We start from the raw sequence: 72,089 nt of genomic DNA, 5'->3' as shown, positions 1-72,089 counted from the left end.
ATGGCGCTACCGGAATATTGCTCCACATGAAGGGAATGTTGAAGCATGAAATATGAATTATGAAATAGATGAAGTTCACATGTTCTAGTCTATCTAGGGGAATGGGCTATTTGACGATTATTGAACAATATTAGTTTGTCAATATACGTTAATTTCAGTTAAACTGCTTGGCCAAATGCCTTGCGTCGATTTAGCCACACCGAGCACAAGCTGGCATCTATACATACACTTATTATGTGGAGCAAGCAATAGAGTCCTGTTGAAAGTAGAGACACATCATGTTTTACTGTTATCAGGCGATGCTGTTATATGTATTCATCTGATAAACCATGTAAAGTATAAACGGCTTAACTCCAAACATGTGGTTAAAGCTTTATTGGTTCAGAGTTGTTCTGTAAACATATTTGATATCTACATCACAGAATAAGGTTAGTTTAGGCCTATTTCAAATGGTAGTATTTTAAATAAGCAAACTAATGCTAAAAGATGTTCAGATAAACATTCAAATGTTTGAATTACAATCATGGAATACCATAAATAAATAATGTGTAAGTTAGTTATTGATAGTATAACATTTGTCATAAGTGTATGCACTTTATAGGGTGTATACATCTACAGTTATAGGAAGGAGGCAAATGTTGCTCCCTGGTGCCGCTGGGTACGCGAGTGTCTACGTTACTTCAGCTGCTATGTGTGAATGTTTCTTACTGAGACATCATGTGTCTGTTTGTGTAAGGTAATTGTGAAGACATTTTAATGAATCCATGCAACCTGTGTTATATATGTTATTCGAGATATATTTGTGATAAACTGTATAACTAATTGGTATTGTGTAGTTCTCGGAACGATTGTGATTTCTGTACAAGCTTGCAATTAATTGTTGTATATTTATGTCAAATGTTGCAGGGTGATTTGTTTTCCTGTCCTATACCGACGGTAGAATAGTTTTCCCCCTAACAGCATCGTGTGTTGAGAGCTGGCCACACATGTATAGGGCCATTAGGTTTCATTTAGGACTTGGTAAATATGCCCCGAATGTTGCAATCAGTGGGCTATGGGTTGAATAACGCCTTTTGTCAGACAATGGTGTAGACTTAAAAATATACAGAGCCGTGAAAAAATTAGTGTGTTTATAATTGGGCCGACAGGTTTGCTATGACTAGATGTAAAAGTTGGAATGGAAGGATACGAAAGAAGTTTCATGATATTGGTTTAGGTTATTTATTAAATGTTCCAAATATAATTGCAAAATCGTGTGTGTGTGACTATGTACAAAAGGTGTGCATGAATGACTTTGTTATAAATTGGAATCTAAGTTATATAAGGTAGAGGGGCAAAGTGGTCTTAACAAACTATGAGTTTATAAGTGTTTTAAACAAGATTAGAGAACAGAAGACTATATTTCAAGGAACCTGCCAAGTGTTTACAGTTGGCTCTTGCCAAGTTTAGGTGTTGTGTGGCCCCATTTAAAATTGAAACAGGTAGATATGAAGGCATCTCTGTACAAAGTAGAAATTGTTTCTAATGTAAAGATTGTGTAGAAGATGAGGTTGATGTCTTGTTTCACGGCATATCATATGACGATATAAGGAAAACCTTATTAATAAATGCATTGTTAAATCTAGATAGATTGTTTTTTAAAATATGCCTGGTATTGGTAAGTTTTGTTGTATGCTCCTTGATGCTAATGTGTGTATTTTAGTTGCCAAAATTGCTGTTTAATACTAACTCGTTGAAAGCATCTTTTATATGGCTCATATATAATGTTTACGGCATTTTACTGTTGTGGTATTATTTTATGATAACTTGTTTCTCATACTTCCTAGGAATGGTTCTGTACTAATATTTGATGTATACTAGCCACATAAAGAAACTGTGCATTGTCCAAATATTATCCCAGTTGATAAGTACGATAACAATGTCAAAGGTACATATAAACTTTAATGGAGGGATCATGAGACCATAACAAGTCGGGAGAATTTCAATTGAAAAGTCAATCACAATGACGTCACGAGTCCACAAGCGGGCCGTTGAGGAAGACGGCGTAGACGTCGATCCATCTCGTCCCAAGCATGCTCTATCGGGGAGAGATCCGGTGAATTTGCAGGCCAAGGCAGTAAGTCAACGTTGTGGTGTTGCAAGAAATCCATAGCAACCCTTGCCGTATGAGGGCGGGCATTGTCTTGTTGGAATGTTAACCGAGGGCCATGACGTTGCAGAAAAGGAATTGCCACAGGTCGAAGAATCTGATCCCTGTAGCCCACACCAGTTCGGTTGCCCTGAACAATCACCAAAGGAGTTCTTTGGCGTGCTGTTATTACACCCCAAATCATCACGGAACCACCACCAAAGCGATTCCTCTCCAAGACACAGGCCTGTGCATAACGTTCTCCCACGCGTCTATAGGCACGTTGACGTCCATCACTATGACTCATCTGTAAAAACAACATTTCTCCACCAAAACAAGGGTCTGCGGACATAATTTCGGCACCACATTCGGCGAGCTTGTCGATGACGTTGTGTCAGGATAGGCCGTATGGCGGGACGTCGTGGTCTGATCCCGTGATGACGTAAACGTTGTCGAACTGTGTTGGGGTGGATACGGCGAAGTCCTGGGATGGTTCGGGCAGTCATCACTGCAGTCTGAAACCTGTGGCGAAGATGGGTCACCCTTATCCATCTGTCCTGTCTTGGCGTTGTTACACGTGGACGTCCAGAACGTGGCCGATCGATGACGTCATTTGTGTTCTGGTAGCGTCTCACCAGTGCAGAAATGGTGTTCCGGTGGCAGTGGAAATGTGCAGCCACTTGTCGTTGAGACATTCCCCCACGGACCATCCCAATAGCCTCATGACGTTGTGCAGACGTGAGCCTTGGCATGCTATGCGTTTCAATAGCCGTTTAATTTTTTGAACGATCGCAGGGGCAGGGGTTGAGCTTTCAAAAGTGACAGTATTGTGTGGCATTCATTTGCTCTGTTTCTCTTTCCCGGAATGCGCGTGCAACAACGTATTGCACGTCTCAAGAACGAACCCACTGACGTCACGGAACGTGGCACGTGCATGCATGTTGGATGCATGTCACTAATCTCTGGGTTTAAATCCTTATGTGTCTACACAGGTTTGATAAATTTAGATTTTAATTTTTTGTATGCACAGTTTCTTTATGTGCCTAGTATATATGTATACTGTTGTTATTTCCATGTCTGTACAGACGTGAGACATTATTTAACTATTTTCTGTCTGTCTGTCTGTCTGTCTGTCTGTCTGTCTGTCTGTCTGTCTGTCTGTCTGTCTACGATCACTCTGGTCTGATAGTTAAACGCCATTAATCTAAAAAACGAATTGAAAACAAAGCATGTAATATCCAGTTGTCACCCTGTAAAACAAATCTGTTTCATGTGGAGCAGGACATGTAAACGTCATAGAGCAGTAGTCTTCGTGTGGTGCAGGACATGTAAACGTCATAGAGCATTAGTCTTCGTGTGGTGCAGGACATGTAAACGTCATAGAGCAGTAGTCTTCGTGTGGTGCAGGACATGTAAACGTCATTGAGCAGTAGTCTTCGTGTGGTGCAGGACATGTAAACGTCGCAGAGCAGTAGTCTTCGTGTGGTGCAGGACATGTAAACGTCATAGAGCATTAGTCTTCGTGTGGTGCAGGACATGTAAAGTCGTCATAGAGCACGTCAGTCTTCATGTGGTGCAGGACATGTAAACGTCATAGAGCAGTAGTCTTCATGTGGTGCAGGACATGTAAACGTCATAGAGCAGTAGTCTTCATGTGGTGCAGGACATGTAAACGTCATAGAGCATTAGTCTTCGTGTGGTGCAGGACATGTAAACGTCATAGAGCAGTAGTCTTCGTGTGGTGCAGGACATGTAATCGTTATATAGAGCATTAGTCTTCATGTGGTGCAGGACATGTAACGTTATATAGAGCATTAGTCTTCGTGTGGTGCAGGACATATAAACGTTATATAAAGAGCATTAGTCTTCATGTGGTGCAGGACATGTAAACGTTATATAGAGCATTAGTCTTCATGTGGTGCAGGACATGTAAACGTCATAGAGCATTAGTCTTCATGTGGTGCAGGACATGTAAACGTTATATAGAGCATTAGTCTTCATGTGGTGCAGGACATGTAAACGTTATATAGTCTAGAGCATTAGTCTTCGTGTGGTGCAGGACATAGTAAACGTCATAGAGCATTAGTCATCATGTGGTGCAGGACATGTAAACGTTATAGAGCATTAGTCTTCATAGAGCATTAGTCTTCATGTGGTGCAGGACATGTAAACGTTATATAGAGCATTAGTCTTCATGTGGTGCAGGACATGTAAACGTTATATAGAGCATTAGTCATCATGTGGTGCAGGACATGTAAACGTTATATAAAGCATTAGTCTTCGTGTGGTGCAGGACATGTAAAACGTCATAGAGCATTATCATGTGTGCAGGATTAGTCATCATGTGGTGCAGGACATGTAAACGTTATATAGAGCATTAGTCTTCGTGTGGTGCAGGACATGTAAACGTTATATAAAGCATTAGTCTTCGTGTGGTGCAGGACATGTAAACGTCATAGAGCAGTAGTCTTCATGTGGTGCAGGACATGTAAACGTTAGAGAGCATTAGTCTTCGTGTGGTGCAGGACATGTAAACGTTAGAGAGCATTAGTCTTCGTGTGGTGCAGGACATGTAAACGTCATAGAGCATTAGTCTTCGTGTGGTGCAGGACATTTAAACGTCATAGAGCAGTAGTCTTCATGTGGTGCAGGACATGTAAACGTTATAGAGGATTGTCTAACTTGTAGTATAGGATATGTAAACGTTATATAGAACTATATCTTACTTGTGGTACAGGATATGTAACGCTATATAGAGCATTATGTTTTTTGTGGTATAAGGTTTGTACACGTTTTATAGAGCTTTATCCTTCTTGTGGTATAGGATGTGTAAAGGTTATATAGAGCTTTATCCTTTTTGTGGTATAGGATGTGTAAACGTTTTATAGAGCTTTATCCTTCTTGTGGTATACGGTATGTAAACGTTATATAGAGCTTTATCTTAATCTTATCTGGTGTAGGATGTGTAAACGTTATACATACATACATACATACATACATACATACATACATACATACATACATACATACATACATACATACATACATACATACATACATACATACATACATACATACATACATACATACATACATACATACATACATACATACAAACACTGTATAGTGCCGATATCCAGTACAACTGCTCAAAGGCTTTATCCTTCTTGTGGTATAGGATGTGTAAAAAATGTAATATGGATGTCCTCCTAATGTCACTGTCGATAATCGTGAAGAGTGGATGCAACGTTAACTCCCAGGGCGTGGTGTGCTACATGTGTCCAATATGTGCTGCTGCTGATGTCGTCATAGTCGTCACGGGGTCACAAGCAGGTGTGGGAACATATTGTTCAGCCAAGTCCGTAGATGGGGTCACAATTCCCGGACAGATGATCCAATGTAACACCGGTCATCCATCACGTGGGAGAGGGAGGGACACCGATGATTACCCCGGTCTGTGCGTTTATCTGTGTTACCTTGTGCTTCATCAATATATGACAAGTACACTACATCAGGGCTATAGTCTCCGTGTTCATATCTACACACTCCATCTTCAACTTTCTATACAACACTCTCCACCAGGATATGATTTACCCCACATCGTCAACTCTCTCCATGGTAACATCAACACACTCCACTAGGATATGATTTACTCCACATCGTCAACTCTCTCCTTGGTAACATCAACACTCTCCACCAGGATATGATTTACCCCACATCGTCAACTCTCCCCATGGTAACATCAACACACTCCACCAGGATATGATTTACCCCACATCGCCAACTCTCTCCATGGTACACCAACACACTCCACCAGGATATGATTTACCCCACATCGTCAACTCTCTCCATGGTAACACCAACACACTCCACTAGGATATGATTTACCCCACATCGTCAACTCTCTCCATGGTAACATCAACACACTCCACCAGGATATGATTTACCCCACATCTTCAACTCTCTCAATGGTAACATCAACACACTCCACCAGGATATGATTTACCCCACATCTTCAACTCTCTCCATAGTAACATCAACACTCACCACCAGGATATGATTTACCCCACATCTTCAACTCTCTCCATGGTAACATCAACACTCTCCACCAGGATATGATTTACCCCACATCTTCAACTCTCTCCATGGTAACATCAACACACTCCACCAGGATATGATTTACCCCACATCTTCAACTCTCTCCATGGTAACATCAACACTCTCCACCAGGATATGATTTACCCCACATCGTCAACTCTCTCCATGGTAACATCAACACTCTCCACCAGGACATATTTCCATTTTTGTCAGTCTGGGTCGGGGATGTTGACAAGGACACCTCTTATCGCCTTACCCATTCATAACATGTGCAGAATTGTTTGCTTTCTCTATTAAACGCAATAAAAATATAACTGGGATTAATGTGAAAAATGTGGAATATTCTGTTTTCAAATAGGCAGATGATACAAATTTCTCGCTCGACGGATCAGAACAAAGTCTATGAGAAGTCATAACGACTCTTAAAGAATTCGCTATTTGCTCAGGATTAAAGGTCAATTATGACAAAAGTTCAGCAGCTGTCGCCTCATATACCTCTTTAATGGTCGAGAGAACCCGTTAAGATTCTAGGAATTACATTTTCAACAAATCTGAGAGAAATATTAGATTCAAATTTCGATAAGCAATTTACAAAGGCAAGACAAGTGCTATTCTCATGGTCAAATAGACTCCGCAAGTAAAAAATGTTATGATAAAATCACAAATTTTACCCTTATTTACCCACCGTTATACTTCTCTACCTGATCCATCTCCTGATTTTGTTAAACGTGTGAATTCCTTGTTATATCGATTTATATCGTCTGGTAAGATAGATAGAATAAAAAGAACTATAATGATTAACGACTATGAGAAAAGTGGATTAAAAATGGTAGACATCTTATCATTTTGTAAATACATGAAAATAAAATGGTAAAAAGACTACTTTCCTCAAAGAGTTTATGGGAACACCTTACCCATTGTGAATTATATTAGTTTGATTATGTGAACTTCAACATATGTTATCTACAAAAAGAGCCGCTCTATAAAATTTGTAAATTCACGAAGAATGATTTCATGAGACATTTCAAGTACATTCAAAGTAAGGAAATCCTCAACGAAGAAACTTTTTGCAACTTCCAATAATTAATTTCATTCCACACAAAGACATTAAAGAGTTTACAACCTGACTAAAATGCGGTGTAAAATCAATGATATGTTTATTTACAGATATGGGTGAATTAAAAAAGTTTAAAACCGAATTTGATTTAAGTGGTACATTCTTGCTGTACCACAGACTTTTAAAATATATTCCTAGAACCTGGATTGACAAGATGCAATCCTATCTTATCTCTGAGCACAAAGAATGTTCGGATTCTCAAAATCTTATCCACAGCTTGATATCCAGTAAAGTTCATTTACGGGCAAATATGTGAAGATGTACAAAGTAATCTCTCTGAACTTAGCAATAAATGGGAAATAAAATTGAATACGCCTGTACCTGAAGATTATCTTTTCCGATGCTTTATAATTAATCAGTTAAGTAATGCAGAAAACAAACTGCGAAATTTCCAATATTAAACCTTACATAGAGTTCTAACAACCAACTCTTTCTTGTTTAGCATTGGTCAGACAGATAATGAATATTTTTGCAATTTTTGCCAGACTGAACATGAAACAATAGAACATATTTTCTTTTTTTGTGTGTGTGATAAAGTGAATGCACTCTTTGACATGCTTAAGAATTGTTATAATTCTATTAAAGGATGAGGACTATGTTTATGGATATACAACTTCTTTATTCTGTATAGGCGACGTTTCGACATAGATTCTAATGTCGTTGTCAAGCAAGTGATCCACATCCTTCATCTACCCAACTTCTAGAATGCCAATCAAATTCTATTACAAATGAAAATAGTAATATCTCTACCAGGGCGATTATTCGTGGAGGCCCCGGTAAGAGTATTCTTATATTTTATCAATCATCTCTTTTTGATAATGAAAGAATGTATGTATATTAGTAAGTGTAGAGAAAGTTCTTTACAATCAAATCTTCTCATTGAACGAATACGATATTATTGTCCAATAGAAAGAAATATTTTTCAAGAGCGTGTTTCATATACACATAAATGGTCTGTGCTGCAATTTGATAAATGAGTATTAAATTTAACTGGGTTTTTCCAATAACCTAGCCTTAAGTGGATACCTATCCTAAGTGACGGCATATGTATATTTTCCGCTAAGACCCCTTTGTCCCGAGCCACGTAGATATGTACGGGTCATCGTAAAAGCGTAAAGAAGGATATGATTTACCCCACATCGTCAACTCTCTCCATGGTAACATCAACACACTCCACCAGGATGTGATTTACCCCACACCATCATATCTACACACATCCCTCATATCGTCATATCTCTCCATATTTACATCTGCACACACTTGTATATTGCATCCTACAAGATAGATGTCATATTTTGCCATGCTGTGCTGTGACACGTGTCGGAATGAACATATAATGGCTTCAGCTCTACAACTGTTTTGACAAAACTGATGACTCCGTTGATGAACTACTGCGACAAGATCGGAAGGTTTGTATGGGAGGGGCAAGGTACCAGGCAGGGACACCGTCGTTACAGCAGCACCGTGTAGTGGTCGGGAGGGGCAAGGTACCAGGCAGGGACACCGTCGTTACAGCAGCACCGTGTAGTGGTCGCTGGTCAACACAGATGACCTGCACAGTCAACCGCCCCTTGACTAGAGAACATCTTCATCATTCATCCATTACCAAATGTAGGCGGACAGACTGGCCTGACGTGATTGACCGACACGTATCCAGGCCATACTCGTCCACACTCACGCCTACGAACATGCCTACGAACATGCCTACGCAGTGGTTTTGTGGGTAGGGCATATGGGAATGGAAGCAAGGACCAAATGTATTAAAAGTTGTTGTCATCCCTAACCCAGCGATGCTGTCGTCATTCTAAATGTATTCAATGGTGTTGCAGTGAATCTTGAATGTAGTCAGTGTGGTTGACGTCATCACAAATGTGGATGTGTGCTGGAACGAGGACCACAACCTACAAGCTTCCAAACCATTTATCAGTATTCAACCGACGATGACTCCCTAATTAAACTTTATACCTTTTCTCTATTACCGATTGCCACTTTTGGTCAGACACCCTGTTTATATGTGTTGCCAAGGTACATCTTTCTGGAACATCTCAGTACCCTCTCAAGACCCGTGAAGGTCCGAGTAAGAACTGTTCTTCAGCAACTCATGCTTCCAGATGTTTCTAGAGGCGACTAAAGGCGACTAATTGAATGGGGCGGTCAGGCTCGGTGACTTGGTTGGTGCATGTCATCGTATCCCATTTGGGTAGATCGATGTTCTTGATGTCAGTCATTACCTTGTCTGTTATTACAAACTGCCGTCATACAGCTGGAATATTGTTGAATGCAACCAAACCCAACCAAACCCAACCAAAGAAACCCTCTCAAAAATATAGTCCTCGTCATCAAGTTTTCGAGAAATCATATCATCATGATAAAACCAGGTGCTATCGTAAAATAAACCAAACCTTGTTTTTCACTGACCTTTGTGGTTTATCGGGGAAATATCTGACAGAAGAAATAGTGTAACAAATACAGCAAAGAGTGTCTGGGTGACTGGCGAGGCGCATCACAAGCTCGGGGCTCTTGCACGCAGCACAGGCAGTATGTGGGACAAATGGAATGTGTTTCCTTGTCGAACCCATCAAGAACGATTTGTAGAATATCACACACACACACACACACACACACACACACACACACACACACACACACACACACACACACACACACACACACACACACACACACACACACACACACACACACACACACACACACACACACACACACACACACACACACACTGTAGTCTTCTGCTTGACCCTTGATGGTGGTGTTGACTTGTGATTAAAGCTGAAGACGCGTGTTGATTCCAAAATGGGTTAAATGAGTGAAGACCATTTCAGGTGTCCCCGTCGTGATATTGGGTGAATATTGCTGAAAGCATAACCCATAATGTCATTGTCAGAGGGGTTGTGTTCCTGACAGTACACCCGGGTACTCTCTAATGTCATTGTCAGAAGGGTTATGTTCCTGACAGTACACCCGGGTACTCTCCTAATGTCATTGTCAGAGGGGTTGTGTTTCTGACATTACACCCGGGTACTCTCCTAATGTCATTGTCAGAAGGGTTATGTTCCTGACAGTCCACCCGGGTACTCTCCTAATGTCATTGTCAGAAGGGTTGTGTTCCTGACAGTCCACCCGGGTACTCTCCTAATGTCATTGTCAGAAGGGCTGTGTTCCTGACAAGACATCAGGTACTCTCCTAATGTCATTGTCAGAAGGGGTATGTTTCTGACAGTACACCCGGGTACTCTCCTAATGTCATTGTCAGAAGGGGTGTGTTCCTGACATTTATACCCGGGTACTCTCCTGATGTCATTGTCAGAAGGGGTATGTTCCTGACATTTATATGTTTCTGACCACCCGGGTACTCTCCTGATGTCATGTCAGAAGGGCTGTGTTCTGACATCGGGTACCTTTCTAATGTCCAGAAGGGTACTCTACTCTCCTATGTCAGAAGGGGTGTGTTCCTGACATTTATACCCGGGTACTCTCCTGATGTCATTGTCAGAAGGGGTGTGTTCCTGACATTTATACCCGGGTACTCTCCTGATGTCATTGTCAGAAGGGGTATGTTCCTGACATTTACTCTCCTAATACCATTGTCAGAAGGGTTGTGTACCCGGGTACTCTCCTGATGTCATTGTCAGAAGGGGTGTGTTCCTGACATTTATACCCGGGTACTCTCCTGATGTCATTGTCAGAAGGGGTGTGTTCCTGACATTTATACCCGGGTACTCTCCTGATGTCATTGTCAGACAGGGGTGTTCCTGACATTGTCAGAAGGGTTATGTTCCTGACTCGGGTACTGATGTCATTGTCAGAAGGGGTGTGTTCCTGACATTTATACCCGGGTACTCTCCTGATGTCATTGTCAGAAGGGGTGTGTTCCTGACATCACACCCGGAAGTCTCCCAAGGTCAATGAAAGGCAGGGAGAACAAAGGGGAGTCTAGCAACGTGGTACGCGGGATGCAAGCGTGACAGTTTTGTGATCGAGGTCCGCATATCTCCGATGTTGTTCCTGAGACTTGTCAATCGGTGTCAAAAGGGACATTGACATTGAAATTTGTCGAAAGAGACAGGATTATGTTTGTTGACATGTAAACTTCTGAGGATGCACAATCATCTTTTTTCCATGGTCGACATATACATGATCGTATCGAGAATGAACCTTGGAGACAAAACTACGAGCAAGCCAGGGGGGTGACAATATGGTATAGCCAGAACATCGTGTCATTATAGATAATGTGTATTTGGAAAAGTTGGGCATCCACTGAAAATGTGTTGTTGTTGTCGGCGTTGTTGTGACTGTTGTCGTCACTGGTGTTGTTATTGGTGTGAAACTTCACGTATTTCAGACGCCTGTGGATTACGGAAAACATAATTTGAACAACCAAAGGCGACATATCTACAATAACTCAAAAATTCGACCTGCGGTTGAATTCGCAAAGTTTGTTTTGTACTTTGTAATGTTGATCTTTCATGAAGTATCGATATTGGGTGACAGAATTCATGTGTTGACGACCACTTTAATCGATGAATCGCGTTGCAGTAAAGTGGTTGATACACTGTGTTGTAAATTACAGTAATTGTGTTTTGCAGTCGATCCTGGTATGTACGAGTATGCGGAACAGTGTCGGTCACGCATGGAGCTGGTTACGTCAAGCATGTTTTGCTGTGTCTACCCTCTCGTAACTAATAAACCTGCGCGTCAATGTCCCGACAACAATCCCAGGCTAAGTATTAAGCTTCTATAATGTATTTTGCTGTAACAAGCTTGTCTTTGTGACGGCAGCCCCACCTCCTCCACCTGATGACCTCACGGAGACGACGGCTCGCCAGCACCAGCAGCACGGTGTAGGGGCAATTAATGACCTGTCTGAAAACTGCCCCGGGCACTCCTTGTCGTCATCAATCGTAAGCTGCTTACATCTGTCCATCAGTAGACCCATACAGACTACTTCACACAACATGAACTTTATAATACCAACAAATAATCTAATTATACTCGAAACCTGTTTGGAGGGATCTGGGTCAATATTCTTTCAATTACAATCTTTTACACAGTGTCCTTCCATTGGTCTCATTCGTTAAACATTTTAATAGTAGATATATAAATGTCTATCCCTATAAGCCCGTCGTGGACAGTGGACTTAAATGTGTATCAGCTTATAAGTCCGGGGTAGACAATGGACATAAATGTCTGTCCCTATGTCCAGCGTTATAAGTCCGGAGTGGACATTGTACATAATTGTCTGTCCCTATAAGTCCGGAGTGGACAGTGTACGTAATTGTCTGCCCCTATAAGCCCGGTGTAGGCAGTAGAATCATTGTCTGTACCTCTAACTGTGGTGTGGATGGAGGGCATAAATGTCTATAGCATTAAATCCGGTCTAGACAGTGGACATGAATGTCTATCCCTATAATCCTATAATCCCGGTATGGACAGACTCTACTTGTGTTCACATTGTCTCCAAGAGCAAACAGCTAATTTGTTCCATCGAGATGACAGCATATTGATATGAGCGACTTAAGGCCCGGTAGTGAACCAGGTTGATATGAGCGACTTAAGGCCCGGTAGTGAACCAGGTTGATATGAGCGACTTAAGGCCCGGTAGTGAACCAGGTTGATATGAGCGACTTAAGGCCCGGTAGTGAACCAGGTTGATATGAGCGACTTAAGGACCGGTAGTGAACCAGGTTGATATGAGCGACTTAAGGACCGGTAGTGAACCAGGTTGTGGGAGCACTGACAAAAATAACACCTATTTAGTTCAGTTTATTTCATTGCAAAAAGCAAATGGATTGATGACACACTAACGAGGCCTTCTCCTAATCACTGTACAGTAGCTTTGCTATACACACATTTACATTCTCACTTTAACATCCGTAGATATTTTAACACATCTTATCTTTAAATTTGGAACTTGTAGTACAAATATAACTATATACGAGTCCAGCTGGGAACCGTTGTCTCCTCTACATCTGCTGAATATACACACACCAGCTGCTACAGACCCAGGGTTGGCCGGAGGATCAGTGGACAGTCTTGTTGACCAGGGGCAGTTGTGACTGGCTGGCTGACCAGTGACCAGCTGCGATTAGCTCAGATTAGTGCACTACGATTTGCTTCAGATCGGTGAACAACTGTCAGTCTCGGATATATCGATGTGCAGCTGTAAGTGACTATCTGTTGATGCCTGTGATTGGGCAGTTTGTGTAACCCAGGCAACGGTGCCACTTGGCGTCGAGCACCACGGTTGTCACAATCTGGACACAGACAACGCTAGGGTCGAGACATGTCATGCAGAGCTATGTGGGGCTACAGTTCTAGATCGGATTGACCATCCGGACCATCCGCTAGAGAATAGTCAGTTTCGATATTCTGCTGAGACTCCATTGGTTCTATATGAAAGACCCCAATCTACAAACAGGACTATCAAACTTCACTAGACAAGCGGCAACCGCCCCGAAAACACCGGATGTGACGTCACATACAATATCTTAACCAGCAGATAATGATGCGAAATCCATGTATTCATTACAGTGATACACCGTCTTCATACTACACCATGGTCCCCTGATGCCAGCATGCCTCAACAACACCAGGGACATCTACAACGACGCGTCTACACCACGGAGATACGTGGACACACCAACACCAGGGACATCTACCACGACACGTCTACATCACAGAGACACGTCAGCACACCGGGCGCGTACACATACAGACATGTTTGAACCGGACTATCCATGGCAGGTGCAAGGCAACACTACTTAGACGAAACACACAAGTACTGTACATTCTTACTGTACCTACACGTACAGTGACGTACACGTGGTTCTATATACACAGTAACATGGTAGCTCTAGATCGGCTAGTATATACACTGGCATCCTCCGTGCTTGTCTATCAACCCTGACAATAAGTCGGCAGAGTTATTCCCCTTCCTTCAGCGGTCTGTCGCCTGGTGCGCTAGGTCAGATAGTCGGGGTCACACTGGTAGATGTCCAGCTGCAAGTACATGGAAGACGAACACTGATCAAAACACATTCAGTAAGTATACTACAAAGAGTGAGTGAGTGAGTGAGTGAGTATGGTTTTACGCCGCTTTTAGCAATATTCCAGCAATATCACGGCGGGGGACACCGGAAATGGGCTTCACACATTGTACCAATGTGGGGAATCTAACCCGGGTCATCGGCGTGACGAGCGAACGCTTTAACCACTAGGCTACCCCACCGCCCCTATACTACAAGGGTTTCAGGTTGCCATAGTGAATGAAACGGTGTCTTTAAAGCAAAATGTTAGGCATATATGATCTTGTATTTCCGATGTAGGAAATTAAAGCAGAAAGTTCCACGCCCATAGCTACAATAACTGCAAGATTAGATCAAACTTTCCATTGCACGAACTAAACGCTATGGTCTTCTAGGTCTACCTACACTACATGCATACCATCTCGGTCTGCCTACATACAATACCATGATCATTTAGTTTTGCCTACACACATACCACGGTCCTCTAGGTTTGCCTACATACATACCATGGTCCTTTAGGTTTGCCTACACACATACCACGGTCGTCTAGGTTTGCCTACACACATACCACGGTCGTCTAGGTTTCCCTACACATATACTATTGTCATCTAGGTTTGCCTACACACAGACCATGGTCCTCTAGGTTTGCCTATACACGGACCATGGTCATCTAGGTTTGCCTACACACAGACCATGGTCATCTAGGTTTGCCTACACACAGACCATGGTCATCTAGGTTTCCCTATACACAGACAATTGTCATCTAGGTTTGCCTATACACAGACAATTGTCATCTAGGTTTGCCTATACACAGACAATTGTCGTCTAGGTTTGCCTATACACAGACAATTGTCATCTAGGTTTGCCTATACACAGACAATTGTCATCTAGGTTTGCCTATACACAGACAATTGTCATCTAGGTTTGCCTATACACAGACCATTGTCATCTAGGTTTGCCTATACACAGACCATTGTCATCTAGGTTTGCCTATACACAGACAATTGTCATCTAGGTTTACCTACGGACATACCACGGTCGTCTAGGTTTACTTACACACATAACACGGTCGTCTAGGTTTGCCTACACACATAACACGGCCGTCTAGGTTTGCCTACACACATAACACGGCCGTCTAGGTTTGCCTACACACATAACAAGGCCGTCTAGGTTTGCCTACACACAGACTATTGTCATCTAGGTTTGCCTACACACAGACTATTGTCATCTAGGTTTGCCTACACACATACCATGGACATTTCTCCCCTGAAGTTCTTAGTCCGCGTGAGGTCAGTCCCAAGGGTCAGTCCACACTCCATGATACTGCTCTTGGGGGCTGAAAAGAAAAAACTTTGTTTCATATTTGTTTATATACAGAATAACTCATAAACGGGGCATTTGTAAACATGGGTCATGTGTTAAAAACACACAAAACATTTTTTTAGCCATGTTTAATAGCCTACAAACACACTAGCCATGTTTACTAACGTCCAAACACAGTAGCCATGTTTACTAACGTCCAAACTCACTAGCCATGTTTAATAACGTCCAAACTCACTAGCCATGTTTACTAACGTCCACACACGCTAGCAATGTTTAATAACGTCCAAACACACTAGCCATATTTACTAACGTCCAAACACACTAGCCATGTTTACTAACGTCCAAACACACTAGCCATGTTTACTAACGTCCAAACACACTAGCCATGTTTACTAACGTCCAAACACACTAGCCATGTTTACTAACGTCCAAACACACTAGCCATGTTTACTAACGTCCAAAACACACTAGCCATGTTTACTAACGTCCAAAAACACACTAGCCATGTTTACTAACGTCCAAACACACTAGCCATGTTTACTAACGTCCAAAAACATGTTTACTAACGTCCAAATGTTTACCTAACGTCCAAACACACTAGCCATGTTTACTAACGTCCAAACACACTAGCCATATTTACTAACGTCCAAACACACTAGCCATGTTTACTAACGTCCAAACACACTAGCCATGTTTACTAACGTCCAAACACACTAGCCATGTTTACTAACGTCCAAACACACTAGCCATATTTACTAACGTCCAAACACACTAGCCATGTTTACTAACGTCCAAACACACTAATATATTTACTAACGTCCAAACACACTAGCCATGTTTACTAACGTCCAAACACACTAGCCATGTTTACTAACGTCCAAACACACTAGCCATGTTTACTAACGTCCAAACACGCTAGCCATGTTTAATAACGTCCAAACACACTAGCCATGTTTACTAACGTCCAAACACGCTAGCCATGTTTACTAACGTCCAAACACGCTAGCAATGTTTAATAACGTCCAAACACACTAGCCATGTTTACTAACGTCCAAACACACTAGCCATGTTTACTAACGTCCAAACACACTAGCCAGCATGCAATGTTTACTAACGTCCAAACTCACTAGCCATGTTTTACTAACGTCCAAACACACTAGCCATGTTTACTAACGTCCACACTAGCCATGTTTAATAACGTCCAAACACACTAGCCATGTTTACTAACGTCCAAACACACTAGCCATGTTTACTAACGTCCAAACACACTAGCCATGTTTACTAACGTCCAAACACACTAGCCATATTTACTAACGTCCAAACACACTAGCCATGTTTACTAACGTCCAAACACACTAGCCATGTTTACTAACGTCCAAACACACTAGCCATGTTTACTAACGTCCAAACACGCTAGCAATGTTTAATAACGTCCAAAACACACTAGCCATATTTACTAACGTCCAAACATCACTACTAGCCATGTTTACTAACGTCCAAACACACTAGCAATGTTTAATAACGTCCAAACACACTAGCCATAATTTACTAACGTCCAAACACGCACTAGCCATGTTTACTAACGTCCAAACACACTAGCCATGTTTACTAACGTCCAAAACACACTAGCCATGTTTACTAACGTCCAAAACACACTAGCCATGTTTACTAACGTCCAAACACACTAGCCATGTTTACTAACGTCCAAACACACTAGCCATGTTTACTAACGTCCAAACACACTAGCCATGTTTACTAACGTCCAAACACACTAGCTAGCCATGTTTACTAACGTCCAAACACACTAGCCATATTTACTAACGTCCAAACACACTAGCCATGTTTACTAACGTCCAAACAACTAGCCATGTTTACTAACGTCCAAACACACTAGCCATGTTTACTAACGTCCAAACACACTAGCCATGTTTACTAGCTAACGTCCAAACACACTAGCCATGTTTACTAACGTCCAAACACACTAGCCATGTTTACTAACGTCCAAACACACTAGCCATGTTTACTAACGTCCAAACACACTAGCATGTTTACTAACGTCCAAAACACTAAGCCATGTTTACTAACGTCCAAACACACTAGCCATGTTTACTAACGTCCAAACACACTAGCCATACCAGCCATTTACTAACGTCCAAACTACACTAACGTCCAAACACACTAGCTATATTTACTAACGTCCAAACACACTAGCCATGTTTACTAACGTCCAAACACACTAGCCATATTTACTAACGTCCAAACACACTAGCCATGTTTACTAACGTCCAAACACACTAGCCATGTTTACTAACGTCCAAACACACTAGCCATGTTTACTAACGTCCAAACACACTAGCCATGTTTACTAACGTCCAAACACACTAGCCATGTTTACTAACGTCCAAACACACTAGCCATGTTTACTAACGTCCAAACACACTAGCCATGTTTACTAACGTCCAAACACACTAGCCATATTTACTAACGTCCAAACACACTAGCCATGTTTACTAACGTCCAAACACACTAGCCATGTTTACTAACGTCCAAACACACTAGCCATGTTTACTAACGTCCAAACACACTAGCCATGTTTACTAACGTCCAAACACACTAGCCATGTTTACTAACGTCCAAACACACTAGCCATGTTTACTAACGTCCAAACACACTAGCCATATTTACTAACGTCCAAACACACTAGCCATATTTACTAACGTCCAAACACACTAGCCATGTTTACTAACGTCCAAACACACTAGCCATGTTTACTAACGTCCAAACACACTAGCCATATTTACTAACGTCCAAACACACTAGCCATATTTACTAACGTCCAAACACACTAGCCATGTTTACTAACGTCCAAACACACTAGCCATGTTTACTAACGTCCAAACACGCTAGCAATGTTTACTAACGTCCAAACACACTAGCCATATTTACTAACGTCCAAACACGCTAGCCATGTTTACTAACGTCCAAACACGCTAGCCATGTTTACTAACGTCCAAACACACTAGCCATGTTTACTAACGTCCAAACACACTAGCCATATTTACTAACGTCCAAACACACTAGCCATGTTTACTAACGTCCAAACACACTAGCCATGTTTACTAACGTCCAAACACACTAGCCATGTTTACTAACGTCCAAACACACTAGCCATATTTACTAACGTCCAAACACACTAGCCATGTTTACTAACGTCCAAACACACTAGCCATGTTTACTAACGTCCAAACACACTAGCCATGTTTACTAACGTCCAACTAACGTCCAAACAGCCATGTTTACTAGCCATGTTTACTAACGTCCAAACACACTAGCCATGTTTACTAACGTCCAAACACACTAGCCATGTTTACTAACGTCCAAACACACTAGCCATGTTTACTAACGTCCAAACACACTAGCCATGTTTACTAACGTCCAAAACACACTAGCCATGTTTACTAACGTCCAAACACACTAGCCATATATGTTTACTAAAGTCATAGCCATATTTACTAACGTCCAAACACACTAGCCATGTTTACTAACGTCCAAACACACTAGCCATGTTTACTAACGTCCAAACACACTAGCCATGTTTACTAACGTCCAAACACACTAGCCATGTTTACTAACGTCCAAACACACTAGCCATGTTTACTAACGTCCAAACACACTAGCCATGTTTACTAACGTCCAAACACACTAGCCATGTTTACTAACGTCCAAACAGCCATATTTACTAACGTCCAAACACACTAGCCATGTTTACTAACGTCCAAACACACTAGCCATGTTTACTAACGTCCAAACACACTAGCCATGTTTACTAACGTCCAAACACACTAGCCAGCCATGTTTACTAACGTCCAAAACACACTAGCCATGTTTACTAACGTCCAAACACACACTAGCCATGTTTACTAACGTCCAAACACACTAGCCATGTTTACTAACGTCCAAACACACTAGCCATGTTTACTAACGTCCAAACACACTAGCCATATTTACTAACGTCCAAACACACTAGCCATGTTTACTAACGTCCAAACACACTAGCCATGTTTACTAACGTCCAAACACACTAGCCATGTTTACTAACGTCCAAACACACTAGCCATGTTTACTAACGTCCAAACACACTAGCCATGTTTACTAACGTCCAAACACACTAGCCATGTTTACTAACGTCCAAACACACTAGCCATGTTTACTTTCCAAACACACTAGCCATAACGTCCAAACACACTAGCCATGTTTACTAACGTCCAAACACACTAGCCATGTTTACTAACGTCCAAACACACTAGCCATGTTTACTAACGTCCAAACACACTAGCCATGTTTTACTAACGTCCAAACACACTAGCCATGTTTACTAACGTCCAAACACACTAGCCATATTTACTAACGTCCAAACACACTAGCCATGTTTACTAACGTCCAAACACACTAGCCATGTTTACTAACGTCCAAACACACTAGCCATGTTTACTAACGTCCAAACACACTAGCCATGTTTACTAACGTCCAAACACACTAGCCATGTTTACTAACGTCCAAACACACTAGCCATATGTTTACTAACGTCCAAACACACTAGCCATATTTACTAACGTCCAAACACACTAGCCATGTTTACTAACGTCCAAACACACTAGCCATGTTTACTAACGTCCAAACACACTAGCCATGTTTACTAACGTCCAAACACACTAGCCATGTTTACTAACGTCCAAACACACTAGCCATGTTTACTAACGTCCAAACACACTAGCCATATGTTTACTAACGTCCAAACACACTAGCCATGTTTACTAACGTCCAAACACACTAGCCATGTTTACTAACGTCCAAACACACTAGCCATATTTACTAACGTCCAAACACACTAGCCATGTTTACTAACGTCCAAACACACTAGCCATGTTTACTAACGTCCAAACACACTAGCCATGTTTACTAACGTCCAAACACACTAGCCATATTTTACTAACGTCCAAACACACTAGCCATGTTTACTAACGTCCAAACACACTAGCCATATTTACTAACGTCCAAACACACTAGCCATGTTTACTAACGTCCAAACACACTAGCCATATTTACTAACGTCCAAACACACTAGCCATATTTACTAACGTCCAAACACACTAGCCATGTTTACTAACGTCCAAACACACTAGCACTAAGCCATATTTACTAACGTCCAAACACACTAGCCATATTTACTAACGTCCAAACACACTAGCCATATTTACTAACGTCCAAACACACTAGCCATGTTTACTAACGTCCAAACACACTAGCCATATTTACTAACGTCCAAACAAGCCATGTTTACTAACGTCCAAACACATAAGCCATATTTACTAACGTCCAAACACACTAGCCATATTTACTAACGTCCAAACACACTAGCCATGTTTACTAACGTCCAAACACACTAGCCATGTTTACTAACGTCCAAACACACTAGCCATGTTTACTAACGTCCAAACTCACTAGCCATGTTTACTAACGTCCAAACTCACTAGCCATGTTTACTAACGTCCAAACTCACTAGCCATGTTTACTAACGTCCAAACACACTAGCCATGTCTACCAACGTCCAAACTCACTTGCCATGTTTAATAACATCCAAACACACTAGCCATGTTTAATAACATCCAAACACACTAGCCATGTTTAATAACTTCCAAGTACATTAGCCATGTCTGTGAAATTATATACGTTTAAAAATGCAAGAGAAAGATGGAGGTGTTTTGTACAGGACGCCAGACTGTGTGGACGTTGTGTGAAGCTGTACAAACATATGAAAGATGAGCAGAAATACCTATCTTAAAAGTGCGATTATATAGCATTATATACAGACGAGCTACGGGATCGAAGTGAGTCGATGGATATAACAACATACATAGTCAGACTACAGTATAGGATCGAAGTGAGTGGGCGGATATAACAACATTCATAGTCAGACTACGGTATAGGATCGAAGTGAGTGGGCGGATATAACAACATACATAGACAGACTACGGTATAGGATCGAAGTGAGTGGGCGGATATAACAACACTCATAGACTACGGTATAGGATCGAAGTGAGTGGGCGTATATAACAGCACTCATAGACTACGGTATAGGATCGAAGTGAGTGGGCTGATATAACAGCACTCATAGACTACGGTATAGGATCGAAGTGAGTGGGCTGATATAACAACATACATAGACAGACTATGGTATAGTATCGAAGTGAGTGGATGGATATAACAACATACATAGACAGACTACGGTATAGGATCGAAGTGAGTGGGCGGATATAACAACATACATAGACAGACTATGGTATAGGATCGAAGTGAGTGGATGGATATAACAACATACATAGTCAGACTACGGTGTAGGATCGAAGTAAGTGGGCTGATATAACAACATACATAGACAGACTACGGTATAGGATCGAAGTGAGTGGGCGGATATAACAGCACTCATAGACTACGGTATAGGATCGAAGTGAGTGGGCGTATATTACAGCACTCATAGACTACGGTATAGGATCAAAGTGAGTGGGCGGATATAACAACATACATAGACAGACTACGGTATAGGATCAAAGTGAGTGGATGGATATAACAACATACATAGACAGACTACGGTATAGGAACGAAGTGAGTGGGCGGATATAACAACATACATAGACAGACTATGGTATAGGATCGAAGTGAGTGGATGGATATAACAACATACATAGACAGACTACGGTATAGGATCGAAGTGAGTGGACGGATATAAACAACATACATAGACAGACTACGGTATAGGATCGAAGTGAGTGGATGGATATAACAACATACATAGTCAGACTACGGTATAGGATCGAAGTGAGTGGGCGGATATAACAACATACATAGACAGACTACGGTATAGGATCGAAGTGAGTGGGCGGATATAACAACATACATAGTCAGACTACGGTATAGGATCAAAGTGAGTGGGCTGATATAACAACATACATAGACAGACCATGGTATAGGATCGAAGTGAGTGGACGGATATAACAACATACATAGACAGACTACGGTATAGGATCGAAGTGATTGGATGGATATAAACAACATACATAGACTACGGTATAGGATCGAAGTGAGTGGATGGATATAACAACATACATAGGCAGACTACGGTATAGGATCGAAGTGAGTGGGCGGATATAAACAACATACATAGACAGACTACGGTATAGGATCGAAGTGAGTGGGCGGATATAACAACATACATAGACAGACTACGGTATAGGATCGAAGTGAGTGGGCTGGATATAACAACATACATAGACAGACTACGGTATAGGATCGAAGTGAGTGGGCGGATATAACAACATACATAGACAGACTACGGTATAGGATCGAAGTGAGTGGACGGATATATAACAGCATACATAGACAGACTACGGTATAGGATCGAAGTGAGTGGGCTGGATATAACAACACTCATAGACTACGGTATAGGATCGAAGTGAGTGGGCGGATATAAACAACATACATAGACAGACTACGGTATAGGATCGAAGTGAGTGGGCGGATATAACAACATACATAGACAGACTACGGTATAGGATCGAAGTGAGTGGGCGGATATAACAGACAGACTACGGTATAACACTACATAGACAGACTACGGTATAGGATCGAAGTGAGTGGGCGGATATAACAACAACATACATAGACAGACTACGGTATAGGATCGAAGTGAGTGGGCGGATATAACAACATACATAGACAGACTACGGTATAGGATCGAAGTGAGTGGGCGGATATAAACAACATACATAGACAGACTACGGTATAGGATCGAAGTGAGTGGGCGGATATAACAACATACATAGACAGACTACGGTATAGGATCGAAGTGAGTGGGCGGATATAACAACATACATAGACAGACTACGGTATAGGATCGAAGTGAGTGGGCGTATATAACAACATACATAGACAGACTACGGTATAGGATCGAAGTGAGTGGGCGGATATAACAACATACATAGACAGACTACGGTATAGGATCGAAGTGAGTGGGCGGATATAAACAACATACATAGACAGACTACGGTATAGGATCGAAGTGAGTGGGCGGATATAACAACATACGGTATAGGACAGATATAACTACGGTATAGGATCGAAGTGAGTGGGCGGATATAACAACATACATAGACAGACTACGGTATAGGATCGAAGTGAGTGGGCGGATATAAACAACATACATAGACAGACTACGGTATAGGATACGGTATAGGAAGTGAGTGGGCGGATATAACAACATACATAGACAGACTACGGTATAGGATCGAAGTGAGTGGGCGGATATAACAACATACATAGACAGACTACGGTATAGGATCGAAGTGAGTGGGCGGATATAACAACATACATAGACAGACTACGGTATAGGATCGAAGTGAGTGGGCGGATATAACAACATACATAGACAGACTACGGTATAGGATCGAAGTGAGTGGGCGGATATAAACAACATACATAGACAGACTATGGTATAGGATCGAAAGTGAGTGGATGATATATAACAACATACATAGACAGACTACGGTATAGGATCGAAGTGAGTGGGCGGATATAACAACATACATAGACAGACTACGGTATAGGATCGAAGTGAGTGGATCGGATATAACAACATACATAGACAGACTACGGTATAGGATCGAAGTGAGTGGGCTGATATAACAACACTACATAGACAGACTACGGTATAGGATCGAAGTGAGTGGGCGGATATAACAACATACATAGACAGACTACGGTGAAGGCCAGAGGGTGTTAAGTCTCAGACTTTGGAAATCTTAAACCTATAGACATGTGACTAGAATACATATCAGGCTGTCACTCTCTCCCTGCCACTCACTCACTCACCCAATGCATGGCTGAAGAACCTGGTCTTGTCCGACTTGATGATGCCGACCATGGTGTTGCCGTTGTACATCAGAATCACATCCTTCCAATCGGGAGCAGGGAACCCCTGAAGGATCGAACCACGATTATAGCTAGCACATCCTACACCTGAACCTCGACGGCCATCACATATGAATTACTGAAAGGTCTAAGATACATATTAAAACGTTCATAGTTTAATGTAATGACAGGTTGTGACTGTGACACATGTGACTGTGGCCTTGACATTGGTGATGGTGACCCCTAATACTTATAGGTGAGAATATTCCCAGGAGACTTACATCAGGACGTCATAAGGCATCAACAAGCTTAGACGACCACGTTTGATAGATGAAAGCTATGTTAACTCTCAAAGTTATGCACGATAGAAAAGCCTTGTACATATGTGTTGCGATCTTAATGACTAGTAATTTGAACGATCCTATGTCTACCACAGAAAATGACTGGAAATTACCTTCAATGTTACATTGAACAATTCATGTTTTCAGTCGTGATCTTTAAGAAGTTCTTCAGAAGGTTAGAGCTAAAAACCAAACATATTTACCCTTCTTCGAAAAATACCAGCTTTTACCTAACAATATATACCAAACACATAGTTTAAAAAACCATCATTGAAAGCTTCATTCGGTTGTTGGGAGAAAGAGATAATTCATTATGTAAATGGTGTAACTCGTCTTGTGTCGCTGATGAATTTCACAATCTGCTTCGTTGTTAAAGGGGAATACTAGACAATTGCAATAATTTGCTGGGTGAAAGATAAAGTCATCAGAGACATGTATACAAAATTTTATTTAAAAAATATGATTTATTATGTTTTTATCGCAAAAACAGTTTCTGTTATCTGAGCTTCGGCCATTTTGCATATTCCGCTGGAACTCTCGTGACCTTTCCGCTCGTGACGTCATATGTGACTAGCGTCCGCCATATTGCCAAAAAACAAGCGCTACAGTAATACAAATCGTGTTGTTTCTGTCGATTTGTAAATGGTACGATGATGTATTCCGTTGCCTGGGGATGCACGGAATCATCGAACAATGGAAAGAGCCACCATTTCTTCCGTTATCCAAGTAAAGAGACAGATTTAGGCAGGAGAAATGCTCCGATCATTCCGAGTCGGACACATATGAAAGAGACATGCACACATGGGGTGAAAATCCCAAAGCTACTAGGCTGAAGAAGGAAGAAGTACCCAAGAGATTAGTTTATACTCCATCATTCCCTGTAACAACTTACTGTCAGTGGTATTTTAACATAAATTAAATCAAGTCCGATTGCCAGACGAATTGCCCCCGCTACAAATTGCCCCAGCAAATTTGGTCAAATTGCCCCGGATTTTTGGTCACATTGCCCCAGGGGATAGTCAAAATGCCCCAATTTATTCAAAATGGTTAAATATAGACCATAAATGAATAGTTTTGTCAACTTTGATAGTATGTTCTTCATATAAAAGTATATACATATAGTTATGAGTTTACTAAAGGAACATTTATCAGAAGTATCACTTCCTAATCACTTTTATATGAAGAACACAATATCAAAGTTGACCAAAACTATGCATTTACGGCATATATTTATTCATTTTAAATATATTTGACCAACTTAGAGTGAATGACCAAATGTTGGCATTTTGTAGCTGGGGCAGTTCGACTGGTACCCATGAGATATATATTATCAAAATCAGTAAGAGATTTCACATGAGCTTGAAAATGTTTCGCTATAACGTTCTTTTCGGTTTGGAGCCCAAAATGCTGCAGTCTACCCGAAACATTGCCGAATACAACGGCAAATCATGAAGTACGTGTTGCATTCATTGTTTTCCATTTTGTCCAATTACGCACGTCGGCATCAGACTCGCTATTTGTCAGTAGTGTGTGCCGTGAAAGTTGTTCTGTGTTCTCATTGGCTGACAAGATGCCATTCTAAGGCTATGGCCGAGTGCAATAACTATTTCCATAACTAAACACTGAGGAAACATACATTGTCCTGACTGGTATTTTATAATTCACCAGTTTCCGGGGAATAACTTATCTGCGTCGCGTATATTATCTCTGCTCGACCAGGCTGGAATCTTGTATCGAGATTTGATACGTTATTAATGAGAACTAGGATCCTAATTTATTTCAACAAAATAATTCCAGTGTAATTTTTGTACCAGATAATTTCTATTTGCCCCCGTCTGAAGCATAATTATTTTGTTTTTAAATCCCTACAGTCACCCATTTGACACAAAAGGAACTTAGTCTGCAATCACATTTTTTTTAAATAATTCTTAGGGACTGGTCATATATTTATAGGGGAGGGTTTGCTGGTTGGAACTGTATCACATTTTGCTGACAAATAGTATTCTTGTTAAATGATATGGTCTATTTTAAAATTTATTTTGAACTCAAGCGGTGCCTCCGTTTTGCTTGATTATTCTTCTTCATCTTCACTGGAAAATTGTCTGGCAAGATGTAAAATCGGATCGTATTGATACGGTCTAACATTCATTTCAGATATGACATTGGGAACATGTTTCACTGCCTCAGAATCCATGGACACTGTTAAGTTGTGAGGTAAAATCAAAGAGGAAGCCAGCAGCAGCAGGCATATATGACGTCATGTCACGTGATATCCCCTCTGCTCATTAACTGTCGGGTGTTTCCCTAATAGGCGGAAATACGAGTACGTTTTTTGTGCTTTTATTGCTATTTTACAAACTTTTTGTTCAATTTTAATCACGGAAGGTGACTTTTAGAATATCCTCTACAATATATCAAAAGTTTTGTTTTCGTTTGTATTCTCCTTTAATCCTTTACTGTAATATGTTCAGTTCAAGCGTGGATTCATTTGGCCAAATGTCAATAACCTTGAATTTCTACAACTCGTCAAGAGTATTTTAAACATCGTCGAAGTTACAACCATATCAGATATTGATAAGAATGTATATACATAACTGCCATCTGCATTTGCTTAGTGCTGCCAACAGTCCAGTGGTTTCTATCATTAGGGATCCAGGGGAGTGGTATGTAGGCACAATGGGAGTTATGGACTTACCTGGGTTGCCATGGTGACTGAGTGCGTAGTTCCTACCCATGACATTATTTCAAACACCAGCTGTCTATTCACCAGGGCTATAACGAGGTTTTCTTTGCCGTTACAGTCGGTACCACTGACAAGCACCTGTCTGGAAGGGTTCATCTCGGTGGCCTCTCTGTACCGCAGGAACAACACCTGTGGGTTTTGTGGAGTCGCAGGTGAGGTGGTCAGGTCGACATTAATTCGACCCTGGCCAAACTGGGCGATGCCGCCTTGAAAGTTAATGTTAGAAGTTCTGACCCAGGAAGTAGAATTGATGAAGGCCTCATCAAACACCACGAATGCTTGAGGACTGCAATCTGAAAGGAGTTGGGTGGAGAGATTTTACGACATAGCGAAAACGTTAAGAGTTAGGATTCCATCACAATAATCAAAATGAACAGCATGAAGGTAGACAGAACAAACATGATGCAGTCATTTTATGTAATTACCATGGTTTCTCCGCTTTATGCATGCACATTCGAGGATGCTGAATTCTGTCCCGGTTGGGCAGTCGGCGGAGAGCCATCCATTCTGACCCCCATCTATCTGGAACTTGGAGGAGTCTCCCCACACTGGCAGCTTGTCACAGACCCCTGTCACAGAACACACAACGTTAATATCTGCCACACAACCCCAAGTCACAGATGGTTGACATGCCGGACACAGCAACATACACATGTATACACCACAAGTCACAGATGGTTGACATGCCGGACACAGCAACATACACATGTATACACCACAAGTCACGGATGGTTGACATGCCGGCATTAGCAACATACACATGTATACACCACACGTCACAGATGGTTGACATGCCGGACACAGCAACATGTACACATGTGTGTGCGTGACTTACCTGTGCCGAAGCAGGATGAAGGACAGTGGTCCTGGCAATTGAAGTCCGGCTTGCACCCCCGGGTAGTGTATCTGTACCCCTCGGGACAGCATTCCGCCGCCACCCGGCCGCTGGAGTCACAAGACCAGAAGCCGCGGCAGTTTCCGTCCATGGCGTAACTCAACACGTTCCCCATTCGACATTTTTCTGAAACACAGTGACACCTCATAAAAACTCGAGACACCATATCAGCAACATACAGCGACACCATGTCAGTAACACACCAGGACACCATGTCAGTAACACGCCAGGACACCATGTCAGTAACACACCAGGACACCATGTCAGTAACACACCAGGACACCAGGTTAGTAACACACCAGGACACCATGTCAGTAACACACCAGGACACCATGTCAGTAACACACCAGGACACCATGTCAGTAACACACCAGGACACCATGTCAGTAACACACCAGGACACCATGTCAGTAACACACCAGGACACCATGTCAGTGACACACCAGGACACCATGTCAGTAACACACCAGGACACCATGTCAGTAACACACCAGGACACCATGTCAGTAACACACCAGGACACCATGTCAGTGACACACCAGGACACCATGTCAGTAACATACCAGGACACCATGTCAGTAACACACCAGGACACCATATCAGTGACAAACCAGGACACCATGTCAGTAACATACCAGGACACACCAGGTCAGTAACACACCAGGGACACCATGTCAGTAACACACCAGGACACCATGTCAGTAACACACCAGGACACCATGTCAGTAACACACCAGGACACCATGTCAGTAACACACCAGGACACCATGTCAGTGACACACCAGGACACCATGTCAGTAACACACCAGGACACCATGTCAGTAACACACCAGGACACCATGTCAGTAACACACCAGGACACCATGTCAGTAACACACCAGGACACCATGTCAGTGACACACCAGGACACCATGTCAGTAACACACCAGGACACCATGTCAGTAACACACCAGGACACCATGTCAGTAACACACCAGGACACCATGTCAGTAACACACCAGGACACCATGTCAGTGACACACCAGGACACCATGTCAGTAACACACCAGGACACCATATCAGTAACAAACCAGGACACCATGTCAGTAACACACCAGGACACCATGTCAGTAACACACCAGGACACCATGTCAGTAACACACCAGGACACCATGTCAGTAACACACCAGGACACCATGTCAGTAACACACCAGGACACCATGTCAGTAACACACCAGGACACCATGTCAGTAACACACCAGGACACCATGTCAGTAACAAACCAGGACACCATGTCAGTGACACACCAGGACACCATGTCAGTAACACACCAGGACACCATCTCAGTAACAAACCAGGACACCATGTCAGTAACACACCAGGACACCATGTCAGTAACACACCAGGACACCATGTCAGTAACACATGTCAGTAACCAGGACACCATGTCAGTAACACACCAGGACACCATGTCAGTAACACACCAGGACACCATGTCAGTAACACACCAGGACACCATGTCAGTAACACACCAGGACACCATGTCAGTAACACACCAGGACACCATGTCAAACACACCAGGACACCATGTCAGTGACACACCAGGACACCATGTCAGTAACACACCAGGACACCATGTCAGTAACACACCAGGACACCATGTCAGTAACACACCAGGACACCATGTCAGTGACACACCAGGACACCATGTCAGTAACACACCAGGACACCATGTCAGTGACACACCAGGACACCATGTCAGTGACACACCAGGACACCATATCAGCAACATACAGCGACACCGTGTCAGTAACACGCCAGGACACCATGTCAGTAACACACCAGGACACCAGGTTAGTAACACACCAGGACACCATGTCAGTAACACACCAGGACACCATGTCAGTGACACACCACGACACCATGTCAGTGACACACCAAGACACCATGTCAGTAACACACCAGGACACCATATCAGTAACAAACCAGGACACCATGTAAGTAACACACCAGGACACCATGTCAGTGACACACCAGGACACCATGTCAGTAACACACCAGGACACCATGTCAGTAACACACCAGGACACCATGTCAGTAACACACCAGGACACCATGTCAGTGACACACCAGGACACCATGTCAGTAACACACCAGGACACCATGTCAGTAACACACCAGGACACCATGTCAGTGACACACCAGGACACCATGTCAGTAACACACCAGGACACCATCTCAGTAACACACCAGGACACCATGTCAGTGACAAACCAGGACACCATGTAAGTAACACACCAGGACACCAGTAACACACCAGGACACCATGTCAGTAACACACCAGGACACCATGTCAGTAACAAACCAGGACACCATATCAGTAACACACCAGGACACCATATCAGTAACACACCAGGACACCATGTCAGTAACACACCAGGACACCATGTCAGTAACACACCAGGACACCATGTCAGTAACACACCAGGACACCATGTCAGTAACACACCAGGACACCATGTCAGTAACACACCAGGACACCATGTCAGTAACACACCAGGACACCATGTCATAACACACCAGGACACCATGTCAGTAACACACCAGGACACCATGTCAGTAACACACCAGGACACCATGTCAGTAACAGTAACCAGGACACCATGTCAGTAACACACCAGGACACCATGTCAGTAACACACCAGGACACCATGTCAGTAACACACCAGGACACCATGTCAGTAACACACCAGGACACCATGTCAGTCAGGACACCATGTCAGTAACACACCAGGACACCATGTCAGTAACACACCAGGACACCATGTCAGTAACACACCAGGACACCATGTCAGTAACACACCAGGACACCATGTCAGTAACACACCAGGACACCATGTCAGTAACAGGACACCAGGACACCATGTCAGTAACACACCAGGACACCATGTCAGTAACACACCAGGACACCATGTCAGTAACACACCAGGACACCATGTCAGTAACACACCAGGACACCATGTCAGTAACACACCAGGACACCATGTCAGTAACACACCAGGACACCATGTCAGTAACACACCACCAGGACACCATGTCAGTAACACACCAGGACACCATGTCAGTAACACACCAGGACACCATGTCAGTAACACACCAGGACACCATGTCAGTAACACACCAGGACACCATGTCAGTAACACACCAGGACACCATCAGTAACAAACCAGGACACCATGTCAGTAACACTATGTCAGTAACACACCAGGACACCATGTCAGTAACACACCAGGACACCATGTCAGTAACACACCAGGACACCATATCAGTAACACACCAGGACACCATGTCAGTAATGTCAGTAACACACCAGGACACCATGTCAGTAACACACCAGGACACCATGTCAGTAACACACCAGGACACCATGTCAGTAACACACCAGGACACCATGTCAGTAACACACCAGGACACCATGTCAGTGACACACCAGGACACCATGTCAGTGACACACCAGGACACCATGTCAGTAACACACCAGGACACCATGTCAGTAACACACCAGGACACAATGTCAGTAACACACCAGGACACCATGTCAGTGACACACCGGGACACCATGTCAGTAACATACCAGGACACCATGTCAGTGACACACCAGGACACCATGTCAGTAACACACCAGGACACCATCTCAGTAACACACCAGGACACCATGTCAGTGACAAACCAGGACACCATGTAAGTAACACATCAGGACACCATGTCAGTAACACACCAGGACACCATGTCAGTAACACACCAGGTAACACACCACCATATGTCAGTAACACACCAGGACACCGTAACACCACACCATGTCAGTAACACACCAGGACACCATGTCAGTAACACACCACCAGGGACACCATGTCACACCATAACACACCAGGACACCAGTAACACACCAGGACACCATCTCAGTAACACACCAGGACACCATATCAGTAACACACCAGGACACCATATCAGTAACACAGTAGGACACCAGGACACCATGTCAGTAACACACCAGGACACCATCTCAGTAACACACCAGGACACCATGTCAGTGACAAACCAGGACACCATGTAAGTAACACATCAGGACACCATGTCAGTAACACACCAGGGCACCATCTCAGTAACACACCAGGACACCATATCAGTAACACACCAGGACACCATGTCAGTAACACACCAGGACACCATGTCAGTAACACACCAGGACACCATGTCAGTAACACACCAGGACACCATGTCAGTAACACACCAGGACACCATGTCAGTAACACACCAGGACACCATGTCAGTAACACACCAGGACACCATGTCAGTAACACACCAGGACACCATGTCAGTAACACACCAGGACACCATGTCAGTAACACACCAGGACACCATGTCAGTAACACACCAGGACACCATGTCAGTAACACACCAGGACACCATGTCAGTAACACACCAGGACACCATCTCAGTACACAGGACACCAGTAACACACCAGGACACCATGTCAGTAACACACCAGGACACCATGTCAGTAACACACCAGGACACCATGTCAGTAACACACCAGGACACCATCAGTGACACACCAGGACACCACCAGGACACACCAGGACACCATCTCGGTAACACACCAGGACACCATGTCAGTAACACACCAGGACACCATGTCAGTAACACACCAGGACACCATGTCAGTAACACACCAGGACACCATGTCAGTAACACACCAGGACACCATGTCAGTAACACACCAGGACACCATATCAGTAACACACCAGGGACCAGGTAACAAACAGGACACACCATGTCAGTGACACACCAGGACACCATGTCAGTAACACACCAGGACACCATGTCAGTAACACACCAGGACACCATGTCAGTAACACACCAGGACACCATGTCAGTAACACACCAGGACACCATGTCAGTACACCAGGACACACCAGGACACCATGTCAGTAACACACCAGGACACCATAGTAACACAGTAACACACCAGGACACCATGTCAGTAACACACCAGGACACCATCAGTCAGTAACACACCAGGACACCATGTCAGTAACACACCAGGACACCATGTCAGTAACACACCAGGACACCATGTCAGTAACACACCAGGACACCATGTCAGTAACACACCAGGACACCATGTCAGTAACATACCAGGACACCATGTCAGTGACACACCAGGACACCATGTCAGTAACACACCAGGACACCATCTCAGTAACACAACAGGACACCATCTCAGTGACAAACCAGGACACCATGTAAGTAACACATCAGGACACCATCTCAGTAACACACCAGGGCACCATCTCAGTAAAACACCAGGACACCATATCAGTAACACACCAGGACACCATGTCAGTAACACACCAGGACACCATGTCAGTAACACACAGGACACCATGTCAGTAACACACCAGGACACCATATCAGTACCATGTCACACCAGGACACCATGTCAGTAACACACCAGGACACCATGTCAGTAACACACCAGGACACCACCAGGACACCATGTCAGTAACACACCAGGACACCAGGGCACCAGTAACACACCAGGACACCATGTCAGTGACACACCAGGACACCATGTAACACACCGGTCAGTGACAAACCAGGACACCATGTCAGTATTACACCAGGACACCATCTCAGTGACACACCTGGACACCATGTCAGTAACACACCAGGGCACCATGTCAGTAACACACCGGGACACCATGTCAGTGACACACCAGGGCACCATGTCAGTGACAAACCAGGACACCATGTCAGTATTACACCTGGACATCATCTCAGTAACACACCTGGACACCATGTCAGTAACACACCAGGACACCATGTCAGTGACACACCGGGACACCATGTCAGTAACATACCAGGACATCATGTCAGTGACATACCAGGACACTCATGTCAGTACACACCAGGACACATGTCAGGACACCATCTCAGTAACAACAGGACACCATCTCAGTGACAAACCAGGACACCATGTCAGTAACACATCAGGACACCATGTCAGTGACACACCAGGACACCATGTCAGTAACACACCAGGTAACACACCGACACCATCTCAGTAACACACCAGGACACCATATCAGTAACACACCAGGACACCATATCAGTAACACACCAGGACACCATATCAGTAACACACCAGGACACCATGTCAGTGACACACCAGGACACCATGTCAGGGACACACCAGGACACCATGTCAGGGACACACCAGGACACCATGTCAGGGACACACCAGGGCACCATGTCAGTAACACACCAGGACACCATGTCAGTGACACACCAGGGCACCATGTCAGGGACACACCAGGGCACCATGTCAGTAACACACCAGGACACCATCTCAGTAACACACCTGGACACCATCTCAGTAGCACACCAGGACACCAGATCACACATCACTCCTACAGCTTTACGTTTAGCATCACTCTTTTTCGCAGTTCCATATAAGGCCGTGTAATCCTCATGCTGTTATGCGAGACTTATGGAGGCCTTATGGGGGATTGCTCCATAACTGTTTAGGTTTTTACTGTCTGTAGTGCAGCCTGTTTGGACGACAGGACGGGTCACAAGAGGGACTTAGACACATGGGCTCCTTGTACGTGGGACTACTTACCCATGGGACAGTCCACCTCCCAGACATTGTTGCATCTACGAGTCAGCTGGTCCCAGTGATGTCCGAAGGGGCAGGTGCGATAGAGACCCCTCACCTCACCTCCGGGGCCATAGTAACACTGCAGATACTTGTCACATGCATTAGGGTGGTAACGATATCCCACCCCACTCGCGTTGAAGACGTCGCTGCAGAGACCAACTGACAACAAGAACAAAGTAGCATCAGATATCTCACGTCCACTGATGTCGTTCAGGCAGGTGTTACAGGAGCGCACACACTTAGTAACTTACTACCTGTGTAACTGGGGTACTACCTGTATAACTGGGGTACTACCTGTATAACTGGGGTACTACCTGTGTATAACTGGGGTACTACCTATAAGGGGTGTAACTGGGGTACTACCTGTATAACTGGGGTACTACCTGTATAACTGGGGTACTACCTGTATAACTGGGGTACTACCTGTGTAACTACCTGTATAACTGGGGTACTACCTGTGTAACTGGGGTACTACCTGTATAACTGGGGTACTACCTGTATAACTGGGGTACTACCTGTGTAACTGGGGTACTACCTGTATAACTGGGGGGTAACTACCTGTATAACTGGTACTACCTGGTACTACCTGTATAACTGGGGTACTACCTGTATAACTGGGGTACTACCTGTATAACTGGGGTACTACCTGTATAACTGGGGTAACTGGGGTACTACCTGTATAACTGGGGTACTACCTGTATAACTGGGGTACTACCTGTATAACTGGGGTACTACCTGTATAACTGGGGTACTACCTGTATAACTGGGGTATAACTGGGGTACTACCTGTATAACTGGGGTACTACCTGTATAACTGGGGTACTACCTGTGTAACTGGGGTACTACCTGGGGTACTACCTGTATAACTGGGGTACTACCTGTGTAACTGGGGTACTACCTGTGTAACTGGGGTACTACCTGTATAACTGGGGTACTACCTGTATAACTGGGGTACTACCTGTATAACTGGGGTACTACCTGTATAACTGGGGTACTACCTGTATAACTACTACCTGGCACTACCTGTATAACTGGGGTACTACCTGTATAACTGGGGTGTATAACTGGGGTACTACCTGTATAGCTGGGGTACTACCTGTGTAACTGGGGTACTCATAACTGGGGTACTACCTGTGTAACTGGGGTACTACTACCTGGTAACTACCTACCTGTATAACTGGGTTAACTATTAACTGGGGTACTACCTGTAACTGGGGGTACACCTTGGGTACTACCTGTATAACTGGGGTACTACCTGTATAACTGGGGTACTACCTGTATAACTGGGGGTGCTACATGTATAGCTGGGTGCACAGGGGAATTAACCAGGTCATATTTCTGCGTGACTAGGCTAACAAGTTAATATTTCTGTGCACTGTATAGGACTACGTGTTATTATTTCCGTTATGGTAAGTCATTATGCTGGTTTTTTCCATTAATGGATCATTATTCCTGTGTCTTCAAGATACGTTAGTATTATTGCTGTATTGGTAGGGTAACAATTCATCACGTTTGTGTGTTTAGGGTTACATTCTTTCTATTCTGCTTGATAAGTTGTTATTAGTTCAGTGTTGTTAGGGCAATTCCTATTTCGTTTTCTTTCTAAGTTTAACTTGTTAGTTTTTCTATAAACTTAATTAATTTTATTATTTTAATTATTTCTGTGTAAACAGGGTTACATGTGACATATTTCTTTGTAGGTTAACGGGTGATTATGTACTTTGCTTCTAATGTACTTTTACGTACACTCATCACGTCAGTGTTGTATTGACAGCCTTTGTTAACGCCTGTGTGTGCTTTTGTTTGCCTACACGTAATTGTGTGTGTGTGCCCGAGTGTGCCTGCGTGTAGGTGTGTGCCTGACACAGTGGGTATGTAACTGCGTGTGTCTGTGTGTTCCTGCCTCAGTGGGTGTGTAACTGCATGTGTCTGTGTGTATGTGGGTCACATTGGGTGTGTAACTGGGTGTGTATATGTGTGCCTGTCTCAGTGGGTGTGTAACTACGTGTGTCTGTGTGTACCTGCCTCAGCGGGTGTGTAACTGCGTGTGTCTCTGTGTGCCTGCCTCTGTGGTGTGTAACTATGTCTGTCTGTGTGTGCCTGTCTCAGTGGGTGTGTACCTGCGTATGTCTGTGTGTGCCTGCCTCAGTGGGTGTGTACCTGTGTGTCTGTGTGTGCCTGTCTCAGTGGGTGTGTATCTGCGTGTGTCTGTGTGTGTCTGTCTCAGTGGGTTTGTAACTGCGTGTGTCTGTGTGTGCCTGCCTCAGTGGGTGTGTACCTGCGTGTATCTGTGAGTATTAATACCTCACCTTTTGATGAAGGACATGCCGGGACGGAGCAGTTGCTCTCTTTGATTTCAAAGGATTTTCCAAAACACGGTAATCCATTAGCGGTCTGTCTGGGGTTGTCACAGCGCCGTTCCCTCCTCTCAGTCCCCGTCACCAGCTCCCCACAGGACGCAGAACAGCTCTCTCTACTCCAGTTGCCCCACACACTCCAGCCACCATTGACTGTACCTACATGTCACCAATCAAAGTGTCACCAGCTATCAGTACCTACATGTCACTCATCAAAGTGTCACCAGCTATCAGTACCTACATGTCACCCATCAAAGTGTCACCAGATATCAGTACCTACATGTCACCCATCAAAGTGTCACCAGCTATCAGTACCTACATGTCACCCATCAAAGTGTCACCAGCTATCAGTACCTACATGTCACTCATCAACAGCTGAAAGATGTCAGCTATCAGTACCTACATGTCACCCATCAAAGTGTCACCAGCTATCAGTACCTACATGTCACTCATCAAAGTGTCACCAGCTATCAGTACCTACATGTTACTCATCAACAGCTGTAAGATGTCAGCTATCAGTACCTACATGTTAATCATCAACAGTCTCCAGATGTCAGCTATCAGTACCTACATGTCACTCATCAACAGCTGTAAGATGTCAGCTATCAGTACCTACATGTTAATCATCAACAGTCTCCAGATGTCAGCTATCAGTACCTACATGTCACTCATCAACAGCTGTAAGATGTCAGCTATCAGTACCTACATGTTAATCATCAACAGTCTCCCGATGTCAGCTATCAGTACCTACATGTCACTCATCAACAGCTGAAAGATGTCAGCTATCAGTACCTACATGTTAATCATCAACAGTCTCCCGATGTCAGCTATCAGTACCTACATGTCACTCATCAACAGCTGTAAGATGTCAGCTATCAGTACCTACATGTCACTCATCAAAGTGTCACCAGCTATCAGTACCTACATGTCACTCATCAAAGTGTCACCAGCTATCAGTACCTACATGTCACTCATCAACAGCTGTAAGATGTCAGCTATCAGTACCTACATGTTAATCATCAACAGTCTCCCGATGTCAGCTATCAGTACCTACATGTCACTCATCAACAGCTGTAAGATGTCAGATATCAGTACCTACATGTCACCCATCAAAGTGTCACCAGCTATCAGTACCTACATGTCACTCATCAAAGTGTCACCAGCTATCAGTACCTACATGTCACTCATCAACAGCTGAAAGATGTCAGCTATCAGTACCTACATGTCACTCATCAACAGTCTCCAGATGTCAGCTATCAGTACCTACATGTCACTCATCAACAGCTGAAAGATGTCAGCTATGAGTACCTACATGTTAATCATCAACAGTCTCCAGATGTCAGCTATCAGTACCTACATGTTAATCATCAACAGTCTAAGGATGTCGGTGTAGAGGATGTAATTTTCGTAGAAGCTGGGAAGATTAACATTACTATTAAGTCTCAAACCAAAGACTCACCATTGCATGACGATGGCGTGGGACAGACATACTCTCTCTGTTCAAATCCACGTCCGCTACATCCCGTTGTTGTGCATGTTCGTCTGCGAAACTGTGACAACGCCGTTGATGCACAGCTTCCTGTACACTGTGGCGTCCATGACGACCATAGGCCCCATTCTCCTCCTGCAAGTGAAATTCACATGTACGGCGCATGCTTTGTCTTCTTTGAACACTCTACATATCAATAATGTAGTGTTGCGTGATATAAATGGAAATGGACCAGGAAAACCAGGTGTCATTCAGTCAACAAGCCGGAATACCAGAGGATCTCGCGGTACGAGCTGTTTGCTACATAGCTAAGCAGTACTCACGCATGTCACACCTGCTTGTTCAACAATCTCACACGTTTCATACGGGTTAAAACAAACACATGTTATACCTGTGCAATCAAAAAGTACATCAGAATGAACATACTTGGACTTGATACAACAATCACACGTACCTGGACGAAGTACAACAATCACATGTACCTGGAGGTTGTACAACAATCACACGTACCTGGAGATGATACAACAATCACACGTACCTGGAGGTGATACAACAATCAGACGTACCTGGAGGTGATACAACAATCACACGTACCTGGAGGTGATACAACAATCACACGTACCTGGAGATGATACAACAATCACACGTACCTGGAGATGATACAACAATCACACGTACCTGGAGGTGATACAACACATACCTGTACACGGGCTGAGTGTGCATGTTGCATTTCTCTGTTCACTCGAGTCTCCCGTGCACGGCTGGGTCACACACTCTCGGGTTCTGTTCTCTACACCAAAGACTTGCCCTCCGCACGTGGCTGAACAGTACCGTCTCCAGAAGGACCATTCTCCCCATCCTGACATAAGAAAATATTAATCTGCACACCATGAAGCTTAAAGGGTTTATTAGATTACTACACTAATGAGCTGAAGGTATATGTTTATTATCCCAACAATGAACCACGGTGATGTATTTACATTTACTAACTGCATAATGAACCACGAACGTGTATTAATTACCTAAACAATGGAACAAATGTGTCAATATTACCTGGTGGTGACAAGATGGTGACGTGTGTGTGAAGGTATGTAGTATATATACAGGTCCACACTACATTGTGGTGACAAGATGGTGACAAGATGATGACGTGTGTGTGAAGGTATGTAGGATATAGACAGGACCACACTACCTGGTGGTGACAAGATGACAAGATGGTGACAAGATGGTGACGTGTGTGTGACGGTGTGTAGTATGTAGACAGGTCCACACTACGTGGTGGTAACAATATGGTGACGTGTGTGAGAAGGTATGTAGGATATATAAAGGTCCACACTACATGGTGTTGACAAGATGGTGACAAGATGGTGACGTGTCTGTGAAGGTATGTAGTATATAGACAGGACCACACTACCTGGTGGTGACAAGATGGTGACAAGATGGTGACGTGTGTGTGAAGGTGTGTAGTATGTAGACAGGTCCACACTACGTGGTGGTAACTAGATGGTGACGTGTGTGAGAAGGTATGTAGTATATATACAGGTTCACATGACCTGGTGGTGACAAGATGGTGACAAAAAGGAGAAGTGTGTGTGAAGGTATGTAGTTATTATACAGGTTCACACTATCTAATGGTGACGTGTGTGTGAAGGTGTGTAGTATGTAGACGGGTCCATATTACCTGGTGGTAATAAGATGGTGACAAGATCGTGACGTGTGTGATAAAACAATCGATCACATGCACCTGGACGCGATAGAACATCACACGTACCTGGAGGTGATACAACAATCACACGTACCTGGAGGTGATACAACAATCACACGTACCTGGAGGTGATCCAACAATCAGACGTACCTGGAGGTGATACAACAGTCACACGTACCTAGAGGAGATACAACAATCACACATACATGGAGGTGATACAACAATCACACGTACCTGGAGGCGATACAACAATCACACGTACCTGGAGGTGATACAACAATCACACGTACCTGGAGGTGATACAACAATCAGACGTACCTGGAGGTGATACAACAGTCACACGTACCTAGAGGAGATACAACAATCACACATACATGGAGGTGATACAACAATCACACGTACCTGGAGGCGATACAACAATCAGACATACATGGAGGTGATACAACAATCGCATATACATGGAGGTGATACAACAATCGCAAGTACCTAGAGCTGATATATCAATCAGACGTACCTGGAGGTGATACAACAATCACACATACCAGGAGGTGATACAACAATCACACATACCTGGAGGTGATACAACAATCACACATACCTGGAGGTGATACAACAATCACACATACATGGAGGTGATACAACAATCACACATACCTGGAGCTGATACAACAATCACACATACCTGGAGCTGATACAAAAATCACACGAACCTGGAGGTGATACAACAGTCACACGTACCTAGAGGAGATACAACAATCACACATACATGGAGGTGATACAACAATCACACGTACCTGGAGGCGATACAACAATCAGACATACATGGAGGTGATACAACAATCGCATATACATGGAGGTGATACAACAATCGCAAGTACCTAGAGCTGATATATCAATCAGACGTACCTGGAGGTGATACAACAATCACACATACCAGGAGGTGATACAACAATCACACATACCTCGAGGTGATACAACAATCACACATACATGGAGGTGATACAACAATCACACATACCTGGAGGTGATACAACAGTCACACATACCTGGAGCTGATACAAAAATCACACGAACCTGGAGGTGATACAACAATCACACGGACCTGGAGGTGATACAACAATCAGACATACCTGGAGGTGATACAACAATCACACATACCTGGAGGTGAGGAGGTGATACAACAATCACACATACCTGGAGGTGATACAACAATCACACATACATGGAGGTGATACAACAATCACACGTACCTGGAGGTGATACAACAATCACACGTACCTGGAGGTGATACAACAATCACACATACCTGGAGGTGATACAACAATCACACATACATGGAGGTGATACAACAATCACACGTACCTGGAGCTGATACAACAATCACACGTACCTGGAGGTGATACAACAATCACACATACCTGGAGGTGATACAACTATCACACGTACCTGGAGCTGATACAACAATCACATGTATCTGTAGGTGATACAACAATCTGACGTACCTGGAGGTGATACAACAATCGCACATACATGGAGGTGATACAAAAATCACACATACCTGGAGCTGATACAACAATCAGACGTACCTGGAGGTGATACAACAATCGCACATACATGGAAGTAATACTACAATCACACATACCTGGAGCTGATACAACAATCAGACGTACCAGGAGGTGATACAACAATCACACATACATCGAAGTAATACTACAATCACACGTATCTGGAGGTGATACAACAACCACACATACATGGAGGTGATACAACAATCGCAAGTACCTGGAGGTGATACAACAATCAGACGTACATGGAGGTGATACAACAATCACATGTATCTGTAGGTGATACAACAATCACACATACCAGGAGGTGATACAACAATCGCAAGTACCAGGAGGTGATACAACAATCACACGTACCTGGAGGTGATACAGCAATTGCAAGTACCTGGAGCTGATACAACAATCACACGTACCTGGAGGTGATACATCAATCACACATACCAGGAGGTGATACAACAATTGCAAGTACCAGGAGGTGATACAACAATCAGACGTACCTGGAGGTGATACAACAATCACACATACATGGAGGTGATACAACAATCACACGTACCTGGAGCTGATACAACAATCAGACGTACCTGGAGGTGATACAACAATCAGACGTACCTGGAGGAGATACAACAATGACACGTACCTGGAGGTGATACAACAATCACACATACCTGGAGGTGATACAACAATCACACATACCTGGAGTGATACAACAATCACACGTACCTGGAGGTGATACAACAATCACACGTACCTGGAGGTGATACAACAATCACACGTACCTGGAGGTGATACAACAATCACACATACATGGAGGTGATACAACAATCACACATACCTGGAGGTGATACAACAATCACACGACATACATGGAGGTGATACAACAATCACACACGTACTGGAGGTGATACAACAATCACACGTACATGGAGGTGATACAACAATCGCAAGTACCTGGAGGTGATACAACAATCAGACGTACCATGGAGGTGATACAACAATCACACGTACCTGGAGGTGATACAACAATCACACATACATGGAAGTGATACAACAATCACACGTATCTGGAGGTGATACAACAATCACACATACCTGGAGGTGATACAACAATCACAAGTACCAGGAGGTGATACAACAATCACACGTACCTGGAGGTGATACAACAATCACAAGTACCTGGAGGTGATACAACAATCACTGCGTACCTGGAGGTGATACAACAATCACACATACCAGGAGGTGATACAACAATCACACAGTACCAGGAGGTGATACAACAATCAGACGTACCTGGAGGTGATACAACAATCACACATACATGGAGGTGATACAACAATCATACACGTGATACCTGGAGGCTGATACAACAATCACACGTACCTGGAGGTGATACAACAATCACACATACATGGAAGTAATACTACAATCACACGTATCTGGAGGTGATACAACAATTACACGTACATGGAGGTTGTACAACAATCACACGTACCTGGAGGTGATACAACAATCACACATACATGGAGGTGATACAACAATCGCAAATACCTAGAGCTGATACAACAATCAGACGAACCTGGAGGTGATACAACAACCACACGTACCTGGAGGTGATACAACAATCACACATACATGGAGGTGATACAACAATCGCAAGTACCTGGAGCTGATACAACAATCAGACGTACCAGGAGGTGATACAACAATCACACATACCTGGAGGTGATACAACAATCACACATAGCTGATACAACAAGTACACGTACCTGGAGGCAATACAATCAGTGACGTACTTGGAGGTGATACAACAATCACACATACATGGAGGTGATACAACAATCGCAAGTACCTGGAGCTGATACAACAATCAGACGTACCATGAGGTGATACAACAACCACACATACCAGGAGGTGATACAACAATCACACATACATGGAAGTAATACTACAATCACACGTATCTGGAGGTGATACAACAATCACACATACATGGAGGTGATACAACAATCGCAAGTACCTGGAGCTGATACAACAATCAGACGTACCTGGAGGTGATACAACAATCACACATACCAGGAGGTGATACAACAATCACACATACATGGAAGTAATACTACAATCACACGTATCTGGAGGTGATACAACAATCACACGTACCTGGAGCTGATACAACAATCACACGTACCTGGAGGTGATACAACAATCACACATACCTGGAGGTGATACAACAACGACACATACCAGGAGGTGATACAACAATCACACGTACCTGGAGGTGATACAACAATCACACATACCTGGAGGTGATACAGCAATCACACGTACCTGGAGGTGATACAACAATCACACGTACCTGGAGGTGATACAACAATCACACATACCTGGAGGTGATACAACAATCACACGTACCTGGAGATGGTACAACAATGACATGTACCTGAACGTGGTACAACAATCACACATACGTGGAGGTGATACAACAATCACACGTACCTGGAGGTGATACAACAATCACACGTACCTGGAGGTGATACAACAATCACAAGTACCTGGAGCTGATACAACAATCAGACGTACCATGAGGTGATACGACAACCACACATACCAGGAGGTGATACAACAATCACACATACATGGAAGTAATACTACAATAACACGTATCTGGAGGTGATACAACAATCACACATACATGGAGGTGATACAACAATCGCAAGTACCTGGAGCTGATACAACAATCAGACGTACCATGAGGTGATACGACAACCACACATACCAGGAGGTGATACAACAATCACACATACATGGAAGTAATACTACAATCACACGTATCTTAAGGTGATACAACAATCACACATACATGGATGTGATACAACAATCGCAAGTACCTGGAGCTGATACAACAATCAGACGTACCATGAGGTGATACGACAGTCACACATACCAGGAGGTGATACAACAATCACACATACATGGAAGTAATACTACAATAACACGTATCTGGAGGTGATACAACAATCACACATACCTGGAGCTGATACAACAATCACACGTACCTGGAGCTGATACAACAATCACACGTACCTGGACGTGGTACAACAACGACACATACCAGGAGGTGATACAGCAATCACACGTACCTGGAGATGATACAACAATCACACATACCTGGAGGTGATACAGCAAGCACACGTACCTGGAGGTGATACAACAATCACACGTACCTGGAGATGATACAACAATCACACATACCTGGAGGTTGTACAACAATCAGACGTACCTGGAGATGGTACAACAATGACACGTACCTGAACGTGGTACAACAATCACACATACGTGGAGGTGGTACAACAATCACACGTACCTCGAGATGATACAACAATCACACGTGCCTGGAAATGATACAACAATCACAAGTACCTGCAGATGATACAACAATCAGACGTACCTGGAGATGATACAACAATCACACGTACCTGGAGGTGATACAACAATCACACGTACCTGTACACGGGTTGAGGGTGCAGGTTGCATTTCTCTGTTCACTCGAGTCTCCCGTGCACGGCTGGGTCACACACTCTCGGGTTCTGTTCTCTACACCAAAGACTTGCCCTCCGCACGTGGCTGAACAGTACCGTCTCCAGAAGGACCATTCTCCCCATCCTGACATAAGAAGATATTAATCTGCACACCATGAAGCTTAAAGGGTTTATTAGATTACTACACTAATGAGCTGAAGGTATATGTTTATTATCCCAACGATGAACCACGGTGATGTATTTACATTTACTAACTGCATAATGAACCACGAACGTGTATTTATTACCTAAACAATGGAACAAATGTGTCAATATTATCTGGTGGTGACAAGATGGTGACGTGAGTTTGAAGGTATGTAGTATATAGACAGGTACATATTACCTGGTGGTAACAGGATGGTGACGTGTGTGTGAAGGTATGTAGTATATATACAGGTCCACATTACCTGGTGGTAACAAGATGATGACAAGATGTCGACGTGTGTGTGAAGGCATGTAGTATGTATACAGGTCCAAACTACCTGGTGGTGACGTGTGTGTGAAGGTGTGTAGTATATAGACGGGTCCATATTACCTGGTGGTGACAAGATGATGACGTGTGTGAAGGTATGTAGTATATGGAGAGGTACATATTACCTGGCGGTAAGAGGATGGTGACGTGTGTGTGTGAAGGTGTGTAGTATATATACAGGTCCACACTACCTGGTGGTAACAAGATGGTGACAAGATGGTTACAAGATGGTGACAAGATGGTGACGTGTGTGTGAAGGTGTGTAGTATATATACAGGTCCACACTACTTGGTGGTAATAAGATGTTGACAAGATGGTGACGTGTGTGATAAAACAATCGATCACACGTACCTGGAAATGATACAACAATCACACGTAGCTGGAGATGATACAACAATCACACGTACCTGGAGATGATACAACAATCACACATACCTGGAGTCGATACAACAATCACACGTACCTGGAGGTGATACAACATTCACACGTACCTGGAGATGATACAACAATCACACGTACCTGGAGATGATACAACAATCACACGTACCTGTACACGGGTTGAGGGTGCAGGTTGCATTTCTCTGTTCACTCGAGTCTCCCGTGCACGGCTGGGTCACACACTCTCGGGTTCTGTTCTCTACACCAAAGACTTGCCCTCCGCACGTGGCTGAACAGTACCGTCTCCAGAAGGACCATTCTCCCCATCCTGACATAAGAAGATATTAATCTGCACACCATGAAGCTTAAAGGGTTTATTAGATTACTACACTAATGAGCTGAAGGTATATGTTTATTATCCCAACGATGAACCACGGTGATGTATTTACATTTACTAACTGCATAATGAACCACGAACGTGTATTTATTACCTAAACAATGAAACAAATGTGTCAATATTACCTGGTGATGACAAGATGGTGACGTGTGTGTGAAGGCATGTAGTATATATTCAGGTCCAAACTACCTGGTGGTGACGTGTGTGTGAAGGTGTGTAGTATATAGACGGGTCCATATTACCTGGTGGTGACAAGATGATGACGTGTGTGTGAAGGTATGTAGTATATAGACAGGTACATATTACCTGGCGGTAAGAGGATGGTGACGTGTGTGTGAAGGTGTTTAGTATATATACAGGTCCACACTACCTGGTGGTAACAAGATGGTGACAAGATGGTGACGAGATGGTGACGTGTGTGTGAAGGTGTGTAGTATATATACAGGTCCACACTACCTGGTGGTAATAAGATGGTGACAAGATGGTGACGTGTGTGATAAAACAATCGATCACACGTACCTGGAGCTGATACAAAAATCACACGAACCTGGAGGTGATACAACAATCACACATACCTGGAGCTGATACAACAATCACACATACCTGGAGGTGATACAACAGCCACACATACCTGGAGCTGATACAAAAATCACACGAACCTGGAGGTGATACAACAATCACACATACCTGGAGGTGATACAACAATCACACGTACCTGGAGGTGATACAACAACCACACGTACCTGGAGGTGATACAACAATCACACGTACCTGGAGATGATACAACAATCACACGTACCTGGAGGTGATACAACAATCACACGTACCTGTACACGGGTTGAGGGTGCAGGTTGCATTTCTCTGTTCACTCGAGTCTCCCGTGCACGGCTGGGTCACACACTCTCGGGTTCTGTTCTCTACACCAAAGACTTGCCCTCCGCACGTGGCTGAACAGTACCGTCTCCAGAAGGACCATTCTCCCCATCCTGACATAAGAAGATATTAATCTGCACACCATGAAGCTTAAAGGGTTGATTAGATTACTACACTAATGAGCTGAAGGTATATGTTTATTATCCCAACAATGAACCACGGTGATGTATTTACATTTATAAACTGCATAATGAACCACGAACGTGTATTTATTACCTAAACAATGAAACAAATGTGTCAATATTACCTGGTGGTGACAAGATGGTGACGTGTGTGCGAAGGTATGTAGTATATAGACAGGTACATATTACCTGGTGGTAACAGGATGGTGACGTGTGTGTGAAGGTATGTAGTATATATACAGATCCACATTACCCGGTGGTAACAAGATGGTGACAAGATGGTGACGTGTGTGTGAAGGTATGTGGTATATATTCAGGTCCAAACTACCTGGTGGTGACGTGTGTGTGTGAAGGTGTGTAGTATATAGACGGGTCCATATTACCTGGTGGTGACAAGATGGTGACGTGTGTGTGAAGGTATGTAGTATATAAACTGGTCCATATTACCTGGTGATAACAAGATGGTGACGTGTGTGTGTAGTATATACTTCGGTCTATATTACCTCGTGGTGACAAGATGGTGACAAGATGGTGACGTGTGTGTGTAGTATATACTTAGGTCTATATTACCTCGTGGTGACAAGATGGTGACCAGATGGTGACGTGTGTGTGAAGTATATACTTAGGTCTATATTACCTCGTGGTGACAAGATGGTGACGTGTGTGTGAAGTATATACTTAGGTCTATATTACCTCATGGTGACAAGACGGTATCAAGATGGTGACGTGTGTGTGTAGTATATACTTAGGTCTATATTACCTCGTGGTGACAAGATGGTGACAATTAAGTTGGTGACGTGTGTGTGAAGTATATACTTAGGTCTATATTACCTTGTGGTGACAAGATGGTGACAAGATGGTTACGTGTGTGTGATGTATATACTTAGGTCTATATTACCTTGTTGTGACAAGAATGTAATTTTCTATACTTATCCTGACTCATGCTCTTTTGCTTGTCTCCTTCTTCTTGCGAATGATAGTGGAACACTTGAATCCCCTTTTGAAGCTCCCTTCAAAAAAGCGGACGGAAAATCACCCACCCCACGAGTAGCCCCCCTTTGCCCTTTGGCGCCCTTATTGGGCACCTGACCAGCCATGCTTGTCACTCCTCCGTATATGAGCCCGACACCCAGATTACAGGGAAATCCAGAGTGTCCAGAGGGGAGGTTGAGAGGGCTTACCTCATGAGTCAGGATAAGTATAAAATATCAATTTTAGCCAGAAAATTACATATTTTTCCTTAGCCTGACTCATGCTCTTTTGCTTGTAGAATCCGACGGAACCGGTGGTGGGTCAGGCCACTTCTGTATTCATCGGTTGTAGATTTACGTCCTGCATACCCCCGTGGGAACTTATGGTGGCACTTGTGCTGATCCTATTTTCTTCCAGCTGCCTCTGATGAGTCTGGGGGGACAACTACTTGTCAGATTTCTCTGGAACTGTTCTCCAGATATTATGTGTGGATTTATGCAACACCATGTCTTGATGCTCGCATCAAGTGGAGAAGCAACCCTTCTTCATGTACGAGTAACTCCTTTACAAGTACAGGGTCTATCACTCATGCTGGTCTGTCCTAAACGTGCACATGGACTCTAAAGCTCAAGCTCTCCAGAGCGTTGGCATTTACAAGTCACGTGATAAAAGGATGAGATCCATTTCAGCGCCTTTCTGGAACCATCAATTGTTATGCTACAACAAAAGGTCCAAACTGGTGAATGCCGGAGACGTCCTCGGTAGCAATGTCTCTGAGGTAGTGGTTGGCAAACAACGTCTCCGACTTCCAAAAGTAGCCCCCCATTATCATCGAGATGGAGCAGTTCCATTCAGAGCGAGTGTCGATGCCAGCGCTCTGACTTCATGAGGATTGGAGGCTCGTGGAGGCTCAAGTCCTGCTGCTTTGTAGGCCCTTCGGATGACGGCTCTAATCCAGATCGATATCGTCGTACGTGAGACCTCTGTAGGCGTCTCCGTAGATAGAGGGATGAAAAGGTGCTTGAACTTTCGTCTCCTCGTCTTAGACCTTGGTAGGTAGACTTCCATTGCTCTGACTGGGCATAAGGATAGATCCTGTGGCCGAAGGACTGTAAAGAGTGCTGGGATGTGGAACTGTCTGTCTGGTTGACCGGGCCAGTTGTTATGAAGTCCCATCTCAGGCCCAGATGTACGATGTGACGATGTGCATCAAATCGTGTTCGTTCAAAGTCCAGAGCATATTTTCCTCTGCGAGTCATTTCTTGCGCTGACGTGAGAAGACCGAGTAGGCTCTGCCAACTTCGTAGTGGTAACGGAGAGAGTAGTGCTTGAGATACCATGGCTTGTATCTAGACCCAACGATCCTCTGAGACGACCATGCGATTCTGTGGTGAGGTGAAACATCTTCCCAGAAATCTGCTCATATGCTACGTTGTAGGTAAGTAGACATTGGAACCCTTGCCATGTGCGTAATGGAAGTGGAGCAATGTCCGGTTCTGGAATCATGACTTGAAGTTTATTTCTTCAATCTTCCGATAATATGTCAAGAAGACTTGTCCCCAGAATCCCAACAAAGTGCAGTGATGATGCATAATTCGTCGTCTCTTTAGTACTGGAACTGCCATCGCTGTGAAGTCTCTGTATAGTAGACTGGCTGCCGCGAGCAGAAATCGTCAAACGCATGTTGCTGCAAATCGCCGGATAAACAATCTTCAATCTGCTGACAGGGAAGGTCCTTTTGACCCGTGAAGACAGTCGAATCACGCTGTACCCTGCTAACTGGACTGTAAATCGAGCCTTCCTCCCATGTTGAAAAGTTGTTTACAACTGTAGACAACTTCCTGGTACGTGAGCTATTCCTGACTTCTGCGCAGGGCGTTGTCTCTCATGGACCAATCAAATTGCAGCATTTGATTCATCTCAGATTCCCGCGATGTGACGTCACCGGTGTTGCAGGAAAAAGATCCTTGTAAAATCTTGTGCAGTCGTTGATTTCTTCATCAACACTCGGCCTTGTCCGTAATCTCCCGGAGTTACATGAGTGAACACGTGTATAGCAGGCTGAGTGGAAAACGCGCGAAGGATTTCGCCGCATAATACTGATGTAAGTAGACTGTCCCCCTGGCTGTTGTGATTGTTTCCTTCTTCACTGAAGATAATGTAATCGTCATTTTATACAGATGATCAGCGGAAGTTCCATACTTGCTTAACGCTTCTTTACTTCTAGACTGTAGTCATCGGTCTCAATGAAGCGCCATAAAATAACCAATTATGTTGAATACACAAAGGTTCTTGTAGAGTTGATTCTTCGCTACGATGACCGTGAAAAACGATGTCACGCTGAGGACTGCGACAATGCCAATGCTAGGCCAATGATAACTGTCAAGCTGTCCCCTTCCTCACAAGAGTCAAGCCCGCTGATGTTGAATCTGTCTAGCCTGAAACAAGTACGTCTAGTATAGTTGTGTAAGTTCTGCAATGGGAGTCGTTGATGATCTTGTAATTCTCATCAATCTCTGGAGCTTTCATAAAGGGTTCCATATGAAGTAGTGGGAATTTCCTGGCGTTGAACGTCGGGACATGTTGACTCTGGAACTTCGTAGCCTTACCAAGGCTGCGCTGAGATTCTCCGGTACTTGAGCTATCAGATCGATGGGTGAAAGGTGAACATATGAAATAATCGTTAGATATCTTGTACGTGAGTGCTTCTGATCCACGACGACGTGAGTCCCTGCCTGCCTGAAGACCTGCCTGAAGACCTGCCTGAAGACCTGCGCGCAGGTGAACGGTTGGAATATGAATCTTCCCTTGAATCTTGAGACGTATCCCTCTGCCTTCGTGAAGGTGTGGATTCTCTTCTCCGTGGTGAGGAGTGCAGGCTCACGACGAAGATCCGCGTCTGGGGATGAAAATGATCCATGTGACCGACTTCTGCGATACTCCAAAGAACGTCTAGTCCTGCTCCTGCGTGAAGGCTCCTTGGAAGGTCCTTCCGGCACGTCTAGGGCTGCATCATCGTTGTCGAGGTTGCAGTCAAGTGTGAACCTTCACGCAGGCTTCCTCCTTCAAGCAGGCTTCCATCTTTGTTGGAATGTGAAGTGAAGACTGTTGATCCTTCGTGCAGGCTCGTCATCGTAGATGAGGTCTTCGTAGCAGCCTTCACGCAGACTTGCTCCTTCACGCAGGCTTCCATCTTCGTTGGGATGCGATGTGAAGACTGCTTGTCCTTCGTGCAGGCTCGTCGTAGATGGGGCCTTCCCCCAAGGCATTCTCATGTGCGAACCGTCGTTCCATCAGCTCCAACATCTGCTGAGTAAACTGCTGCACGAAGATACCCGGGTTGAAGTTCTGCGACGGCGGCTGCTGCTGCAGATGACGACGCATCTGAGAGTGATGAGGCTTCTTCCAAGGACCGCTGCACTTGTGAAGAACTGCCGTCTCTGGTACCTGATATCTGCGTTAATAGATCATCTGACTGCGCTGAGATGGCTGCTGACGTCACAGTAGAAGAGGATCTCGTCTTCTTCTTAACTGCTACTTCGTCATACACGTCTACTTCGTCTGGAGGGATGATCTTTGCAGAGAAGGACCTCGTCTTCGGCGCTGCCCCATGGGAAGACTTCGCCGAAGTCTCATCTGCAGACGACTTCTTTTTCTGTGAAGACGATGCCCTGGTCTTCTTAGACTGCGACGAGGCTACTTCCGACGTCGACGACCTCTTCCTGGAGCCGGAGCTCCCCTCTGCCACAGCAACATGCTCCGTAGTAGCAACCGGCAATTCACTGGAATGGTGAATCTCAGCAGCCAGCAATAAACGGTTATCAGCGCATTCACTCGGTTAGACATGACTTGTAAATGCCGTCTAGACCTGTCCTTAGCACGTCTAAGAATGGAATATAAATAATTATTCAATTCAATTTCAGATAAATGCTGACAAAGTTGGCAGCGAAAGCTGGAAGAACATGTAGAAGTGCAATTAGGACATAATAGATGAGGATCAGCAGCAAACAACCGGTACCTGCAACGAATGCAAGTTTTTCATCAATTGTAAACAAGATGAAATATCACGTCAACAACGTGAATCAACAGATACTTTAGACCAAAATTCCAAACCATATTGCTGGTATATCTTCCTAAATGCCGTATACAGCTAAAATTAGTGGTAAAGGCCTAAAGTATATAGTGCCGTATAGGGGATCCAGGCGCTCTCACAACCGTCCTCTAGGGCGAAGAAGGAGAGAGTGACAAGCATTGCTGGTCAGGTGACCAATAAGGGCGCCAAAGGGCAAAGGGAGGCTACTCGTGGGGTGAGTGATATTACGTCCGCTTTTTGAAGGGAGCTTCAAAAGGGGATTCAAGTGTTCCACTATCATTCGCAAGAAGAAGAAGACAAGTAAAAGAGGATGAGTCAGGATAAGGAAAAATTGGTAATAATTAAGATGGTTACGTGTGTGTGAAGTATATACTTAGGTCTATATGACCTGGTGGTGACAAGATGGTGACAAGATGGTGACGTGTGTGTGAAGTATATACTTAGGTCTATATGACCTGGTGGTGACAAGATGGTGACGTGTGTGTGAAGTATACACTTAGGTCTATATGACCTGGTGGTGACAAGATGGTGACGTGTGTGTGAAGTATACACTTAGGTCTATATGACCTGGTGGTGACAAGATGGTGACGTGTGTGTGAAGTATATACTTAGGTCTATATGACCTGGTGGTGACAAGATGGTAACAAGATGGTGACGTGTGTGTGAAGTATACACTTAGGTCTATATTACCTCGTGGTGACAAGATGGTGACGTGTGTGTGAAGTATATACTTAGGTCTATATGACCTGGTGGTGACAAGATGGTAACAAGATGGTGACGTGTGTGTGAAGTATACACTTAGATGGTGACGTGTGTGTGAAGTATACACTTAGGTCTATATTACCTCGTGGTGACAAGATGGTGACGTGTGTGTGAAGTATATACTTAGGTCTATATTACCTGATTGAGATGAAGTGTCGCAGAGACAAGTGATTGGGTTGAAGGCGTTTCCACCCGGGCAGTTTACACGGTAGGTGGCGCTACTGGTCGTCAGTATATAACCGAATGCGTTGTCCGGGTCTGGGCTGTTGGTACTGCATGGACCTGTAAACACAATCCACAAAGAAATTACATCAAGATAGTGATTTTACCATTTTCACTGTGTCTCAAAGACTAAAACATGTAAGCATCACCATCAGCAAATGGAACGTGACAAGGTGGGCGTGACAAGGTGAACGTGACAAGGTGAGCGTGACAAGGTGAACGTGATAAGGTGGGCGTGACAAGGTGAATGTGACAAGGTGAGCGTGACAAGGTGAACGTGACAAGGTGAGCGTGACAAGGTGAGCGTGACAAGGTGAACGTGACAAGGTGAACATGACAAGGTGGGCGTGACAAGGTAAACGTGACAAGGTGAACGTAACAAGGTGAGCGTGACAAGGTGAACGTGACAAGTTGAGCGTCACAAGGTGAACGTGACAAGGTGAGCGTTGCAAGGTAAACGTGACAAGGAAAGCGAGACAAGGTGAGCGTGACAAGGTGAACATCACAAGGTGAACGTCACAAGGTGAACGTAACAAGGTGAGCGTGACATGGTGAGCGTCACTAGGTGTACGAGAAAAGGTGAGCGTGACAAGGTGAATATGACAAGGTGAGCATGACAGGTTGAGCGTGACAAGGTGAGCGTGACAAGTTGAGCGTGGCAAGGTGTGAGTGACAAGATGAGCATGACAAGATGAGCATGACAGGTGAACGTGACAAGGTGAGCGTGACAAGGTGAGCATGACAAGGTGAAAATGACAAGTTGAGCGTGAAAAGGTTAACGTGACAAGGTGGCCGTGACAAGGTGAGCGTCTCTAGACCCACCCTTGGCATCCGTCACAAACACATGCAAGGCAGGAAGAAAGTAGTTGTCATCCATAAAGTTCTATCTTTCACTTTTGATCAAACGATTAGGATCTCTACTTATCCGCCATCGTTAGACCTTCGTTCAAATCGTGGACAGTGCATGCTTTGTTAGACATCAAAAGCAGTGATAACTCCACGTACCCTCATACAGAGAGATGGACAACACGTGGACAAGCTCGTAGCCTCATACAGAGACATGGACAACACGTGGAGAAGCTCGTAGCCTCACACAGAGACATGGACAACACGTGGAGAAGCTCCTAGCTTCCCACAGAGACATGGACAACACGTGGAGAAGCTCCTAGCCTCACACAGAGACATGGACAACACGTGGACAAGCTCCTAGCCTCACACAGAGACATGGACAACACATGGAGAAGCTCCTAGCCTCATACAGAGACATGGACAACACATGGAGAAGCTCGTAGCCTCATACAGAGACATGGACAACACGTGGACAAGTTCGTAGCCTCATACTGAGAGATGGACAACACGTGGAGAAGCTCGTAGCCTCATACAGAGACATGGACAACACGTGGAGAAGATCGTAGCCTCATACAGAGACATGGACAACAGGCGGAGAAGCTCCTAGCCTCACACAGAGACATGGACAACACGTGGACAAGCTCCTAGCCTCACACAGAGACATGGACAACACGTGGAGAAGATCGTAGTCTCATACTGAGAGATGGACGACACGTGGACAAGCTCGTAGCCTCCCACAGAGACATGGACAACACGTGGAGAAGCTCCTAGCCTCATACAGAGACATGGACAACACGTGGAGAAGCTCCTAGCCTCACACAGAGACATGGACAACACGTGGAGAAGATCGTAGCCTCATACTGAGACATGGACGACACGTGGACAAGCTCCTAGCCTCATACTGAGACATTGACAACACGTGGAGAAGCTCCTAGCCTCATACAGAGACATGGGCAACACGTGGAGAAGCTCCTAGCCTCATACAGAGACATGGACAACACATGGAGAAGCTCCTAGCCTCATACAGAGACATGGACAACACGCGGACAAGCTCCTAGCCTCATACTGAGTTATGGACATCACGTAGAGAAGCTCCTAGCCTCTTACTGAGTTAGGGTGGTCGAAGTTTGCTGCGGGAGAAGTGGCACAATACATTGTTTGCAGTATCACACATGCTTGGTGATAGTAAAATTACACATACCTGGAGGTGATACAACAATCACATGTACCTGGAGGTGATACACCAATCACACGTACCTGGTGACAAGGTGACCGAGACAAGGTGAGTGCCTCTAGACCCACCCTTGGCATCCGTCACAAACACATGCAAGGCAGGAAGAAAGCGGTTGTCATCCATAAAGTTGTGTGTTTCATTTTTAATCAAACGATTAGGATCTCTACTTATCCGCCATCGTTAGACCTTCGTTGAAATCGTGGACAGTCCATGCTTTGTCAGACATGACGTGGAAAGGACTGATAACTCCTGTAGCCCCCTCATACAGAGACATGGACAACACGTGGAGAAGATCGTAGCCTCATAAAGAGACATGGACAACACGTGGACAAGCTCCTAGCCTCACACAGAGACATGGACAACACGTGGATAAGCTCGTAGCCTCCCACAGAGACATGGACAACACGTGGAGAAGATCGTAGCCTCACACAGAGACATGGACAACACGTGGAGAAGATCGTAGCCTCACACAGAGACATGGACAACACGTGGAGAAGATCGTAGCCTCATACAGAGAGATGGACAACACGTGGAGAAGCTCCTAGCCTCACACAGAGACATGGACAACACGTGGACAAGATCGTAGCCTCATACAGAGAGATGGACAACACGTGGAGAAGCTCCTAGCCTCACACAGAGACATGGACAACACGACACGTGGAGAAGCTCCTAGAAGATCGTAGCCTCATACAGAGAGATGGACAACACGTGGAGAAGCTCCTAGCCTCACACAGAGACATGGACAACACGTGGACAAGCTCGTAGCCGCATACAGAGACATGGACAACACGGGGACAAGCTCCTAGCCTCACACAGAGACATGGACAACAGGTGGACAAGCTCTAGCCTCATACAGAGACATGGACAACACGTGGACAAGCTCCTAGCCTCATACAGAGACATGGACAACACGTGGACAAGCTCCTAGCCTCATACTGAGGCATGGACAACACGTGGAGAAGCTCCTAGCCTCATACAGAGACATGGACAACACGTGGACAAGCTCCTAGCCTCATACAGAGACATGGACAACACGTGGACAAGATCGTAGCCTCATACAGAGAGATGGACAACACGTGGACAAGCTCCTAGCCTCACACAGAGACATGGACAACAGGTGGACAAGCTCCTAGCCTCATACAGAGAGATGGACAACACGTGGACAAGCTCGTAGCCTCATACAGAGACATGGACAACACGTGGACAAGCTCCTAGCCTCATACAGAGGCATGGACAACACGTGGAGAAGCTCCTAGCCTCATACAGAGACATGGACAACACGTGGACAAGCTCCTAGCCTCATACAGAGACATGGACAACACGTGGACAAGCTCCTAGCCTCATACTGAGAGCATGGACAACACGTGGACAAGCTCCTAGCCTCACACAGAGACATGGACAACACGTGGACAAGATCGTAGTCTCATACTGAGACATGGACGACACGTGGACAAGCTCCTAGCCTCTCACAGAGACATGGACAACACGTGGAGAAGCTCGTAGCCTCATACAGAGACATGGACAACACGTGGTGAAGCTCCTAGCCTCATACAGAGACATGGACAACACATGGAGAAGCTCCTAGCCTCATACAGAGACATGGACAACACGCGGACAAGCTCCTAGCCTCATACTGAGTTATGGACATCACGTAGAGAAGCTCCTAGCCTCTTACTGAGTTAGGGTGGTCGAAGTTTGCTGCGGGAGAAGTGGCACAATACATTGTTTGCAGTATCACACATGCCTGGTGATAGTAAAATTACACATACCTGGAGGTGATACAACAATCACATGTACCTGGAGGTGATACACCAATCACACGTACCTGGTGACAAGGTGACCGAGACAAGGTGAGTGTCTCCAGACTCACCCTTGGCATCCGTCACAAACACATGCAAGGCAGGAAGAAAGCAGTTGTCATCCATAAACTTGTGTGTTTCATTTTTCATCAAACGATTAGGATCTCTACTTATCCGCCATCATTGGACCTTCGTTGAAATCGTGGACAGTCCATGCTTTGTCAGACATGAAAAGGACTGATAACTCCCCGTACCCTCATACAGAGACATGGACAACACGTGGAGAAGATCGTAGCCTCATAAAGAGACATGGACAACACGTGGACAAGCTCCTAGCCTCACACAGAGACATGGACAACACGTGGATAAGCTCGTAGCCTCCCACAGAGACATGGACAACACGTGGAGAAGATCGTAGTCTCATACTGAGACATGGACAACACGTGGACAAGCTCCTAGCCTCACACAGAGACATGGACAAGACGTGGAGAAGATCGTAGCCTCACAATGAGACATGGACAACACGTGGAGAAGATCGTAGCCTCATACAGAGAGATGGACAACACGTGGAGAAGCTCCTAGCCTCACACAGAGACATGGACAACACGTGGACAAGATCGTAGCTTCATACAGAGAGATGGACAACACGAGGAGAAGCTCCCAGCCTCACACAGAGACATGGACAACACGTGGAGAAGATCGTAGCCTCATACAGAGAGATGGACAACACGTGGAGAAGCTCCTAGCCTCCCACAGAGACATGGACAACACGTGGACAAGCTCGTAGCCTCATACAGAGACATGGACAACACGTGGACAAGCTCGTAGCCTCATACAGAGACATGGACAACACGTGGACAAGCTCCTAGCCTCATACTGAGGCATGGACAACACGTGGAGAAGCTCCTAGCCTCATACAGAGACATGGACAACACGTGGACAAGCTCGTAGCCTCACAATGAGACATGGACAACACGCGGACAAGCTCCTAGCCTCATACTGAGTTATGGACATCACGTAGAGAAGCTCCTAGCCTCTTACTGAGTTATCGTGGTCGAAGTTTGCTGCGGGAGAAGTGGCACAATAAATTGTTTGCAGTATCACACATGCCTGGTGATGGTAAAATTACACATACCTGGAGTTGATACAACAATCACATGTACCTGGACGTAGTACAACAATCACACGTACCTTGACGTGGTACAACTATCACACGGACCTGGAGGTGATACAACAATCACATGTACCTGGAGGTTGTACAACAATCACATGTACCTGGACGTGGTACAATAATCGCAAGTACCTGGAGGTGGTACAACAATCGCACATACCTGGAGGTGGTACAACAATGACACGTACCTGGAGGTGATACAACAATCACATGTACATGGAGGAGGTACAACAATCACATGTACCTGGACGTGGTACAATAATCGCACGTACCTGGAGGTGATACAACAATCACACGTACCTGGAGGTGATACAACAATCACACGTACCTGGACGTGGTACAACAATCACACGTACCTGGAGGTGATACAACAATCACACATACCTGGAGGGGGTACAACAATCACACGTGCCTTGAAATGATACAACAATCACACGTACCTGGAGGGGATACAACAATCACACATACCTGGAGGGGGTACAACAATCACACATACCTGGAGGGGGTACAACAATCACACGTACCTGGAGGTGATACAACAATCACACATACCTGGAGGGGGTACAACAATCACACGTGCCTTGAAATGATACAACAATCACACGTACCTGGAGGGGATACAACAATCACACATACCTGGAGGGGGTACAACAATCACACATACCTGGAGGGGGTACAACAATCACACGTACCTGGAGGTGATACAACAATCACACATACCTGGAGGGGGTACAACAATCACACGTGCCTTGAAATGATACAACAATCACACGTACATGGAGGGGGTACAACAATCACACGTACCTGGAGGTGATACAACAATCACACGTACCTGGAGGGGATACAACAATCATACGTACCTGGAGGTGATACAACAATCACACGTACCTGTACACGGGCTGAGGGTGCAGGTTGCATTTCTCTGTTCACTCGAATCTCCCGTGCACGGCTGGGTCACACACTCTCGGGTTCTGTTCTCTACACCAAAGACTTGACCTCCGCACGTGGCTGAACAGTACCGTCTCCAGAAGGACCATACTCCCCATCCTGACAATAGAGAAAAGACAGTGCTGCACACAGCCTGCCAGTCTCGTACCTAAAGATATACTTGTTTTGCACGTTTTGCACAGTAATAAGTCAAAGATTCACTTTATAGGCTATCTTGTGTCAGATCTCTGTTGTTGAGAAGTGAAGACTGAGATATAACTCTGGCCAGCTGCTTAAACTTCCATTTCCCCCTCATTCGAATCTTGAAAAAATAGTATTGTGAGGCCAATACAGGAGCAATAGATACTCCATACATTCACTCTACATACAGTAGGTCTACATACAGTCAGTCTACATACAGTCAGTCTACATACAGTCAGTCTACATGCAGTCAGTCTACATACAGTCAGTCTACATGCAGTCAGTCTACATACAGTCAGTTTACTCACAGTCCGTGTACATACAACAAATGATCATGCACACACCAAAGTATAGATCAAAACACTCTCCCACACATACATTTAAATATCGCGCAGATATTAACAAACACTGAGGCGACAGGTCTTGTTGAACAGGTTAAGAGCGGTTTTACGGCGCGTCAGAGGTTCGTACATCTATTGTTAATAATCCGAAGAGCTGTCGACTTTTGACGAAACCATCGTCATACGACAGAGAAAGATGGGCGCTCACTTCTGTTTCACATCAAAGCAATTCTACCGGATGTGACGTAAGGCGCAATGACTTAACAGAAACATTCCAGCAATATATACTCAGCAGCAAAACAACGTCAGTACGAATTCAAAATTAGATAGGCACTGTAATCAAATCATTACAGAAATGGACATAATAAGAGGATCAAAACCATTTTTTGTGTACAATATCTTGACACATCAATGGATAACTCAGCACAATTCCAAGACATAACATGAACGTTTGCAGTCCATTCAGACCCTTGACTTCAGTATCTAGTGTGACCACCACGAGCGGCAATAACTGCAGCACAGCGTCTATGCATGGAGTGCACCAATCGATTGATGAAGGCCATTGGCACCTGGAACCACACTCTGAGAATTGCCTGGCGCAATAAATCGGCTGTGTTCGGCCTTGGCATGACATTATTCTGAATGTCCTCTGAATTTCATCCCAAAGGATGTTCAACTGGGTTTAAATCAGGACTAAGGGTTGGCCACTGCATGATGTTGACACCGTTCTGCTGTAGGAAGTCCCGTGTAGCTCTGGCAGTATGGGCCCGGGCGTTATCATGCTGGACAATCTTGTTCCGGTGACGTGCGAAATGTGGTATGACGTGGGGTCTGAGAGCTTGGTCGATGTAGCGCACCGCTGTGATGCCGCCTCCTCTCCCTGGACCAAGGTTCTGGAACACCACAGGACCCGCTCTCTGGTTCAGGTCTATTCCACCCCATACCATGATGCTTGCACGAGTCTCTTTCCATAACACATTGGTCTGTGTCTTTCCATAACACGTCGTCGCCATAGTCTTGTCCTGCCACCTGCAGCTGATACGCAGTACCGACTCTCATCTGTGAACAGAACAGTTCCCCATTCCCTGTATCGCCAGTTTTGGTGTTGTAGACTGCAAACTGTAGATAGAGGTTCCCGCTGTTAAGACGTCGGCGTACTGTACCAGTACTGATTGGTCCTCCGTGTGTTCCCACTGTCTGGCGTGCTGTTTCGGATGCCTGCATGAAGGGATTCTGTACATGCTGTCGCACAACATGGAGGTCTTGTCGTCTTGTGGTCACCCTTGGTCTGCCTGTACGGGGGCGACCATTTGTGGTGTTGGTGGCCCGGAAACGTTGCTGCAGCCTGTAGATGATCCCAACGTTGACCTTGAAGTGATTGTCAGTGTGGCCAGCTTCAAGTCTTCCTAGCACCTGGTTCCTCTGATCTGTCGCGAGAAGGGGCATCCTGCTGACGTTGTAATGTGAATGTTTCAACCAGGTTTGGAGGTGCATTTTATAGGGCTGGTCCTTGAGAGCAGCACGTGCAGGATGACTTGCATGAAATACATGGAGAACACCGCACCATCTCTGAAATCAGGTTGGGTGTTTGAGACCATTTCCTGGGTTCCATTCTGAGTTTGGGAAGGAATGTCTTTGCTCGGGTAAAGTTGGAGATGTTGTCAAAAATATACAATCAAAACATTAAATGGGTTTACAGTTATCCGTTTCTGCGAAGGAAAATACCAAAACTGGCGTTTCTTTTGCTGCTAGTATATATAATTGATCGACATGTATAAGGCAAAACACTGAGTCTGACAACCCGATTCCGGTAGTCGCTTCTCAGGAGGAAGTTGTTGCCAAGCATCTTAAAGGCAGTCATCTGTATTTTAAGGTACTGACAAAAACATAGACAATTTGTCATCAGAAAGGTAAAACCTGAACATTATGTGATGACATAGGTAACACTTCTTACCTGGACATAATGTCTTGACGGAGGTACAACTTGTTTCTTGGACATTATGTTTTGTAACAGATAACACTTCTTACCATTGTCACATGCAGGCACTTGGCAGGTTACTATCGAAGTGTCCAGTGGGTTCCCAGAACAGGGACTGCCGCCATTGACTGGAACAGGATTGGTACATGTCCGTGTCCTCGTGTCCGTCCCATTCACAGACTGACCGCACGTGGCACTACAGGCCCTCGTCGCCACTGACCACTCACTCCAGCCTCCGTTAACTGTGGAAGCAATCGACAATATATCATGTAATACATCATGTGACGCTGGGGCGAGATGGCAATAGCTGACCACACTCTAACATACAACAGATTCTTGTAATGACTTTACACTACACCTAACACAGAAAAGCCACGTACCATATATTGTCACCGATCCTCCCGATGTTGCTCCTCCCGCGATGAAGGTATAGGTGCCGGTGTCGGTAACGGCCGCATTGAGTCTGGTCAAGCGGTAGACGCTTCCGTCCCGGGTCATCACGTTCCGGGAATCCTGGGACACGGGGACGCCGTCCTTCATCCACTGCCAGCCGTTTTCGACTGGTTGGTTTAGCTGCGCAGACAACACGATGGGAGCTCCTGCTTCAACTTGAGTGTCACTCACACCGGAAACTATGGCAACCTGACCTGGAGGTGTAGAAATGGGAATCGGCCATTTAACTCCGACTTCTGGAAAACCTTGGAAACTTGAGTTTCCTGTACACTGACATGAAGTTTCACCTTTCAGTGCACTTCGTAAACAATGTCGACCACGACCCGTGGAGATCCGGGGTAGAACTGATCTTCAGTAACCCAAGATTATCGTAAGAGGCGACTAACGGGATCGGGTGGTCAGGCTCGCTGGCTTGGTTGACCCATGTCAACTTATCCCAGTTGCGTAGAACGACGTTCATGCTGTTGGTCACTGGATTGTCTGGTCCAGACTTGATTATTCACAGACCGCTGTCATACAGCTGGAATATTGCTGAGTGCGGCGTTAAACAACAACCAGACCAAGCCTTGCGCTAACCAACATCCTCATGCCTTCAACCGCTTAAAGAAACTAACTACAAGTCAAACATAACAAGCTACACATCAACAGAGGTCAAGAATTCTACCTCCACAGCGTACACTGTACTGTCCTGTACCCAACCTCTAACCCACTGAATTGTGACCTTGTTTGTGTGCTCAGTTTTTCTATTGTTACCTCAGTCAATTCTCTGTAATAACACCTGGTCAGTTGGGCAGTAAAACGTTCTTACCACCGTATTCTCACACATCACACATTTAACACCGACTTTCCTGCCACAAATATACGTCACATATTACCTTGTCAATCTTGTTGTGTGAAAATCGGATAAGTAATACTTCTTACGAGGACATTATGTCATGACGGAGGTAATACTTCTTACGAGGACATTATGTCATGACGGAGGTAATACTTCTTACGAGGACATTATGTCATGACGGAGGTAACACTTCTTACCTGGACATAATGTCATGACGGAGGTACAACTTGTTTCATGGACATTATCTTATATCACAGGTAACACTTCTTACCATTGTCACATGCAGGCACTTGGCAGGTTACTATCTGTGTGTTCAGTGGGCTCCCAGAACAGGGCCTGCCGCCATTGACTGGAACAGGGTTGGTACATGTCCGTGTCCTCGTGTCCGTCCCATTCACAGACTGACCGCACGTGGCACTACATGCCCTCGTCGCCGCCGACCACTCACTCCAGCCTCCGTTAGCTGTGGCAGCAATCGACAATATATCATGCAATACATCATGTGACGATGGATGGGGCGAGATGGCAATAACTGACCACACTCTAACATACAACAGATTCTTGTAATGACTTTACACTACACCTAACACAGACAGACCACGTACCATATACTGTCACCGATCCTTCCGATGTTGCCCCACCCGCGATGAAGGTATAGGTGCCGGTGTCGGCGACGGCCGCATTGAGTCTGGCCAAGCGGTAGACGCTGCCGTCCCGGGTCATCACGTTACGGGAATCCTGGGACACGGGGACGCCGTCTTTCATCCACTGCCAGCCGTTTTCGACTGGTTGGTTTAGCTGCGCAGACAACACGATGGGAGCTCCTGCTTCAACTTGAGTGTCACTCACACCGGAAACTATGGCAACTTGACCTGGAGGTGTAGAAATGGGAATCGGCCATTTAACTCCGACTTCTGGAAAACCTTGGAAACTTGAGTGTCCTGTACACTGACATGAAGTTTCACCTTTCAGTGCACTTCGTCAAAAACGTTGACCACGACCCGTGGAGATCCGGGGTAGAACTGATCTTCAGTAACCCATGATTATCGTAAGAGGCGACTAACGAGATGGGTGGTCAGGCTCGCTGGCTTGGTTGACCCATGTCATCTTATCCCAATTGCGTAGAACGACGTTCATGCTGTTGGTCACTGGATTGTCTGGTCCAGACTTGATTATTCACAGACCGCCGTCATACAGCTGGAATATTGCTGAGTGCGGCGTTAAACAACAACCAGACCAAGCCTTGCGCTAACCAACATCCTCATGCCTTCAGCCGCTTAAAGAAACTATCTACAAGTCAAACATAACAAGCTACACATCAACAGAGGTCAAGAATTCTACCTCCACAGCGTACACTGTACTGTCCTGTACCCAACCTCTAACCCACTATATTGTCACCTTATTTATGTGCTCAGTTTTTCTATTGTTACCCCAGTCAATTCTCTGTAATAACACCTGGTCAGTTGGGCCGTAAAACGTTCTTACCACCGTATTCTCACACATCACACATTTAACACCGACTTTCCTGCCACAAATATACGTCACATATTACCTTGTCAATCTTGTTGTGTGAAAATCGGATAAGTAACACTTCTTACCCGGACATTATGTCATGACAAAGGTAACACTTCTTACGAGAACATCATGTCATGACGGAGGTAACACTTCTTACCTGGACATAATGTCATGACGGAGGTAACACGTCATACCTGGACATGATGTCTTGACGGAGGTAACACTACTTACCTGAACATGATGTCATGACGGAGGTAACACTTCATACCTGGACATAATGTCATGACGGAGGTAACACTTCATACCTGGACATAATGTCATGAGGGAGGTAACACTTCTTACCTGGACATGATGTCATGACAAAGGTAACACTTCTTACCACGACGTGATGTCTTGACGGAGGTACAACTTGTTTCATGGACATTGTGGTATATCACAGGTAACACTTCTTACCATTGTCACATGCAGGCACTTGGCAGGTTACTATCTGTGTGTTCAGTGGGCTCCCAGAACAGGGACTGCCGCCATTGACTGGAACAGGGTTGGTACATGTCCTTGTCCTCGTGTCCGTCCCATTCACAGACTGACCGCACGTGGCACTACAGGCCCTCGTCGCCGCCGACCACTCACTCCAGCCTCCGTTAGCTGTGGCAGCAATCGACAATATATCATGCAATACATCATATGACGCTGGATGGGGCGAGATGGCAATAGCTGACCACACTCTAACATACAACAGATTCTTGTAATGACTTTACACTACACCTAACACAGACAGGCCACGTACCATACACTGTCACCGATCCTTCCGATGTTGCCCCTCCCGCGATGAAGGTATAGGTGCCGGTGTCGGCGACGGCCGCATTGAGTCTGGCCAAGCGGTAGACGCTTCCGTCCCGGGTCATCACGTTCCGGGAATCCTGGGACACGGGCACGCCGTCTTTCATCCACTGCCAGCCGTTTTCGACTGGTTGGTTTAGCTGCGCAGACAACACGATGGGAGCTCCTGCTTCAACTTGAGTGTCACTCACACCGGAAACTATGGCAACCTGACCTGGAGGTGTAGAAATGGGAGCCGGCCATTTAACACGGACACTGAGAGACAAGCAAGTGCTTCTTTACTGCAATACTGTCATACGTGAAATTCAGAAGACATATCAAGCTGGACTATCACGTGGCCTACCTTGACACGGTGCCAGGGAACACGTGACATCTGTCCGATCTACTGATTCGCCTGCACATTGTGCCCCGCCATTTCTAGGTGGTGGATTATTGCACTCCCGAGTTCTGTTCTGAACGCCGGGAACAGATCCGCACGTCCCAGAGCAGTACCTCGTGAATGTAGACCATGGTCCCCAGCCGCCGTTCACTGTGGGTGTAATGATGGCATGGATGTCAGGATGGTCACTGTGCTGGGGGCAAACACTAGCTGTACACTTACCGTGGGTATATGTTAATTCTTGATGTACCTTAACTATATGGATAAATGATGTTTGTTATCACTTTGTTCATTATGCCAGAATACACGTCAGCAATAAACACCAACTATTCAGTAGTGTAACCTTCAGCACGCTGCCATATACTGGTGCACTATGACCGGGGAGACGAAGGTCTGATGACCAGCATGCTGCCATATACTGGTGCACTATGACCGGGGAGACGAAGGTCTGATGTCCAGCATGCTGCCATATACTGGTGTACTATGACCGGGGAGACGAAGGTCTGATGACCAGCACGCTGCCATATACGGGTGTACTATGACCGGGGAGACGAAGGTCTGATGACAAGCATGCTGCCATATACGGGTGTACTATGACCGGGGAGACGAAGGTCTGATGACAAGCATGCTGCCATATACGGGTGTACTATGACCGGGGAGACGAAGGTCTGATGACCAGCACGCTGCCATATACGGGTGTACTATGACCGGGGAGACGAAGGTCTGATGACAAGCATGCTGCCATATACGGGTGTACTATGACCGGGGAGACGAAGGTCTGATGACAAGCATGCTGCCATATACTGGTGTACTATGACCGGGGAGACGAAGGTCTGATGACCAGCACGCTGCCATATACGGGTGCACTATGACCGGGGAGACGAAGGTCTGATGACCAGCACGCTGCCATATACGGGTGCACTATGACCCGGGGAGACGAAGGTCTGATGACCAGCATGCTGCCATATACTGGTGCACTATGACCGGGAGACGAAGGTCTGATGACAAGCATGCTGCCATATCGCGGGTGTACTATGACCGGGAGGCGAAGGTCTGATGACCAGCATGCTGCCATATACGGGTGTACTATGACCGGGGAGACGAAGGTCTGATGACCAGCATGCTGCCATATACGGGTGTACTATGACCGGGGAGACGAAGGTCTGATGACCAGCATGCTGCCATATACGGGTGTACTATGACCGGGAGGCGAAGGTCTGATGACCAGCACGCTGCCATATACTGGTGTACTATGACGGAGACGAAGGTCTGATGACCAGCATGCTGCCATATACGGGTGTACTATGACCGGGGAGACGAAGGTCTGATGACCAGCATGCTGCCATATACGGGTGCACTATGACCGGGGAGACGAAGGTCTGATGACCAGCACGCTGCCATATACTGGTGCACTATGACCGGGAGACGAAGGTCTGATGACAAGCATGCTGCCATATCGGGTGTACTATGACCGGGGAGACGAAGGTCTGATGACCAGCACGCTGCCATATACTGGTGCACTATGACCGGGGAGACGAAGGTCTGATGACAAGCATGCTGCCATATACGGGTGTACTATGACCGGGGAGACGAAGGTCTGATGACCAGCATGCTGCCATATACGGGTGTACTATGACCGGGGAGACGAAGGTCTGATGACCAGCATGCTGCCATATCGGGTGTACTATGACCGGGGAGACGAAGGTCTGATGACCAGCATGCTGCCATATACGGGTGTACTATGACCGGGGAGACGAAGGTCTGATGACCAGCACGCTGCCATATACTGGTGTACTATGACCGGGGAGACGAAGGTCTGATGACCAGCATGCTGCCATATACGGGTGTACTATGACCGGGGAGACGAAGGTCTGATGACCAGCATGCTGCCATATACGGGTGTACTATGACCGGGGAGACGAAGGTCTGATGACCAGCATGCTGCCATATACGGGTGTACTATGACCGGGGAGACGAAGGTCTGATGACCAGCATGCTGCCATATACGGGTGTACTATGACCGGGGAGACGAAGGTCTGATGACCAGCATGCTGCCATATACGGGTGTACTATGACCGGGGAGACGAAGGTCTGATGACCAGCACGCTGCCATATACTGGTGTACTATGACCGGGGAGACGAAGGTCTGATGACCAGCACGCTGCCATATACTGGTGTACTATGACCGGGGAGACGAAGGTCTGATGACCAGCACGCTGCCATATACGGGTGTACTATGACCGGGGAGACGAAGGTCTGATGACCAGCACGCTGCCATATACTGGTGTACTATGACCGGGGAGACGAAGGTCTGATGACCAGCACGCTGCCATATACGGGTGTACTATGACCGGGGAGACGAAGGTCTGATGACCAGCATGCTGCCATATACTGGTGTACTATGACCGGGGAGACGAAGGTCTGATGACCAGCACGCTGCCATATACTGGTGTACTATGACCGGGGAGACGAAGGTCTGATGACCAGCATGCTGCCATATACTGGTGCACTATGACCGGGGAGACGAAGGTCTGATGACCAGCATGCTGCCATATACGGGTGCACTATGACCGGGGAGACGAAGGTCTGATGACCAGCATGCTGCCATATCACGGGTGTACTATGACCGGGGAGACGAAGGTCTGATGACCAGCACGCTGCCATATACTGGTGTACTATGACCGGGGAGACGAAGGTCTGATGACCAGCATGCTGCCATATACGGGTGTACTATGACCGGGGAGACGAAGGTCTGATGACCAGCACGCTGCCATATACTGGTGTACTATGACCGGGAGACGAAGGTCTGATGACCAGCATGCTGCCATATACTGGTGCACTATGACCGGGGAGACGAAGGTCTGATGACAAGCATGCTGCCATATCACGGGTGCACTATGACCGGGGAGACGAAGGTCTGATGACCAGCATGCTGCCATATCACGGGTGTACTATGACCGGGGAGACGAAGGTCTGATGACCAGCACGCGCTGCCATATACTGGTGTACTATGACCGGGGAGACGAAGGTCTGATGACCAGCACGCTGCCATATCTACGGGTGTACTATGACCGGGAGACGAAGGTCTGATGACCAGCACGCTGCCATATACTGGTGTACTATGACCGGGGAGACGAAGGTCTGATGACCAGCATGCTGCCATATACTGGTGCACTATGACCGGGGAGACGAAGGTCTGATGACAAGCATGCTGCCATATACGGGTGCACTATGACCGGGGAGACGAAGGTCTGATGACCAGCATGCTGCCATATACGGGTGTACTATGACCGGGGAGACGAAGGTCTGATGACCAGCATGCTGCCATATACGGGTGTACTATGACCGGGGAGACGAAGGTCTGATGACCAGCATGCTGCCATATACTGGTGTACTATGACCGGGGAGACGAAGGTCTGATGACCAGCATGCTGCCATATCACGGGTGTACTATGACCGGGGAGACGAAGGTCTGATGACCAGCATGCTGCCATATACGGGTGTACTATGACCGGGGAGACGAAGGTCTGATGACCAGCATGCTGCCATATACGGGTGTACTATGACCGGGGAGACGAAGGTCTGATGACCAGCATGCTGCCATATACGGGTGTACTATGACCGGGGAGACGAAGGTCTGATGACCAGCATGCTGCCATATACGGGTGTACTATGACCGGGGAGACGAAGGTCTGATGACCAGCACGCTGCCATATACGGGTGTACTATGACCGGGGAGACGAAGGTCTGATGACCAGCATGCTGCCATATACGGGTGCACTATGACCGGGGAGACGAAGGTCTGATGACCAGCATGCTGGACCTTGTCAACCTGCAGGTGGTAGAGAACATTACCTCGGTCACACTGGCAGCTGGAGGGGTTGAAGGAGGAGCCGGGGGCACAGGACAACTTGACAGTGGTTCCACCCGTCGTCACGATGAAGCCTTCAGGGTTGTCTGGGTCAGGGCTGATGAACCGGCACGGATCTAAACAATTAATATATGAGAATTTTAAAATGATTTCAACCTTTCCTTACCAACTATTTACAGGTACCTTCTGTGGTAGCCGTGTAAAGGTATTTTCAACATCAGCTGTGTTAACTAAGGATGTGATAGCTCTGTACAGGAAGTGTCAACATCAGCTGCGTTTACTAAGAACCGGATACCTCTGTAACGGTATTGTTAACATCAGCAAATGTTATTAAGGATGTGATACCTCTGTGAAGGTATTGTTAACATCAACAGTTGTTATTAAGGATGTGATACCTCTGTAACGGTATTGCTAACATCAACAGTTGTTATTAAGGATGTGATACCTATGTGAAGGTATTGTCAACATCAACAGCCTTTATTAAGGATGTGATAGCTCTGTGAAGGTAGTGTCAACATCAACAGTTGTTATTAAGGATGTGATACCTCTGTAAAGGTAGTGTCAACATCAACAGTTTTTATTAAGGATGTGATACCTATGTGAAGGTAGTGTCAACATCAACGGTTTTCATTAAGGATGTGATACCTCTGTAAAGGTATTGTCAACATCAACAATTTTTATTAAGGATGTGATACCTCTGTGAAGGTAGTGATAACATCAAACAGTTTTTATGAAGGATGTGATACCTCTGTAAAGGTAGTGTCAACATCAACCATTTTTATTAAGGATGTGATACCTCTGTGAAGGTATTGTCAACATCAGTCGTGTTTACTAAGGACCGGATACCTCTGTAAAGGTATTTTCAACATCAACTATGTTTACTAAGGACGGATACCTCTGTAAAGGTATTGTCAACATCAACTGTGTTTACTAAGGATGTGATAGCTCTGTGAAGGCATTGTCACCATCAACTGTGTTTACTAAGGATGTGATAGCTCTGTGAAGGTAGTGTCAACATCAACTGTGTTTACTAAGGATGCGATAGCTCTGTGAAGGCATTGTCAACATCAACTGTGTTTACTAAGGTTCTGATAGCTCTGCTAAGGTATTGTCAACATCAGCTGTGTTTACTAAGGCCGTGATACCTCTGTAAAGGTATTGTCAACATCAGCCATGAATGATATAGTAGCTGAATATTTATGTAAACATATTGTAACATTAACTGCAGTTGTCAGGGTAGATAAGTTTTTTCTTGAGTGTTCTGTGGAAGATAATACTACTTACTCTCGCATGCAGACA

General features: G+C 45.0%; 1 protein-coding gene and 1 long non-coding RNA gene across 2 annotated transcripts; both read right to left on the bottom strand.

Annotated features, from left to right (window-relative positions):
- Positions 1-14,007: 14,007 nt before the first annotated feature.
- On the bottom strand, positions 14,008-37,684 carry LOC124288161 (protein PIF-like). Its single transcript, XM_046724740.1, has 8 exons — positions 37,668-37,684; positions 35,320-35,504; positions 28,596-28,781; positions 28,186-28,329; positions 27,713-28,053; positions 24,638-24,743; positions 15,640-15,725; positions 14,008-14,363 (listed from the first exon to the last, which is right to left on the bottom strand). Exons 1-8 carry the CDS (start codon positions 37,682-37,684, stop codon positions 14,325-14,327), a joined length of 1,104 nt encoding a protein of 367 aa, XP_046580696.1. The 3' UTR covers positions 14,008-14,324.
- Positions 37,685-39,965: 2,281 nt separating this feature from the next.
- LOC124288176 lies at positions 39,966-48,274 on the bottom strand. Its single transcript, XR_006901405.1, has 4 exons — positions 48,121-48,274; positions 47,066-47,224; positions 45,973-46,131; positions 39,966-40,063 (listed from the first exon to the last, which is right to left on the bottom strand). It is a non-coding gene; the product is annotated as an uncharacterized LOC124288176 (long non-coding RNA).
- Between the last annotated feature and the right edge of the window lie 23,815 nt (positions 48,275-72,089).

The sequence above is a fragment of the Haliotis rubra genome, unplaced genomic scaffold (assembly GCF_003918875.1).
Source record: "Haliotis rubra isolate DU_JTF1 unplaced genomic scaffold, ASM391887v1 Scf413, whole genome shotgun sequence".
NCBI lineage: Eukaryota > Metazoa > Mollusca > Gastropoda > Lepetellida > Haliotidae > Haliotis > Haliotis rubra.
This window is presented reverse-complemented; position numbering and strand designations above follow the sequence as displayed.

What these genes read in the sequence shown, in the direction of transcription:
- LOC124288161 (XM_046724740.1), bottom strand. An exon ending in CAGTCACCATGGCAACCCAG is followed by an intron (nt 24,744 to 27,712) that starts GTAAGTCCATAA and finishes TCGATCCTTCAG; the next exon opens with GGGTTCCCTGCTCCCGATTG. An exon ending in GTTCTTCAGCCATGCATTGG is followed by an intron (nt 15,726 to 24,637) that starts GTGAGTGAGTGA and finishes TTTTCTTTTCAG; the next exon opens with CCCCCAAGAGCAGTATCATG.